Source organism: Rattus rattus, chromosome 11, assembly GCF_011064425.1.
Source record: "Rattus rattus isolate New Zealand chromosome 11, Rrattus_CSIRO_v1, whole genome shotgun sequence".
NCBI lineage: Eukaryota > Metazoa > Chordata > Mammalia > Rodentia > Muridae > Rattus > Rattus rattus.
In genome coordinates, this window is record NC_046164.1 from 1,777,380 (window position 1) to 1,849,468 (window position 72,089).

Here is a 72,089-nt window from a genome sequence, read left to right on the forward strand (position 1 = left end):
CCTAAAGAATAACCTGGAATTTTTATTGTAACTTTAGTACAGAGTTGATAATACACCTTGATGTCACTTAAAGCTCAAGATTAATATCCTGCTTTGTCTCTGTAGGTCTTGTGGTATCCTTGACCTGACCTATTCACTCAGTTCTATCTCCCACTCTTCTTCAAGACTCCCCAAGGTCTGCATGGTGTTTGTCTGTGGGTCTCTATATCTGTTTGCATTAGCTGGTGGATGAAGCCTCTTAGATGACAGGTATGCTGGTCCTCTGTCTCCAAGTACAGCAGAGTATCATTTATGATGTCATGGGTTTGCATTCTCACAAGGGCTGTGTCTCAAATTGAGGCAGTCTTTGGTTGGTTGCTCCCTCAGTCTCTGCTCCATCTTTATCCCTGCATATTTTGTAGTCAGAATGAATTTTAGGTTGAAGGTTTTGTTGGTGGTTTGATGTCCCCCTCTTTTCACTTGAAGTCTTGTCTAGCAAAAAGAGGTGACCACTTCTGAAATTCTGTAACAGTAAATAATAAAAATAGTAAAAAGTGACCACGCACCCTGCCATGATACATTCTGCTATGCTCTGTCCCTGGTGAGCTCTCCGCCTCCGTGGCTAGCCCCATGTTGGTCCCAGCTACTCTCTGATCCCAGCAGCAGTCACCTCTTGCGATTTCCTGCTGTAAACTCTGGTCACAATCCCAGCATCTGCCCCCTGTAGTTATAATTATAATTCCCAGTATCCCATTAAAATCAAAACTCTAGAGAGATAATTTGTGAATCAGATTTATGTCAGTAAATTCTCACCCCACGAAATGTCCACACAATAACTCTGAACCAATTGATATTGATATAAACTCCCACCTAGATAGGACAAATTGTCCTGTAAAAATCCATCCTTTAATAAATATTTATAGCTACCTGTGTCCCTTAAAGTCCATATAGATCTGGGTCCTCCTTCTCTGCCTCCATCTTGGTTCTTCTCCTTTTTCCTCCTCTCTCCTCTCTAAAACTCTGGGCCTGCCTTACTTTTTCACTGCCCACTCACAGCCCTTGTCTTATCTTGCGTCTGCCCTTACCTTCATATAGACATCAATCCACAAGATTCTATCATATACCAATCAGAATTACTAAGATCAAATCTCAAGTGACAGCACATGCTGAAGACAGTGAAAAGCAAGGGGAGTACTCTTACTTTGCTGGTAGGAGTGCTAATTTGTACAGCCACTTAGGAAATCAATTCAGTGGTTTCTCAGTAAATTGGGAAGAGTTTTACTTCAGGACCCATCTATATCACTCCTGTACATATAAACAAAATTAACCCAGCAACACTTAATTAACTATATTCTTAGTAGCTTTATTCATAGATAAATAGATAAAGAAAATGTGGTACATCTAAACAATGAAATACTATTTGCCAATTAAAAACAAATACATCATGAAATTTGTAGGCAATTTTCCCAATTTTTGGGGAATATTAAGTGAGGTCACCCAGACCCAGAAAGACAAATATGGTATGTACTCACTTAGAAGCAGACATTAGCCATGCAGTATAGGAAAACCTTGCTACAATCTATAGACCCAAAGAAACTAGGTAAGAAGGAGGGGGAAATATGAATCTTAGTCAAAAGGGAAAACAAAATAGCCATTGGAGATGGATGGAGAGAGGAAACTGAGTGGGAAAGGGGGTGAAGAGGGGAAGAGGGTGATCAGGTATGAGGGTATAGGGATGCATGGGGGTAGAGGTCTGGGAGTGAGAATAGAAATCCAGGAAAGACATCTCTCAAAGTAGTTGGAAACCTGGGATGGGCAGGCTCCAGGAAGTCTATGTGGGTACTCTTAGCTAAAAAAAACATATTCTTAAAACCAACAAGAACTAGAAACAATATTGAAGAACAATGAAGACCGGCCAGCCATTAGAACAAATGGTCTTCCCCAGAGTCACTGAAAGTCTTCTAGTAATGCATCATTCACCTGTGAGTTAAAAAGGGGGTATGTTTACATTACTGACACAGTTCAACCAAAGGATACCTAGAGAATGATACACAAAATATCAGCATTTCATCTGTTAGCACCCCAAGTATTGTCATCTTCTTGGGTATTTGGGAATGTACAGATAGTCATAAGTGGGAGCATGGTGTTCTTGGAATATAAAATCATTGAACAAGAAGTCAAATAGAGAACGTGGCAGAAGTGAATTTTGTTAGTCAGTGGTTCTCCATTTTGGTGGTAAACATTCACCTACTGTCCTAATATATGAGTTATCTTAGTGTTTTACAGAATACTTTGTGGGACTTCAGCTCAATTTGTAACCTCCATCCTGGTTAGAAGGAGCCAGTGTAGTTGGGTTCACTTGTATCTTTCATATACAGAAATTCTCTGTGTACACTCACAAACCAGCACTTTGGTGGCCAAGTATTAGTTACCTCAACTATGTTGTTCTAAATAAAAGGTTTATTAAGATAAGAGATTTAAGTAGACAATCTCTACTAAATGACCTGAATAATCATCTTCTTATGTTTGTGACACATTTCTGTGTTAGTTTACATCCGGTACTCATGTCCTGTGAGGTTTTTTCTGTTAGGTCTGTTTTGATATGAAGTTAGAATAACCTTGGCTTCGCTCATGCTGCTGAGTCACAGTGACATTTCTCAGTCACACTCTGAGAAAGGAAATCAATTAATGCTTGATAAAATGGTAATAATTAACCATAAATTCTATGTCAAATAAGGTGAGACCTGGGAATGATTAATTAATAATAGTCAATACATGCAGATTTCAAGCATTAAAGCAGCTGTCTTTCCTTCATTGCCATTGGCAACAAGAAGCCAAAGTTCAATTATGCTTAATTCCATCTGTTTGCTATTAAAAGCACAAAACCACTGCACTGTATTAATAAGCACATTTTTACCTCTATCCATAAAGTTCTTCAATCATTTGGTTTACAAACAAAACCTGACCAGGTAGATCAATTCTCGATTTTGTGAGGAACCACCATTTTGATTTCCAGAGTGGGTGTACTCCCACCAGCAATAGAAGAATGTTCCCCCTTATTGTACATCCTTGCCTGCATGAGCTGTCACTTTTTATTTATTTTGGCCATTTTGACAAATTTAACATGGAATATCAAAATAGTTTTGATGTACATTTCCCAGATGACTAAGGATGTTGAAACTTTCAGTATTTCTCAGCCATGTGAATTTCCTCTATTGAGGATTCTCTAGTTACATCTGTGACCCAGTTCTTAATTGAGTTATTTTGGGTTTAGAATACCTAGTTTCTTCAGTTCTTTATATATTTTGGATATTAGTGTTCTATCAAATGTGGAGTAAGCAAAGATCTTTTCTCCTTTTGCAGGTTGCCGCTTTGTCCAAATGGCAGTGTCCTTTGCCTTAAAGAAACTTTTCAGTTTCACTAAGTCCCATTTACTTTTTATTTATTCTATTTTTTATTCTGGAGATTGTAATATAATTACAACATTACTTCCTTTCCTTTCCTCTCTCCAAACTCTTTCATATAAACACCCCACTGTCCTTCCTCCCAGTTCCCCTCACGTAGTCCCTCACCCTTTTCCCCTTCCCTTTCTCCTCTGGCAGTGTGGGTACACCCTGGGTATGTCCCATCTTTTCACATTAAGGAAATTGTTGATCTTAGTAGCTGCACTATCACTGTTCTGTTCAGAAAGTTGACTCCTGTGCCAAAGACTTCAAGGTTGTTCTTCAATGTCTCTCCTGTCACGTTCAGTGTGTCTGCTTTTATGTTGAAATTTTTGGTCCACTTGGCCTTGAGTTTTGTGCAGTGTGATAAATATGGATCTATTTACATTTTCTACATACAGACATCCAGTTTGGCTAGCATTATTTGTTAATGATAGTGTCCTTTTTTCAGTGTGTATTTCTGGTATCTTCATCAAAAATCAGGTGTCCATCTTCAGTAGACTTGGTAGTTGTGGCTACCCATGGAAGTTCCAGGTATATTTATATTTATATTTATATTTATATTTATATTTATATTTATATTTATATTTATATTTATATTTATATTTATATTTCTGGGGAATTGGAGCTAACACTTAGGGAAAAGGGTAGTGTAGGAGTCTGAAGGGTTTCACAGGAGGGAGGATATCTGACTGTTCAACTGGGATCTGCTTATTTAGTCTGATTAGAATGAGGGAAGACAGTGATGAGAAGTCACTGCAGAAGGTCTGATATATCTGGGGGTGAGAAAAGGGGATTGGATCTGGAGGAACAAAAGGAAAAGTGAAGATCTATAGGCAGCCTACCTGCTCCTCTCCCAGGAATGGACCTTAGGTTAGCAGTGGGTAACTGCTGGAGTTGGGGGCCATGACAAAGTAAGGGTAGGGAAGGGAGATTAAGACAGTTCTATGGGATCCACAGGAATGTGGGAAGAGCTGGGGGAGAGGAAAGAAGGCTACCACAGGTGTTCTGTTGCAGAGCTAGAGATTGAGAAATTAGATTTATATTTGAGGAGGGAGCAGTGAAGATCTTCATTTGTCTTACCTATTCTTCTAGCAGGTTTAGCTGTAGTATTCCTAGTGAATACTTGCTGGTGTTGAAGGCTGAGATAATGGGATGAGCTGAGGGAAGGCAGTTTGGAGGTGAAGAAAGTTATAATACAGTGAAAATGGGATCAGAAATAAAAGGGAAACTGCTTTAGGTATTCTCCTAGAGAGCTGAGATATGGGTGTTGGGGACTGAAGGAACAGCAAGAGACATGATTGTCTATATGCAGTGTACCTGTCTCTGGAGTTATCTATAACATACGCACTTAACTTAGAAGTTAAATACTAAAGAATGATGCTGTATGACTATTATCTGTGTAATCCAAAATTGATACCTTACTTGGATACTGGGCTTGAAAATGATTTTGTGCCTTCCGGTTTCCACCTGTGCCTGGAGCTGGCCAGGTCACACAGCTCTCTGTACCCAGATCCCGCTGGGAGAAAGCCAGTCTCCAGGAGTGCTGACACATAGGCTTACGAGAGGGTCAAGCCACTGTCAGAGAAAACAAGACCAGCAAATACCAGAGATAACCAGATAGCAAGAGGCAAGCACAGATCCTAACCAACACAAACCAAGACTACATGGCATCATCAGAGCCCAGTTTCCCCACAAAAGCAAATACTGGCTATCCAAACACACCAGAAAAGCAAGGTTTGGATGTAAAATCACATCTCATGATGATGATAGAGGACTTTAAGTAGGACATAAATAACTCCCTTAAATAAATACAGGACAATACAGGTAAACAAGTAGAAGCCCTTAAAGAAGAAACACAAAAATTCCTTAAAGAATTACAGGAAAACAACCAAACAGGTGAAGGAATTGAACAAAACCAACCAGGATCTAAAAATGGAAATAAAAACAATAAAGAAATCACAATGGGAGACAACCATGGAGATAGAAAAACCTAGGGAAGAGATCAAGAGGTATAAACGCAAGTATCACCAACAGAATACAACAGATTAGAAGAGAGAAATTCAGGAGCAGAAGATTCCATAGAATACATGAAACAATCTTCAAAGATAGCATTAAATGCAAAAAGCTCCTAACCCAAAACATCCAGGAAATCCAGGACACAATGAAAAAATCAAACCTAAGGATAATAGGTATAGAAGAGAGGGAAGATTCTCAACTTAAAGGTCCAGTAAATATCTTCAACAAAATTATGGAAAAACACTTACCTAACCTAAAGAAAGAAATGCTCATAAACATACAAGAAGCCTACAAAACTCCAAATAGATTTGACCAGAAAAGAAATTCCTCCTGTCACATAATAGTCAAAACACCAAATGCACAAAACAAAGAAAGAACATTAAAAGCAGTAAGGGAAAAAGGTCAAGTAAAATATAAAGGCAGACCTATCAGAATTACACTAGACTTCTCAACAGAGACTATGAGAGCCAAAAGATCCTGGACAGATGGCATATAGACCCTAAAGAACACAAATGCCATCCCTGGCTACTATATCCAGAAAAACTCTCTATTAACATAGATGAAGAAACCAAGATACTCCATAACAAAACCAAATTTATACAATATCTTTCTACAAATCCAGCCCTACGAAGGATAATAGATGGAAAACTCCAACACAGGGAGGGAAACTACACCCTAGAAAAAGCAAGAAATTAATCTTCTTGCAACAAACCCAAAAGACAAGCGCCACACAAACATAATTCCACCTCTAACAACAAAAATAATAGAAACCAACAATCACTATTCCTTAATATCTATTAACATCAGTGGGCTCAATTCCCCCAATAAAATGACATAGACTGACAGACTGGATATGTAAGGAGGACCCAGCATTTTGCTGCATACAGGAAACATACAAAAATATTCATAGAAGGAGATACAGATGGAGCGACTGAAGGAATGGGCCATTCAGAAAATGCCCTACCTGGGGATCCAGGCCATATATTCGTTTAATTGTAAAGAATTTCCTTTTCTAATAATACTAATCATACTCTGAATTCATGCTGAAAATGTTCTTGCTATTTTTTGCCAGGTTTAAAGATTAATAATTTATAATGTCTATAAGTTAAATAAAAATTCTAAGAATAATTCACTATTTTAGAGAACAAATTACATAGTTTCAAAAATAGTACACACTAATCAAAGAGCTTACAGAATAAGTAACTATCATCAAGATCTAGCATTTAAAAGTGAGGCTACTAGTAATGACAGGAAATGAGGAGAAGCCTGGTCAATAAATGAGGCAAGTATTAATCATTAGCCATTTGTTTATCTTCTTTCCAATAAAGTATGACTATAAAACTGTTTCCTAAATGCTAGTCTTGGGGATTTATTAGCCACTTTTCTGGGTCACTCACTATTACATTTCTCTCAATATTTCAGTATTTATCACTATATCACCTCTCTTATCATTCCTACATATATTTCACAGACTGAATTTCTAGAGAATTTAAATATACTCTAATCTGACATTCAACAGTTCTTTGGAAGTTTGAGAATGAGAAACCACATATAAAAGGGAACAATACTTACCTACACAACTGGAGCCCCCCAGAATGGCATTCATTGTAAAACTCTAGAGAATAACTGATGAAATATAAGTAGCAATTACTAAGTGCATAAATTGAGCACTTGATATTGAAATTTTAGAAATAAAATTAAATGTTATTGCATTTTGACAGCCTTCAGAGAAATGAATTCTACCATTTGGAATTTCGTTGTCCTTCACATCCATTATGATAAGAGACATTTATTTTAAAGTTTAGCTGTTTTGATTTGCATTTCTCTGATCACTAAGGACTTTGAACATTTCTTTAAGTACTTCTCAGCTATTCAAGATTCCTCTGTTGTGAATTGTCTGTTGAGTTCCATACCCCATTTTTGGATTGAGTTGTTTGATTTTTTTGGTGGTCAGCTTCTTGAGTTCCTTATATATTTGGATATTAGCCCTCTATCAGATGTGGGGTTAGTAAGATTTTTTTCCCAGTTTGCCAATTTTTCCTATTGACCCTATCCTTTGCCTTACAGAAACTTTCCAGTTTCATGAGGTCTCATTTATCAATTCTTGATCTTAGAACATGAGTCGTTGTAGTTCTGTTTAGGAAATTTTCCCCTGTCTCTTATCTTAGGCACAATGTGTCTGGTTTCAGGTTTAGGTCCTTCATCAATGTGGACTTGAGTTTTGTGCAAGGTGATAAATATGAATCTATTTTCATTTTTCTACAGAGTGCCAGTTATGCCAGACCATTTATTGAAGATGCTTTTTTTCATTGTATAGTTTTGCCTTCTTTGTCGAAAATCAAGAATCTGTAACTGTGTGATTCTATTTCTGGGTCTTCAATCCTATTTCATTGATCATCGTGTCTGTCTCTGTACCAATACAGTTTTTATCACTATTGATCTGTAGTACAGCTTGAGGTCAGGGAAGGTGATTCCCCCAGCGGTTCTGTTATTGTTAAGAATTGTTTGCACTATTCTGGGTTTTTTTTCCAGATGAATTTAAGAATTGCTTTTTCCATGTCTTTGAACAATTGTGTTGGTATTTTGATGGACATTGTTTTGAAGCTGTAGATTGTCTTTGGTAGAATGGTTAATTCTGCCAATTCATGAGCATGGGAGATATCTCTATTTTCTGAGATCTTCTTCAGTTTCTTTCTTCAGAGACTTGAAGTTATTGTCATACAGATCTTTCACTTGTCTAGTTAGAGTTGCCCCAAGATATTTTATATTATTTGTGACTATTGTGAAGGGTGTTGTTTCCCTAATTTCTTTCTCAGCCTTTTTACCATTTGTATTAGGGAAGGCTACTGATTTATTTGAGTTAATTTTATATCCAGCCACTTTGATGAAGTTGTTTTTCAGCTGCAGAAGTTCTCTGGTAGAAATTTTGTGGTCATTTATATATACTACCATGTCATCTGCAGCAAAGAGTGATACCTTTACTTCTTCATTTAAGTTTAGCTGTAATTCACAATTTTGTGTAATAACCCAAGATATTACACTCTAATTTTTGTTTAATCATTTGATTCATTTACATTTGAGATGATATCCCCCTTCCCAGTTACCCACAACATCTAATCCCCTTCTGAACCTCCAAACATGGGCCATGAGACACCACTATCCAAACCATAACACGAATATATTAGTAACAACAATACAAAAGTTACAAATCCAGGGGCTATTATTTAATATACTGACTGGATTGGGGCCAACTTGACACAAGCTAGAGTCACCAGAAAGGAAGGATCATCAGTTGAGAAAATGCCTCCATAAGTACCAACCATAAGGCATTTTATCAATTAGTAATGAATGAGGGAGGACCCAAACCATTGTTGGTGCTGCCATCCTTGGGCTGGTGGTCCTGAGTTCTACAAGAAGGCAGGCCAAGTAAGCCAGGGAAGCAGCATTCCTCCATGACCTCTGCATTAGCTCCTGCCTTCAGATTTCTTCTGTTTGAGTTACTGTCCTGAATTCCTTTGGTGATAAAAAGCAATAACCTGTATAAACCTTTTCCTCCCAATTTGTTTTTTGGTTATGGTGTTTTGTTGCAGCAATAGAAACCTAAGATATTTTTAAAAGATAATGTTTTTGCATAGTTTTAATGATAAATTGTGTTTATCATAAGTTTTTTGGGTACCAATGTTGACAAATATTAGTTCTCTATTATTTTTTCCAAGCTTGTCCATCAACATTGCCACATACTTGCTTGTGTTTGGAAATTGTGATATTAACTTGAGCTGTATGTATCATGGCCAACATTGGACATCTTTAACCTTTCCCCCTGGATAACTCAAGCCCTACACCCATGACATAAAAATTTCTACTGTCCATGTTGTCTTTAGGGATTAACTGATTGCAGCCTATAGTTTAACTAGTTGGTTCCTCTAGCTCTTCTCTAAATCCTGTGTTCAAAAGCTGTCTGTAATGAAGTGAAGAGGGTTAATTATTTTTATTCTCTATTTATTCTCATTTTTGTTATTTTTCAGAATTATAAATCTATCTTTTCTCCTTAACTTTATAATGCCTATTTCCCTTCAGCTATTTCAGATAAAGATACATGAATATTGGCTTGCTATCCACAAACAATATCTCATAAAGCCCTTTTATAAAGCAGTCTTCTGGGTCAAGTTTGCCATGTGCCACAAGCCAAGACACCTACAGCTATTTGTCAATGAGTTTACTTTCAGTTAATACCATTGTCTATGTGTGATTGAATATTGCTTGCCTCTAAGGAAACCATTATTTTGCTTGCTATAAATGACATTTATTTATCAGGACATTGTTGACAACAGGGAAGAAAAAGGTAAAACCCTTTCATATGTAGCGGTGTGATAGAGGTGTGTGAAACGGTCTTCCATATTCCTACCTGACCTTTGAGGTTGGAGGTGAGGTGGAGTGGAATCAATAACACAGACTCTTGGAGCAGGTGAGAAACGCGGCAGCAACTTCATCTGAACACTGAAGCAAGCTCTTTTAATACCTTCATCCTGCACTCTATTGGTCCCAAGAAAGTATTGCTTCTAAACAGCAGTTCTCAACTGGATGACATTGTCTGTGCCAGCAATTCTTGGTCTGTCAGGCAGTCTTCAATTGGATGATCCTCCTGCAGGAGAAGCCTTTTCAGCTGTGTAGCCCCCCAGCATTTACATAGAGATGGTCACCACCATCCCTCCTATACTCAGCAATTTTCAAATGTATAAGAGATTTTAATTATTATAATCTTTAGGTAAATAAATACTTTGGTCTTACTCCTTACGTTAAACAAAAAGTTTATATGTCTAACCAATATCCACCCATCACATTCCCTATCGCAATCTGTGGTAGCCACAATCATCCTCAGTTTATTTGACTTGTTTAGATTTCACGTATGAGTGAGATTAGGAGGTACTGGTGTCTCTGTTTATTTCATTTGCAAAATGTCCTACATGATCATCTATGTTGCCACCAATGACAGAATTGCTCTCTTTCTTGAAACTGAATATAACTATATCGTGTGTGTGTCTGTGTGTTTGTGTCTGTGTGATTGCATGTGCATGTATATGTGTGAATCTTTTTTGTTACCTATTCAACTTTTGATTGATTTTGGAATCACCAGAATTATAAATTTATGAATTCAGAGTAATTATGACTTCAGTGATGAAAGAGGTATAGATATCTCTTGAATTAGCCATTTTGTTTCCTTTTTATAATGTAATTTATTATTATAAAGTGTTATATTATTATTATTATTATTATTATTATTAAACTTTTTTATAGTCCAGTCATTATTTCTCTTCTATAGGTCCTCATCCCATTCCTCCTACATTCCTCCTCTCTAAGAGTATTTCCCTATCACCCCAACCCCACCCAACCAGACCTCCCCACTCTCTGGAGGAGGAAGGCGACCCTGTAGGAAAATCAGCTCAACTTACCTGGATCCATGAGATCTCTCAGACCCTGAGCCACCAAACAGGAAGCATATACCAGCTGATATGAGGCCCCCAACACATATACATCTCATTTCTTTTTAAAAGTGTATGATTGCAGACTGGTACAACCATTCTGGAAATCAGTCTGGAGGTTCCTCAGAAAATTGGACATTAAACTGCCTGAGGATCCAGCTATACCTCTCTTGGGCATATACCCAAAAGATGCCCCAACATATAAAAAAGACACGTGCTCCACTATGTTCATAGCAGCCTTATTTATAATAGCCAGAAGCTGGAAAGAACCCAGATGCCCTTCAACAGAGGAATGGACACAGAAAATGTGATACATCTACACAATGGAATATTACTCAGCTATCAAAAACAATGACTTTGTGAAATTTGTAGGCAAATGTTGGAACTGGAAAATATCATCCTGAGTGAGCTAACCCAATCACAGAAAGACATACATGGTATGCACTCATTGATAAGTGGCTATTAGCCCAAATGCCTGAATTACCCTAGATGCCTAGAACAAATGAAACTCAAGACGGATGATCAAAATGTGAAGGCTTCACCCTTCTTTAAAAAGGGGAACAAGAATACCCTTGGCAGGAAGAGAGAGGCAAAGATTAAAACAGAGACTGAAGGAACACCCATTCAGAGCCTGCCCCACATGTGGCCCATATATATACAGCCACCCAATTAGACAAGATGGATGAAGCAAAGAAGTGCAGAAGTGTAGATCGCTCCTGAGAAACACAGCCAGAATACAGCAAATACAGAGGCGAATGTCAGCAGCAAACCACTGAACTGAGAATAGGACCCCCGTTGAAGGAATCAGAGAAAGAACTGAAGAGCTTGAAGGGCCTGAGACCCCATATGTACAACAATGCCAAGCAACCAGAGCTTCCAGGACTAAGCCACTACCTAAAAGACTATACATGGACTGACCCCTGGACTCTGACCTCATAGGTAGCAATGAATATCCTAGTAAGAGCACCAGTGGAAGGGGGGAAGCCCTGGGTCCTGCTAAGACTGAACCCCAGTGAACTAGACTGTTGGGGGAGGGCGGCAATGGGGGAGGGTGGGGAGGGAACACCCCATAAGGAAGGGGAGGGGAAGGGGATGTTTGCCCGAAACCGGAAAGGGAATAACACTCAAATGTATATAAGAAATATTCAAGTTAATAAAAAATTTTTAAAAAAAGTGTATGTACATAATTTCTTAGATATAAACTGGATTCACATGATTTCACCACTCTCCCCTTTCAAACCCTTTGATGCCACCATTCTCTTGCAAATTCATGGCATTCTTTTCTCTAATTATGATTGTTACCCATATGAATAAATTCATGTTGCATGCACAAATATGCACACATTTTCAGATCTGATCTCTTAATGTTAGATAACCAATTAGGAGGTCCCCCTTAGCAGAAGATTGAATCTCCCTCAAGAGAATATTTTCAAGAGGAAAGTTCTTTTTAGTAACTTGTTTTTAAATCTCGGAACTCAGAAAAGTTTGGAAAATAAACCACAGAAAACAAATTAAGCAAGAACATTTCTATGCTTAAAAAGAGATATTTCAGCTAGTTAAATGGTATAATCATGTAGTTATCAGATTATATCCCCATTGTATAAAAGATAATAAATTATTGACAATAAAATTAGACATGAAGCTTTGATAATAAGCCCAAAAGAAGAAATATACAGTGATTATTTTTGTTAAACTGATTATACTTATATGTGGTGCATCCTTACACCATCAAGAAGAAAAATAACAGGAATAAAGTAATAAAATAAAAATTCAATGCATTATTATTATTTAATTGCATTGATGGATCTGTAGAAACCTCATGGGTAGTATGACTGAATTTGATTGGTCAACTTTTAAGTTTGACACAGTTATTCGGTTCCATTTTCATGGGTTACACTGACCTCTTGTGGACAATTTATGCTAATATCTAGTTCCAGAATGTTAGACCAACTTGAATCCCCAGCAATGATCAATGTGGCTCAGGAAAACCAGAGAGGACACACAGGTCTCTGCACTCAAATTCCGTAGGGGGGAGAGAGCTGAATCCATAGAAGTGTGGACACTCCTGAGAACTCAGAGGAGACTACTCTCTGCCCACATTCCCAACCCAAGAGGAAATTGCCTAGTGCCATCCTGGGCACAGGGACCTAGAATCAGTCAGGGGCAAGACCTTTCTGGATTTTGCCTGCACCAACAGTTCAAAGCCAGTTGCCAGGAGTGCCTACACACCTGAGAGCAGAGGTGAGACCAACTTTTCTGCTCCAAGTGACCTGCCTGGTGGACTCAGGTCACAAAAAGGCAGAAGTCCTCAGGGAAGGGCACTTTTGGTTTCTGGCTGTGCCCGGTACTGATCTGAACTGATCGAACCAAACCCCTGCAATCAAATCCCATGAGATAGAGAGAGTTGAGTACCCAAAAATTCAGAAAATCCTGAGATGGCAGTATAGTCCACCACTTCTGCCCACCATTCCCACATCTCTGGCCCAAGAGGAAACTACATAGTGCCTCTGGATACAGGATTATAGGAGCAGTCAGAAGCAGGAACCTTCTGGGTCTGTCCTGCACCCAGAATTGAACTGAACCAGTCACATAGCTCTCTGTACCCAAATCCCATGGGGTGGAAAGCTGAACCCTCAGAAGCGCGGACATGCCTGAGAACTCAGAGGAGACTACTCTCTGCCCACATACCAGACCCAAGAGGAAACTACCTAGTGCCATCCATGCCCCCTGGGCAAAGGGATCTAGGATCAGTCAGGGGCAGGACCTTTCCAGGTCCTGCCTGCACCAGGAGCTGAAAGTCAGTTGTTGCCAGGAATGAATACACATTTAAGAGCAGAGCTCCCTGTTCCCAGATGAAAGAAAACAGGTCTGCAGGAGTGCTGACACATGGGCCTATAGGTGGGTCAAGCCACTGTCAGAGACAGAAAAACAAGCTAACACCAGACATAACTTGATGGCAAGAGGCAAGCATAAGAACATAAGAAAAGAAACCAAAACTACTTGGCATCATCAGAATCCAGACCTCCCACCAAAGCAAATACAGGATATCCAAACACACCAGAAAAGCAAGATTTAGATATAAAACATCATTTATGATGATTATGATGATGATGGAGGAGGACATTAAGAAGGACATAAATAACTCCCTTAAAGAAATACAGGACAGGGAGGGACAACTAAACCTTCAAAGGGCAGACACGCATGGGAAGCCAGAAGAGACTACACTCTGCCCACATTTCTGAATCTAGAGGAAAAGGCCTAGCACTATCTGGGAACCCTGTGTACAGAGACCTGAGAAAAGGTGGGGCAGGCCCGGCTGGTTGCTGCCACCACGGAGATCTAAAACGCAACACCTGAGGAGTGACTTTAGGCCTTGGACCAGAGGTAAGACCAACTTTTCTGCTCCAAGTGACCTGCCTGGTGGACTCAGGACACATGCCCACAGGAACAGCTGAAGACCAGTAGACAGGAAAGACTACATGCCTGAAAGCAGAATACTCTGGTCCCATAACTGGAAGAAAGAAAACAGGAAAACATGTCTACAGCACTCCTGAAACACAGGCCAATAGGACGGTCTAACCACTGTCAGAAATAGCAGAACAAGGTAACACCAGAGACAACTTGATGGCAAGAGGCAAGCACAAGAACCCAAGTAAGAGAAAGCAAGACTACATGGCATCATCGGAGCCCAATTCTCCCACCAAAGCAAACACTGAGTATCCAAACCCACCAGAAGAGCAAGATCTAGATTTTAAATCACATTTGATCATGATGATGGAGGACTTCAAGGAAGACATAAAGAACAACCTTAGAGAAACGTAGGAAAATATAAATAAACAAGTGGAAGCCTATAGAGAGGAATCACAAAAATCCCTGAAAGAATTACAGGAAAACACAATCAAACAGGTGAAGGAATTAAAAATGAAAATAGAAGCAATAAAGAAAGCACAAAGGGAGACAACCCTGGATATAGAAAACCAAAGGAAGAAACAAGGAGCCTTAAATTGAGCACCACCAACAGAATACAAGAGATAGAAAAGAGAATCTCAGGAGCAGAAAATTCCATAGAAATTATCAAAAGAACTGTTAAAGATAATATAAAACGGAAAAGGCTACTGGCCCAAAACATACAGGAAGTCCAGGACACAAGGAGAAGATCAAATCTAAGCATAAAGAGAGTGAAGACTCCCAGGTCAAAGGACCAGTAAATATATTCAACAAAATCAAAGAAAAACTTCCCTAACCTAAAGAAAGAGATGCCCATAAATATACAAGAAGCCTACAGAACTCAAAATAGATTGGACCAGAAAAGAAACTCCTTACGTCACATAATAGTCAAAACACCAAATGCACACACACACACAAAAAGAAAGAAAGAAAGAAAGAAAGAAAGAAAGAAAGAAAGAAAGAAAGAAAGAAAGAAAGGAAGGAAGGAAGGAAGGAAGGAAGGAAGGAAGGAAGGAAGGAAGGAAGGAAGGAAAGAAGGAAGAGTATTAAAAGCAGTAAGGGGGAAAAGTCAAGTAAAATATAAAGGAAGACATATGAGAATTCCACCAGACTTCTCACCAGAGACTATGAAAGACAGAAGATCCTGGACAGATGTCATACAGACCCTAAGAGGACACAAATGCCAGCCCAGGTTACTGAATCCAGCAAAATGCTCAATTAACATAGATGGAGAAACCAAGATATTCCATGACAAAACCAAGTTTACACAATATCTTTCTACAAACCCAGCCCTACAAATGAAAATAAATGGTAAAGCACAACACAAGGAGGAAAGCTACACCATAGAAAAAGCAAGAAACGAATCATCTTCCAACAAAACAAAGAGAAGAAAAGCACACAAACAAAATCTCACTTCCAAATACGAATAAAAGAGGAAGCAAGAATCACTATTCCCTAATATCTCTCAACATCAATGGACTCAACTCCCCAATAAAAAGACATAGATTAACAAACTGGATAGGCAATGGGGACTGTGGATTCTGCTGCCTACAGGAAACACAACTCAGAGAAAAAGACAGACACTACCTCAGAGTGAAAGGCTGGAAAACAACTTTCCAAGCAAATATCTGAAGAAGCCAGCTGGAGTAGTCATTCTAATATCAAATAAAATCAATTATCAACTAAAAGTCATCAAAAAAGATAAAGATCAAAAACTTCTGTGACAGCAGATGCTGGCGAGGATGTGGAGAAAGGGGAACACTCCTCCATTGTTGTTGAGATTTCAGACTGGTATAACCACTCTGGAAATCAGTCTGGAGGTTCCTCAGAAAATTGGACATTACACTACCTAAGGACCCAGCTACACCTCTCTTGTGCATATACCCAAAAGATGCTCCAAAATATAACAATTACACATGCTCCTCTATGTTCACAGCAGCCTTATTCATAATAGACAGAAGCTGGAAAGAACCCAGTTGCCCTTCAATAGAGGAATGGATACAGAAAATGTGGTACATCTACACAATGGAATATTACTCAGCTATCAAAAACAATGACTTTATGAAATTCATAGGCAAATGGATGGATCTGGAAAATATCATCCTGAGTGAGGTAACCCAATCACAAAAGAACATACATGGTATGCACTCATTGATAAGTGGATTTTAGCCCAAATGCTCGAATTACCCTAGATGCACAGAACACGTGAAACTCAAGAAGGAGGACCAAAATGTGAATGCTTCACTCCTTCTTTAAAAGGGGAACAAGAATACCCTTGGCAGGGAATAGAGATGCAAAGATTAAAACAGAGACTGAAGGACACCCATTCAGAGCCTGCCCCACATGTGGCCCATGCACATACAGCCATCCAATTAGACAAGATGGATGAAGCAAAGAAGTGCAGGCCGACAGGAGCCGGATGTAGATCTCTCCCGACAGACACAGCCAGAATACAGCAAATACAGAGGCGAATGCCAGCAGCAAACCACTGAATTGAGAATAGGACCCCCGTTGAAGGAATCAGAGAAAGAACTGGAAGAGCTTGAAGGGTCTTGAGACCCCATATGTACAACAATGCCAAGCAACCAGAGCTTCCAGGGACTAAGCCACTACCTAAAGACTATACATGGACTGACCCTGGACTCTGACTTCATAGGTAGCATTGAATATCCTAGTAAGATCACCAGTGTAAGGAGAACCCCTGGGTCCTGCTAAGACTGAACCCCCAGTGAATGTGATTGTTGGGGGGAGGGCAGCAATGGGGGGAGGATGGGGAGGGAACACCCATAACAAAGGGGAGGAGGAGGGGTTAGGGAGATGTTGGCCTGTAAACTGGGAAAAGGAATAACACTCGAAATGTAAATAAGGAATACTCAAGTTAATAAAAAAAAAAAGTAAATGCTGGTAACAATGTGGAAAATGTGGAAAAGAAAACCCTTATACATCATTCGTGGAATTGTAGATTAGTACAATAGAAATTTGTCTGGAGATTTCTTAAACAATAAAGAAATAAAAACTATCATTAAATACACCTCTACTATTCCGGGTCCTACACCCAAAGAATATTATGTCCTACCACAGACATATTCATTGCTGCTCTGCTCACAATGGACAACAAATGCAACTGGACTAGCTGTTCTTCCATAGAAGAAGGAATATATGATATATACATATACCAAACAATTTCATTCCACTGTAATGAAAAATGAAATGTGCAGGAAATGGATGAACTAGAAAACATTACTAAGCTAACCCAGGCTCAAAGACAAACACCTCACATGCTCCCCCATATGGAGAGCATATCTTCAAATATTTAGATTTAGATTTAACTTAGAGTTTCTGTAGAGACTGGCAAACTAAAATAGAGCTGTGACACAGTCCTGAAGTGAGGTAGGGATCATGGAACATAGGAAACATGAAAAGAGAGAGAGAGAAGAGAAGCGCTACAGTCATGGCTATAAAAGTAGAGTAGAGACTGAGAAGAGAAAGGGTAGGGAGAGACAGTCAAATGAAATTAAATATATGTGAAGAAAGGACATTGAAACTTACTACTGTACAAACGACTTGTAAAGTATCAAAATGGAAGTACCCTGCCTGAATAAGTACACATAAGCGGTTCTTAGAAACCATGTGATTCATGGTGCCCTTGTTTATATGCTATGATGTTACCAGAAGACCACCCCCACTGACTGATAGTCTCATGAGGTTAGAGCTTGCCACACACCAGAATCAAGAGCCTCTGTATACAAAATATTGTAAAATAAGAAAAATAAACACGAAATACAGAATTATTGGCTTAAATTCCTGTGTAAGTGATGTACATTTTTATCATCAAAGTTTTCAAAAACACGATTACTTACTGACACCTAATTAATATCTATTGATTATGTGGATTTATATTTTTATATAGCTATATGCAATGCATACCAGACATAAGAACTTTCAGAGTACACTGTTTTTGAAACTGCTCTAAAAATGCTACACACACTATACATAATCTCTAAATGCAAAGTCCCTCCCTCTGGATTGGTAGATAACACTTATAAAACCTTTAGAACCTTGAGGGCATAGAAGTTCTGTTTGATCAACTACCTTCCACACCATCAGATGTTGCCCATGAATTGTGGACTGTGAGGTGTAAGAGTTACATATTAACTTCTTGCTTGGTTGTCACATACCAGCATGAGTTCATAGGGACAGCCAATGTAAAAGAAGCCTTTAGATTGCACAAAGCTACCTACACAACTTACTTGGGTTCTTCCACTGATGCCAGGGACGTCTTAATTTAACTCAGAAAACTGTAAAAGTGCTGATGTGGACATGGAATTCGGCCATCAAATCTCTATCAACATATCATGAATGAGCTTGTACTGAGAACATGAGGTGAATTCAGTTTTTTTACTGATCCCTGCAAACCAGATTCCTTTATATTTGGGATTTTCTCCACAAACTTGATGAAACAGGAGTTTGAAAATCATGTTGCAAAGTGGGTCAGTCGGTAAATATATGAGTAATAAAAGTATTGAGTTGGGAAATTTTATTCACAGATCCCAATAAACTTTGCAGACAATTTAAGTATTCTGAGCAGCGTTGCAGACATTCATGATCAATCTATAAGATGATTGCTTTGATGTTATTCATGAAGAGGCCACTTGTCAGTGTGGTGAACTGAGGATGGGTTTCTTCTTTTTTTTTTTATTATTAACTTGAGTATTTCTTATACACATTTCGAGTGTTATTCCCTTTCCCGGTTGCTGGGCAAACCTCCCCCTTCTTTATGGGTGTTCCCCTCCCCATCCTCCCCCCTTGCCGCCCTCCCCCCAACAATCTAGTTCACTGGGGGTTCAGTCTTAGCAGGACCCAGGGCTTCCCCTTCCACTGGTGCTCTTACTAGGATATCCATTGCTACCTATGAGGTCAGAGTCCAGGGTCAGTCCATGTATAGTCTTTAGATAGTGGCTTAGTCCCTGGAAGCTCTGGTTGCTTGGCATTGTTGTACATATGGGGTCTCGAGCCCCTTCAAGCTCTTCCAGTTCTTTCTCTGATTCCTTCAACGGGGGTCCTATTCTCAATTCAGTGGTTTGCTGCTGGCATATGCCTCTGTGTTTGCTGTATTCTGTCTGTGTCTCTCGGGAGAGATCTACATCCGGCTCCTGTCGGCCTGCACTTCTTTGCTTCATCCATCTTGTCTAATTGGATGGCTGTATATGCATGGGCCACATGTGGGGCAGGCTCTGAATGGGTGTCCCTTCAGTCTCTGTTTTAATCTTTGCCTCTCTCTTCCCTGCCAAGGGTATTCTTGTTCCCCTTTTAAAGAAGGAGTGAAGCATTCACATTTTGATCATCCGTCTTGAGTTTCATTTTTTCTAGGCATCTAGGGTAATTCAAGCATTTGGGCTAATAGCCACTTATCAATGAGTGCATACCATGTGTGTTTTTCTGTGATTGGTTACCTCACTCAGGATGATATTTTCCAGTTCACCATTTGCCTATGAATTTCATAAAGTCATTGTTTTTGATAGCTGAGTAGTATTCCATTGTGTAGATGTACCACATTTTCTGTATCCATTCCTCTGTTGAAGGGCATCTGGGTTCTTTCCAGCTTCTGGCTATTATAAATAAGGCTGCGATGAACATAGTGGAGCACGTGTCTTTTTTATATGTTGGGGCATCTTTTGGGTGTATGCCCAAGAGAGGTATAGCTGGATCCTCAGGCAGTTCAGTGGAGGACAGGTTTCTTAAAATACCTTTTCTTTTACTCTTTGACTTCCTTCCTGGCTATACAGCGGAAAAGCACAAATGACATTTCCTTCCCCTTCCTATGTTCCCTTGTTTGCTCAGAACTAAAAGGGTAAATTATATCCAAAAAGAGGATAAAAATACTATTCATGTGCTTTGGCTTTGGCTTTTATATCCCATCGTTTCCTGAGAAGAGAGAGAAATAATTGTTGCGTGATATTCTATCATCTTCATGTTTTTCTTTCTTTAAAGGTAAACCTGTATATTTTTTAACCAAAATATTGGATTTGGGTAAACCAATTGGAGAATCAATTATGAGATTGTGTCTCCTGACATCAAAAGATGTACTAACAAAAGTTGGTCACCAATGTGACCACGTAAACCTGAGCTGTACAGGGACAACAATAGATGTACCAAAGTGGGCAGAGAAAAACCATAACAGGTCAACCTGATACAGTGAACTTCCACGAACTAAGGAATGAAGACAGTGGAAGAGATAGTCTTCCCTAGAATACAATTAACATTATATGGACTTAAGTATTTATTTTATGGGTGTGTGTGTGTGTGTGTGTGTGTGTGTGAATGATAGAAATATCATGAACATAAATAACATTTATAGTCAACATAGAGATAAAACATGATACTGTTTTGTTTAGATTTGCTTAATTGCAAAAATATGATTAAATCCAGTTATGCCTATTTTCCTGAAAATTGTGAGCCATCATTTTCTAAGGCTGAAAGCACCATTGTGTATATAAACTACATTGTCTTTGTTCTCTGTGCTGAAACCTAGATTCCACAACTTAGCTACTGTGCATAAGGTTGAACCATATGTGCATATATCTCTGTGATGTGCACCTTGGAATCTTAGCAGTTCCGGCTCAGAAGTGATATAGCTGGGTGTAATGGTATTTTTAAATGTTACTTGATAACTCTATTAGTTACTAATGTGACCCAGCCAGCTCCCCACCAACACAAATAATAGAGTCCTGTGAATTTATTAAAATCAGCTTTGGCACAATTACTAATTTATTTTTCTATATGCTAGATTGTTAATCTCCAGCTATGGTCCCCAAGTACTTGCTTGAGTCTTCCCTGGGTTATTTCTGCTGCATCAGACTGTATTCAGAGGGCATTTCACTCAGCCAAGTGGTCCCAATCAATCATGTCTAATGGAGATCTGTTCTCTCCATTTTCTTCCTTCTTCTCCATCCTTCTTTCTCCTTCTTCCTCCTCCTCTTTTTCTCTTTATGGTCCTTACCTGTGACCCTCAGCGTGTGAAGCCCTGCCTACCTCTATTCTCCCAGTAATTGGTTATAGCCACATTTATTTAACCAATAGATTTAAATTGGAGTACAATGATTATACAATAAAGGCTGGTGTGCTTGAGAATCTGCTCATGGGGGCAACCACAACTTGCAGGACAGGTTGTAAACAGTTTAATACATAGCAGCACCAGACCAATCCCTAACAGTTGGGTCATATGTAATCTAATTTTAGCTCTGTTATATCACAGGCATTAATGACTCTTGGGAAAAGAAGAATTAGCTTCTCCCAGAAATGAGTCTCTTTATTCACTGGTCAACACTGAAACCATGTACACACGAACAACAAAAACATGACTATATTCTGAGAGTAGTCTGTTCATTTTATTTGCCCCTTCACTGAGTGGTTGTGCCATATTTTCAGTATTCAATTTGGGATATTGTTCCTGTATTTTGTGTAGTATTCCTCTATCAGAAATATAGGGATGGACTCAGGTCTTTCATCCTCTAGGCTGTGTTTTCCTTTAATTTTTTTTGTAACTTACACATATAAATGTTTTTCTGGCACCATTTATTGCATAGCTCTCTTTCCTCCAATGAATGATTTTTGCACTTTTTTTCAAAACTAATGGTGGTAGTAGCTGTACATGGTCAATCATGTCTCTACTCCCTGTCCCATTGAACTACAGCTCCCTTTTGTGCCAGTATTATATTGTTTCTGCTAATATGAATGTGCAGTGTAGTTTCAAACTGTACATGGTGATACTTTCTGCATTATTCTTTTTGATCAGGATTATATTGACTATTTGGAATCTTTTGTTCTTCCATTTGAATTTTATGATATTTTCTATTCTGGGAAAGGTATCATTTTCATGTTGATGAGAATTGCCCTGAATCTGTAGGGTAGTTTTGTTAGCAGAATGATCTTTACAATATTAACTGTCATGAAAATGGAGGACCTTTCCATTTTATACTGACCCCTTCATTTTTTTCCCCTTCGGTGTTTGAAAATTGCCACTGTAGACACCTTTCCCCTTATCCTTTTGCTGTAAACATATAAATATTCCTAAGTTATACTTTGCTGATGGTGATAGTGTTTTGTTTTAATGCTGTCTTGAAAAGAATTTTTCCTAATTTCTAAGAGTATCCATTATTAACATAAAGAACCCACCTGATTTTTGCATTTTGTGTGTGGTAGGCGTAGGTCTAGTCATATGTGTACTAGTTCATTATGTGTGTCTAGTGCACATGTGTGTGGTTGTGCGGAGGTCTGAGATTGGGCCTGGGAGTCTTCTTCAATCACTTTCCATGTCTTTTCCTATGGCAGAATCTCTCATTTGATCCCAGAACTCAACAACATGGACTAGTCTACCTAGCTGATTTGTAGTGTGTTCCCTGTATCCACTTCTGAACAATGAAACAAACCAGGACTACCACATATGCCTGAGTTAACTCTGGTTCTCAAGCTTAAGTCAAGGTGCCAGAGAGAGAGAGAGAGAGAGAGAGAGAGAGAGAGAGAGAGAGAGAGAGAGAGAAAGAGACAGAGACAGAGACAGAGACAGAGACACAGAGAGACAGACAGACAGACTCTGGGTCCATCTCAAACATTTGAAACCCCAAAACCACACCCCCAGTGACAAGCTTTCTCCAACAAGACCACAGCTACCTAATAGTGCCATTCCTTGGTGACGAAGCATTCAAATGAATGAGCCTATGGGGTCCTTTCCTATTGTAATCACCAGACCATGGCTACCGTACGTCATCAGCATCTTCACAACACATACCAATCACAGAAAAGCACAACCTAGCACAATGCATACATCAAAAAGTCCAAAAATTCTGCCCCGGTAGATACATCTAAATAAGTTCCTATACCTAAAATTCATAGAATATCATGAGCTGGATCAGCAGGTTTGTGAGAGTCAGAATAAGAGGAAGCAGACTCCTCATATCACTGGCATATCTAATCCAGACACAAAGTAATAACCATAAACATATTAATGTAGTCAAAGGGAGGAAACTTTGGTTGTACCCAAGCAGTTCTATGAAAGAACAAACATTTCTACTTTGTCTACCCTTCTTTTCCCTACTTTCCCTCTACTTAGAGACTAGTGAGGAAAAGAGCATTACATGTTGTATGTCTGTGTGTGTGTGTGTGTGTGTGTGTGTGTGTGTGTGTGTGTGTTTCAACACCATACTTATAAAAGGAAGTTCTTTACAAACCAGGACCTGAGTATCTGTTTCACTTACATTCACCACAACAGTCACACAAACTGGTCATCCTAGAATAACCTTTGATTTTATTTGTATTTTTCACACTTTGAGATACAATTACATAAGATGATTCTTTTATGAACTCATGAGAACTAATGTCTAATATCTACTACAATCAGAAAAGGCAGTTTCAAAAACCAATGACAATAACAACAACAACAAAAACCAACAACAACAACAACAACAAAACAAACTAAAAATCAAAACTGGTGACTCCAATCAGGTGTGAAATGCTGAGTCAAGGAATTTATTGGGTTGTTTACAAAAGCATGGGGGAAGAGTTACTTTCAAAAGCACTGAAGACTCAGGCAACTACATCTCTAGATGTCCAATGCCATCATGGAGAAATCCAAGCAAAGGTAAATCACTGGAGTCTCCTGGGTTATTGCATGTTGTGAATTTTATACTTAAATCAACACAAGTTAATGTCATCTGAAAGGATGGAACATTAGCACATAAAATACTTCAAACAGATTATGGATCGTTTTCTTGTTTGACAAATGATGTGGAAAGTTCCATCTCACTGTGGAGCATGCCTAGGAAAGTGATCCTGGCTGAAAGAGAGAGAACTGAGAGAACCATCAGCATAACCCAGTATTGTTTCTCCATGGCCTCTATTTCAGGTCCTACCTTGAGGTTCCTGCTTTGAATTCCTGCCTTAATTTTACTTCATTATGGACTACAACTTTGACCTGAAAGAACCCCCATGCTCCCCAAGTTCCTTCTAATGATGATGTATCTCATGGTAAAAGAAACCTAAAAATGACACACTTGAGGACATGTCCACCAAAGAATATCCAGGATGCACATAATCATGTGTTCTGTAGTAGAAGAGAAGTATTGTAAGATGTCTTTGTTTTTTTTGTTTGTTTGTTTGTTTGTTTGTTTGTTTTTGTTTTTTCTGCTCCTGTTTCCTCAAGTTGCTCCTGGGTTCTGCTTTCAGAGAACGCAACAGTGGAACTGAATGGAAGATATTCCTTCTGAGGAAGCCAACCGAGAAGCTTTTGCCACTTATTCACATACCAGACATGAAAGTCTTTCCTTTAAAAAGGAAAACAAATAACAACTATTGAGGTAAAATAAATATCTATGTTTTTGTAGATGTAAAAAAATTACAGTAACAAAGTGAGCTTCGATTCACAAGCATTGTTAATATAACTAAATATAAAGAATAGATTTGGAACATTTTTCTTCACTTTTAGCATCATCACTCTTACTAATAAAATCAAATCATATAAATATTTCCAAACCCCTCTCTTTGTATCAAGACTCCTTTTTCCTTTTTTTATTTTGTTTTTATTGGATATTTTTTTTTATTAACTTGAGTATTTCTTATGTACATTTCGAGTGTTATTCCTTTCCGGTTTCCGCAAACATCCCTCCCTCCCCCTTCCTTATGGGTGTTCCCCTCCCCACCCTCCCCCATTGCCACCCTCCCCCCCGACAGTCTAGTTCACTGGGGGTTCAGTCTAGCAGGACCCAGGGCTTCCCCTTCCACTGGTGCTCTTACTAGGATATTCATTGCTACCCTATGAGGTCAGAGTCCAGGGTCAGTCCATGTATAGTCTTTAGGTAGTGGCTTAGTCCCTGGAAGCTCTGGTTGCTTGGCATTGTTGTACATATGGGGGTCTCAAGCCCTTCAAGCTCTTCCAGTTCTTTCTCTGATTCCTTCAACGGGGGTCCTGCTCTCAGTTCAGTGGTTTGCTGCTGGCATTCGCCTCTGTATTTGCTGTATTCTGGCTGTGGTAAGATGTCTTTGTTTCTGGAACATTATAGGATCACCACCTTTTTCCAAGAGGAAATGTGGCAACTTGATGGACCTAGCAACATAACAATGAATTATGAACATCAAAATTTTTAAAACACACCAAGGTCTAAAACAGTTGATTCACACATATGCTTGTTTGATCTTTACTGTTGGGTAAGAACATTTAAGAAATAAGAGCTTTTATCTGTGATTTTTACATGACACTAACACATTATAATCAACAGATGATGTTTGCACATGAGCAGTGATTCAATTTTGGCTGAATAGAATCAGGGACAAAAAAGACAAATAAACTCTGTTAAACTTGAGCTCATGTTCCATGCTTGTATTTACACATGGCGTAACATCATTGCACTCATCTAATCGGTGATGGTTTAAAAGTTATATATTAATTTCATGGCTGACTGAACTTTCATAAAAACATGAATATCTACAAAGAATGACAGATATCAAAAGCATTCCATTTCTGCAAGATGTCTATGAAACAGACTTCAGTGTTTCTCTTGATACAGCTCATATGCTACTTTAGACCTGGAGCCTGTGGAAAAGTGCTAGTGTGGCCCACAGAATACAGCCACTGGATTAATATAAAGATAATTCTGAATGAACTTGCCCAGAGAGGTCATGAAGTCACGGTTCTTGTATCTTCAGCTTCCATTCTCATTGAGCCTACCAAGGAATCTTCTATTAATTTTGAGATTTACTCTGTACCTTTGAGTAAAACTGATCTTGAATATAGTTTTGCAAAATGGATAGATGAATGGACACGTGATTTTGAAACACTCTCGATTTGGACATATTATTCAAAACTGCAAGAAATCTTCAATGAATATTCTGATGTCGTTGAAAATTTATGCAAAGCACTCGTTTGGAACAAGAGTCTTATGAAAAAACTCCAAGGATCTCAGTTTGATGTCATTCTCGCAGATGCTGTGGGTCCCTGTGGTGAGCTGCTAGCAGAACTGCTTAAGACACCTTTAGTTTACAGTCTCCGCTTCTGTCCTGGATACAGATGTGAAAAGTTCAGTGGGGGACTTCCACTGCCTCCTTCCTATGTGCCTGTGGTTCTTTCAGAATTAAGTGACCGCATGACATTTGTGGAAAGGGTGAAGAATATGTTGCAGGTGCTGTATTTTGACTTTTGGTTTCAACCATTTAAAGAGAAGTCCTGGAGTCAGTTTTACAGTGATGCTCTAGGTAAACTGTGCCTTTCTTTGTTACTGTGAAATCCTGACTTGATGTTTCCTTGAATGAAAAAGTGTAGAGGTGAATATAAAGGCAAAGAATGAGATTCTTAATTGTGAGTTGATAAAGTAAAAATAGAAAACAATAAGATATCCTCAAAACAAGTCAAAATACTATAGAGTACCTAAGCAGAACACTCCAAAAATTACTAACCATGTAAACTGAGACAAAGATTTCTCTTAGTAATCATTTGATCTACTCTAAGTTTGTCTTAGTAAAAGAAACTCCAAGTTTCTCAAATGCTTTAATGACTGTAGATGAGAACACTAAAGAGTGATTATTTACTACCACAACTATCTGTGTAGCACTGAAGGAAACATGTTCCCTTATACAAGTTACTCACTTGCAAATGATGAAAAAACTCAAAGGAGCTAAGTTTAATGTTGTTCACCTAGAATATCATGACAGGTTTTCTCACAATTAAATCATATCACTAGAACCAGAAACAGTCAAGGCAATTTAGTTTTCTTAGAGTTTCAGATGTCTCAGATCCATAAAACTTAAATCTTAAAGCCTTAAATCTTGTAGCAAACTGCATAGTTTTATTTTTTAGAATGTCTTTCCATTAAATAAAATATTACCTAAATTAATAGGGGAAAGAATTTAAGGTTAACTATTTGTGGAAATATCCAGCTGTAACTTTGACATATACAACTAAGTTAGTATTACTTGTCTCTTCTAATAGGCACAGCACAGTAGTGAGAAAAAGAAACTTAGTCATAAACTGCAGATTATTACAGTGCATTTCAAGAATCAGAAATTAAAAGAATAGCTACTAAAATGTATAAAGTAGATGAAATATTCTACAAAAGTTGATTTTCTAAGCATTTTCAAGCTTTTTTGCAAGGAACAAAATGTTCCAAATTCATTGGTGTAACTTTGGAAAACAATGTAATTGACAAACAATTAGTATTTATGTTAATACATTTATATCATAAATCAAAATTGGAACATTTTCATCTGCTTGCTACATGATCTCATCCATTTCCAGACATCACACACTACATTCCAGAAAAACTATTTTCACCATTGAGTATTTTTATCTGTTTTGGATGCAGGCAGACCCACAACATTAACTGAGATGATGGGGAAGGCAGACATATGGCTCATTCGAACCTTCTGGGACTTGGAATTTCCACACCCATTCTTACCTAATTTTGACTTTGTTGGAGGACTGCATTGCAAACCAGCCAAACCACTGCCTAAGGTAACACTGGATTGTTTTCCTTGATAAACTGTTTTTTCTTTATCATTCTTTATTTGTTTTTACAAAGAGGATAGTTTATTTTAATTATTAATATTTATCTTAAATCTTTTTTTACAGTCCAGTAATTATCCCCCTTCTGGACCACCCTCGTTCCATCCTCCTCCTCCCTTTCTCCAAGAGCATGTATGCCAGGAGCCTCCTGGCATGGAGAGGATAGTTTCAGGGGTGCAGGAGAGAACAAAGTAGGACTCTGGTGTGGCTTTAAAGCCTGATGGTCTCCTGACATTCTAACTCTCTACCTGTTCAGAAATACTTATAATAACTTCTAGAAAATCATACAAACTTTCTTGCTCTTTCTCATGATAAAAGGCTGCTGGCTTGGGAATCAGTACCTGTAACTTAATAACAGAGGATTGAGCAATGTGGCCTTGGTTCTATATCCGTAGGAACTGTGTGGCTCTAACTTTCAGCCTGCTAGTCAGAAGTTGCAGAAAGAAAAGGGGACACTTTGAAAAGTGATTATAGCATTTATTACTAAGTTGTAAAAGGTTTCCTATGAAAACTATCTAAGAAGATAAGTAGAAAGATCCTAATGAGGGAAAGGAAAAAAATTTCTTCTTCTCCTTCTCATCATTTTGTCCTCAGTACTTACACATCTTTTCAGAATACATGACCACAAGTTAAAAAGTCCATCACAAAAAATTAAATAATAAATTGAAGTCTAAGTTTACAAGAAAAAATGCTTATATGCATATCCATTAGGAGTAATTTTCTGGCTAAACACCAATCACGTGGCTCCACAGGTTCATAGAAGGGTGAAAACCATAACTAAAATTATTAGTGAAGATTTGTATAGATGAACCCAGTAGATATTTTATCTTCTGTCTTAGCAACTATAATAAATTTTAGTTCCCTTTTTACGACCTTTAGTTAAGCGTTTTACAACCTCTTGGATTGTGCTCTGAGAAGGAGAAAGTCTGGTTGCTATCTAAGAACAATTAACTGGTGACATATAGGAGAGTGACACAGTTCTCATTGCACTTTTCACTGAAAGAAAAGGAACTAAAAGAAGTCCCACTATAAAAGAGCTTAATAATCACTGATATAACTTTAGGAATTCTTATAGGATCATCATTAAGACTTAAGATGTCATCTATTTGTCTATATAGCATCACTACAAGATAATACATAGTTGTAGATCTGAAGATAAATTCTCAAAAAGGGTGGGCTATTGCCTAATGATTATTATATATGTGTAATAATAACGAGAAGAGCATATTAATAGCAGGAATCTTTCCAAAATAAATTCTCTTGGGCCTTGCATATAAGATGAAATCTGCAGCAGATTATATTATAATTCAAAGCAGAACATCTCTGGAAGATCATCTGCTAGTTTTTCAGTTGTCCTATTAGGGCCTGTGACAGATATCTTCACACACCACAACCTCGTGCCACCCTGTCAGACCTCCCCACTCCTCAGGGCCTCCCTGGCAACTTCATCCCACTTGATGCCCTGTCTTTCTACAGGAAGAGAACTCAAGAAGTTCCCTCTCCCCAGAGTTGGGCATTTTATCTAAGGACCCTCCTTTTGAGTGTCAAAATTACCAGAAATCTAGTATAGTCTAGAAAGAAGGTCCCCCTCCCACTCCCTCTGAGGCTGCGAATTTCCATGCATTCTCATGACCCTCGGGGCTTCTCTACTGCCCCTCCTCCCAATACTTGATCATTTTCCCCTTTCCCTTCCTTCTCCCCACTCCCATCCAAGTCCCTCCTTCCTCCTGCCTCTTGTGATTGCTTTCTTCTCCTTCCCAGATAAGATTGAAGTATACTCAGTCGGGCTCTTCAGTTTGTTAACCTTCTTGAGTTCTGTGGATTGGTTGTATCCTAGAGATTCTGAATCTTTGCTAATATCTACTTATTAGTGAGCACATGTCATGAATGTCCTTTTGGGTCTGAGTTAGATCACTCAAGATGATATTCAAGTTCTATTCATTTGCCAGCAAAACTCATGATGTCTTGTCTTACTAGCTAAATAGTATTCCATTCTACAAATGAACCACATTTTCTGTATTCATGATTCCCTTGTGAGACTTTGGGGTTGTTTCCAGATTCTGGCTATCATATTTAAGGCCTCTATGAACATAGTAGAGCATGACTCTATGGCATGGTGGAGCATCTTTTGGGTATATGCCCAAGAGTAGTATATCTGGGTCTTCAAGGAGATCCATTTCCAATTTTCTGAGGAATGTAAAGATTGTTTTCCAGAGCGGTTGTACCAGTTAGCAATCTGACCAGCAATGGATGAGTGTTTGTCTTTCTCTACATCCTCCCCAGCTTGTGCTGTCACTTGAGTTTTAGATCTTAGCCACCCTGACTGGTACAAGGTGGAATCTCAGGGTCATTTTGATTAGCACTTCCATGATTCTTCACCACTAATTCCAGATATTTGGTTTCATGAGAGATATAAAAAGTGGATTAGAACTCTCTGACAATTGACATATACATTACATATAGTAATGAGACATCTCTGTGTCTCATTACTGTTAAGCAAAGTGTCAAATCACTTTACAATGTGGTCAGTGATTTAAGGGTGTTTATGTAACTCATATAAAGGATTCAGTTTATCCTCACAAACACATAGTAAAAGCCAGAGTCATGCTGAACAGCTAAAGAAACAAAGAATCAATATTTGCACTAAAAAGAAGTCATTTTCCACTTGAAAATATTATAGTGATAAAGAACTGTTGTAGCCAGTGTAATAAATATTATGAATTTTATTATTAGAGATTAATATGTTTGAAAAATATCCAACAGTGATCACAGGTAATATCCTAGAATTCTTATGTAGTTTCAATTACCTGGTCAATGTACAGGATGAGATTAATGAATGAAAAGAAAAGAGAGAAAAATAGACAATTGAAATCACCATCGCCAAGAACTCCAGACTTAGCTAAGCAGGACGATGACATGGCATGCAGGGTGTGTTAGACAATTTCATGTCTAAGTGTTACACCTCCACTCCCTTTTAACCTTACCACTTCCTTGTTTTTCACTTTCTACATTTAAGTTTTGCTGGTATTTTGTTTTTCTCTTTGTACTTTCCACCTATAAAAAAAAACAACACTTAATCTTTCTGTGTTTGTCTTGTTGTTCAACATCATGTCCTCTAAACAATAGCTGTTTCCCTAAGATTACATACTAAATATTTTTAATATATGGATAAAATACAATTATGCATATTTACCAAACATTTCTTACATATTTATCATGTGAAGAATATCTAAGCTAATTCTATATTATGGGCATTGTGAGTAGTGACGTAATAAACACAATTCTGTGGATTTTTCCCTTGCAACACTCTTCCTCAGATATCACCAAAGAGTGATATACCTGAATTGTTAATATCACATTAAAGTTATATATATAAAGAACCTTATTTATATTTTTCATATTGGTAATGTTTTACATTCTCAACTATAATAAATGCATAAATGTTCAATTTCCATAATTTCTGTGATAACATTTTAATTTTATTACATTCATAATGACTGAATTATGATGGAATTTTTAAATATTTTGCATTTGATTTTTCTGACAGCTAAAATTATTCAAAGATTTTCATATGATTATATGAAACAAAGGTCTGTATCCAAAGGAAGGACTTCTTTGGATCATTTACCAAAGTTTATGAAACTATTTTTTCTTTTGATGTCAGAGAGTTTTTTTTTTCTTTTTTTTTTTTTTTTTTCTTTTTTTTCGGAGCTGGGGCCCGAACCCAGGGCCTTGCCTTTGCTAGGCAAGCGCTCTACCACTGAGCTAAATCCCCAACCCCCGTTTTTTTCTTTTCTTATTGGATATCTTATGTATTTACATATCAAATGTTATCCCCTTTCCCAGTCCCCGCCCCTACTTCTTTGAGGATGTTTTCCCTTCCACCCGATCCCTCCCACCTCACAGCTCTGGCATTCACCTACACTGGGGAATCAAGAGCCTTAGGGATTTTTTTTAATTCATATATACTCTGAACTATTTTCAAATTATTCAACCACTCTTCAGAGGGTGTTTTCATTTTGAGGATTTTTTTCTTTGTTCTTCATAAGATTTTACTATAAAGTACTCCCATTTGTCACTTCCTATTTATATCCTGGGTTATTGGCTTTATACAATATATTCCTGTTTTTTTTTTTTTATTTCATAGATCTTTCTTTTCTTGTGGTTGATGATAATGATTTTCTTAATTGACAGTAGAAACAAATTTGTTATTATTCAAAATGTACTGGATTGCATTTTTTCAATATGAGAATACAAAACTAAATATGAGAAAAGATAAATGTATTTATTTATTTACATCCCAAATGCTGCCTCCCACTGGAACCCTTCCTTAGAGCTCCTCTTTGTCTCCGTCTCCCTCTCTTCCTTACTGCTTTCCACTCGCTCCTTCACTGTTCCTCCCTCTCCCCTCTCTCGAGCAAATCACAAACATTAAAAATCAAAGAAATGGACTTAAAAACAATAAGACCAAAGAGGTTGAAGAAAAAGAAAAGAAAAGAAAAAGCACGCAAAAGGGAAAAAGCATGGCATTTTAGGTTGGCCAACGATTCCTGGGCTTGGGGCCTGCTCTGGGGTATGATTGATTTAACCAGTGAACCTTTATTAGTGAGGGAAAAGTTCCCCTTTGTTATCAGATATCAATTGCAAATAGCTTCTTAGTAAAAAGTGGAAGTCCATGACCATTTTCGACCCTCCGTGCTGGCTTGAACCTGTGAAGGTTTTAGACATGTTCCTAGAGTCTCTGTGAATTTACATTAGCATCAGTATTTTTGAACCTGAAAGGCATTGGGGTGTCATCCATTCCTGCTAGCTCTTATAATCTTTCTCCCTCTTCCTCTTGTTTTGAAAAATTCTCTTAAGGACCCTCTAAATTTCAATGACCTCTCTACAAGCAATATCTTTTCCTCTAATTTTCTCATTATGGTCAATTGTACTATAGTACAAATGCACACTTAAGGAGCACTGGGTACCGAGGCAATGGATACACTGGTCTCCCTAAAATAATTCCAGTAATTACATAATTTCCTCTGGTAAGGTTTGTCTCAGTCCTTGAGACAATGCTGCCCATGCAACCATTCATTTCTGATGTCATCACCATCTTCATAGGAAATGGAAGAATTTGTTCAGAGCTCTGGAGAACATGGTGTGGTGGTGTTTTCTCTGGGATCAATGGTTAAAAACCTGACTGAAGAAAAAGCCAATGTAGTTGCTTCTGCTCTTGCCCAAATTCCACAGAAGGTAAGATAAAATGTCCATGAGATAGGCAAATGTATTATAAGTCTACTGAACCCTGAAAGGATTAGGGTAAACAGTAATAAGCTCTTGTCTATGCATTTCAAACACCATTTTAAAAGGAAAGTTATGAACTGCAGAGGATAAAATATTAACCTGGTTCTGATTTACATTATGATATGAAAAATCAAACTTAAGTCTAGCATGGTTGTGCATACCTTTCCTGCTGGTACTTAAAGTAGGTCTATTTCTTCATATTTACAATGAGTTCACACTTCATGTTGATTTACAAGCTTTTCTAAGCTATTCACTGTGTCGATGTCTCGACAGAAGTGAAAGGAAAAGAGAAGTAAAAGGAAGAAAGGATGGAAGGAGGACAAACAGAGAAGGAGGAAATAAAATAATGAGGGACTATTATGCTGGAGCCAGAAAGATGCCTTGTTGATGCATTAAGAGCACAGGCTGCTCTCTAGAGGAACTAGACTTGATTGCTAGGATTCACATAGAAGCTCACAAGTATCCCCATCTCAATTGCCAGGAATTCTAATGTGCTCTTCAGGCCCCCAGACGAAACACTCACAGTGCATAGAATTACATGCAGGCAAAACACCCAAATATATAAAGTGAAACAAAAATTCTGTAAAGAAAGAGGATAATATCTTCTCCCCAATGATTGATGTAGAAAATATATAAGAGAAAAGATGAAAAAAGGTCATGACCCTGAAGTGAGAACAGGATTATAAAATTAGTAGCTCATCAGCAGGAATTCCGCTTCTAGCACATTGAATGAACATGTTTTTCTGGATGGAGAAATAGACTGTAATTTTAAAATTTCATGTATTTGAAATTTGTCACTAATTATCAGACATATAGAATTAGTATGACTATATATCAACGTCAGGTTATTATAAAGCCACATAATAAAAATATATTACTATTTCAGTATTTTAATATCTCATATTATTTTACAATTTCCCTCTCTTAAAGTTTTCATAATCTGGGTAATGTTCAACTGTGTAACCTCAATTCTCCAAAAACAAATTTTACCAAAGCCTTGGGATTTCTGTAATTAAATAAGGCATTGTCTGTTTATAACAGGTTGTATGGAGATTTGATGGTAAGAAACCAGATACCTTAGGATCTAACACTCGGCTGTACAAGTGGATCCCCCAGAATGACCTTCTTGGTAAGGCAAAGTTTCACTACAAGTTGGTGGCTATAGTAACACACTTTCTTGAGAACAGCACACTTCTGAGTCTTCATATTTTCCCTCTCTTAAATATTATGATCAATAATTATGTCGAACTTCTTCTCATTGCAGGTCATCCAAAAACCAAAGCTTTTGTAGCTCATGGTGGAACAAATGGCATCTATGAGGCAATCTACCATGGCATTCCTATTGTTGGTATTCCCTTGTTTGCAGATCAACCGGATAACATTAATCACATGGTAGCCAAAGGAGCTGCTGTTAGAGTGGACTTCAACACACTGTCAACTACAGGCCTTCTCACTGCCTTGAAGACTGTCATGAATGACCCTTTGTGAGTCTGTTTGTTTGTTTGCTTGTTTGTTTGAAGTTTTTTTCCCAGGGAAGGCTTATTCTTTTTCTTTTTTGAAACATAATTTTACTATATAACTACAAGAGTTGCCGTGAATTCATAGAAATCTGCTTGCTTCAGCTTCGTGAGTACTGGGATTAAAAATATCTACATTCATGTTTGGTGTGAATAACTATTATTTTAAAAATATTGATAGATTCACATGATCATCAGATTGATTTTTATCCTATTTTAAGGAGGGAGGATAATTTTGAAAAATTATGTTTTTGCATATCTGAAATATGTGCTTTTTTAACAATAAAGTTATTCTGAATTAATAATTGAATCAATTAGACATGATTATTCTGAAACTATTCTATATACAGAAATAATATTACAAATATTCATCTTTTATAAAAAGGACACCATTTCTAATTATTATAGAATGTACATAGTAATCATGACCCTTAATATTAATGAGTGTTTAAACATTTACCCATAGTTGCTAAAGATATAAAATTTTTGGTAAATTGTATTTATCTCTATAATGATATATGATAATGAAGAGAAATACTCAAGAATAAGAGACAGTATTAAATTCATACAAATACCTGGAGAACACTATTGTAATTTCAAGGTTTGCTAGAAGACAAATGTACCTAATGAGAAGGTCCTGAGTCAAAAATAACTGGAGAAAGTGCTGTTGGTTCCTACATACACAGTCTTCTAGTTCAGGAACAGAATTAAATTGTTTTCATTGTGGTGAAAATTCTTGTGGAACTGTTATACAAAGAAGAGTCATAAATAACAAAGTATTTTCAGAAGAAGAACCTAGTTATAAACAGATACATAGGAGAGAAAAAATGAAACTAGAGAGGAGATATCGAACATGACATATGACCTGAAAAAAGGTCTATGGCTACTTCCCTTCTTGGGAAGTATGAGTTACATGAGTTACATGTTACATAAAAACACACACACAAACATACAAACACACACACAAGTTTTGTGTGTCCTTACTAAGTTTCTCTTAACAATTAATATAGCTCAACTGCAAAATTCAAGTGAAAAATAAATTTCGATGAGGAATAAAGCAAAATCAAGACCATGTGTAACTGAGGTGTTGGTGTTCACTGTTAAATTCATTACTTGGAAGTGGATGCAGGAGTTCACTAAGACCATCAAGACCAGTGTCAGCTACATACCAAGTTCATAATTACCCCGTGCTAAACAAGACTGTTTCACTGTCTTTCCTGTCACTCAACTCTCCTCTACTACCACCTGAAACAAAACACTTGAGTGGGAAGTATACATGATTTATTTTGAGTTGCTTGTGAGACTTTCCCCTAAAACAACAAATGTTGTTAAGTCATCAAATTGCCTCCTCTTTAATCTTAGTTGTATACATTGTCCCTTCAGCTATAAGAAGAATGCCATGAGATTATCCAGAATCCACCATGATCAGCCAGTGAAGCCCCTGGACCGAGCCGTCTTCTGGATCGAGTTTGTCATGCGTCACAAAGGAGCCAAGCACCTCCGCTCAACTCTGCATGACCTTAGCTGGTTCCAGTACCACTCTCTGGATGTCATTGGGTTCCTATTGCTCTGTGTGGTAGCTGTGGTATTCATCATCACAAAATGCTGCCTCTTTTGTTGCCATAAGACTGCTAACATGGGAAAGAAGAAGAAAGAGTAGCATCATAAAGGCTGAAGCAGAGCCCTGAGAGATGCGCCTCTGCCAGCTGCTTCCAGCAGGAACCTGTTGTCATGCCAGTGCCTTCCCTCTAAAAGAAGAGAGCGTTGGGACCTCATTGAACATGGCTCCAATGAATTCCCTATGTTCTGAAGACATGCAAGATTTCATGCCAAATATATATTCAGTGCTAAAAAAACAAAATCCTGTGTTCAGTTTAGAATGTTTGATGTAGCTGAAAAGCTATACCCAACAACAATTACTGAAGCTACTGTGGTTCATAAAGTTCACATGGCTTTATAGCCTTTGCAAAACATATCTATATATCAATAACCTTTTAAAAATGGTCAGCCTGCTTTGTCTTCATTTAGTAGACTATTTTTCTTTCCTTTTTTTCCTTTTCTTTCTTTTTTTAGCTACTCACAAATAGTAGTGCTCAGGTGACACACATTTGAAATAGCATCACTTTTCAATCAGCATAAGGAAAGCCATTATCTCTGTTTATTTTGGGGGATGCCAACTTGCTATCGTTTATTTTCTAAAAGCCCTATGATGGATGCTACCCTCCTTTAATCAGGAGCAATTTCAAACAAGAATATCCAAACAATTATTCTTACTGCGCCTGAAATAAATTCTAGTACTTGGGAGTTCTATGACTTGGCAAGGTTATAACTTACTTTCCATCTTGTCTTAGTCACAACTGACCAAAACACTGTAATTCACACTATGCCTTTGGAGTAAACTTAAGCTGCCAAATGTTCCATATTCTCTCACATCGAAAGTACAAATCAAAGAGATGATCATATTTTTAAGTGACATCACCAAGCTCATAGTCTATTTCAAATATGAAACATCACCCAAGACTCACAATCTGCTTTGGTGATTTAGTTTGATTATTCATACATAATTTCTTACCTTGGTTCAGTAAAATATTAAAATATTTCCTTATGTTCAACCTACTGCTACGCACTTGCCTCTCGCAATATGTCCCAATGCCAACTTCCCGTTCCATTATACTATTTTTAATTAACCAGTAAGTTCAATTAGTGCTGTGTCTATACATGCATTTGATAATGAGCAGATATCACTGAAACATGAGCAATGTACCAGTGGCCACCTCTCTCCATAAAAATAATTCATCCTCTTCTAGAATCTATGATTGCCACTAGGTCTGTACTTATGTGTGGAGTGTTTAGCACTCCTCCTCATTCATTCTGGAATTTTGGCTACTTTATCTTATACAAGTCATGTGCAGGTCACAGAGCCTTTGAGTTTATGAATGCGATAACCATGGCATATTCAGGAGAAAGGGTTTCTTTGCACACCTCCTCCTCATCAGATTCTTATATTCTTTTCCCATACTTTTGCAGTATCCTCTGAATCTTTGTTTAGAGCCTTATCATCCTCAGCCTTTGACAAATTATAAGTCTCTCAATTGATTGGTGCTCACTACAATAAAGGACTTCCTGACAGTGGCTGAAAATGATGCCAATTGATGAGTATTAAAAAATATTCTGAAGGTAAATTGCCAATGTGACAACTTAGCAAAATAGCAGTAGTAGGTACCAAGCTGTATTTTTTTCTTGACTTTTTACCACGTTTACAGTATTGGTTATTTTTTTAGCAGAGCTTGTCCCAAGTCCAGTTGGAAAATATATGCTATCCATCTGAGTTAGCTTCAGTTCCCAACTTGAAAAAGCTTAGAGTCATCTCAGAGGAAAGTTTACTGGGATGATTTAAATGATGTGGGGTGCAGGGTTTAGTCTGCTGTGGACAGGAATATCCCTAGGAAAGGGGTCCTGGATTAAACGAGATACCTAAATAAGGATTTAGCTCAGAGTCATCTGACAAAAAATTAGCTATTGCCAGGAACAATCACTGAGCTTAACTGTGGTTCACAACATTTGCATGGGCAGAAAGGCTTTGCAAAACTCCTCTAAATATCAATTATGTTTTCAAATGCCAGGTCTGCTCTGACAACACTTGGTGAATAGTGTTTCTTCCTTTTTTTTTACTGCTCATAAATAATAATGTTCATGTGCCACATTTTTTAAATAAACTGTCTTTCCCATCAATATAAGGAAAGTCCTTCTTTCTACTTATTTTATAGAACTATACCTCATCCAAATCCAAATTTATATGCTAGTTATATCAATTACTGTTTTTATATACCCAGCATATTTCACTTCTGTTGAGGTTCGTAAAAATCCTGGTTTACTCTACATCAGAAATAAAATACCAAATGCCATTGTGAAAGGTTAGAACACTTCTTCATTGCTCCTTCATTGACAACTCACACCCCACTATATTATGATTTTCCTGGAGAGATACCATACCTTAGTCTTCTTTTTGTTCTCACTCCATAAAACAATGCAATACATAGGGCATGGTGTTTGAATGAATCCACAAATATAGTTCTATAATCCTGGTGTAAATTCTGAGTTGCTCATAAGTAGGATATGATTCCAAATATAAAATCAGATCTGTACTAATCTGATATCATATCTAATTCAGATATAACTTGATAGTGATAGTGATATTCTAGAATTGGAAAGAATGACTCTAGGCACAGTGTGATTTCTATATTCTGATGATGTGCTTTCAATTAAAAGAAAAGTATTCTACCTCATGGGCCTGAGTTGGCAGGATCACAAGATGTAGATAACCTTTATGACAACAAAATAAAAAAGAGAATTGAAACTGGCCAAAGGTTCTATAGATTTAGAAACAGATTATGGCAGAGCACCAGGTACAGGACCTAGCTTTAAAGGCAACACTGGCAAGAAAAACCTTTGTGAAGCAGGGTCAACAGAGTATATTATTTCAAAGGGAGTAACTTAAATTACAACAGAAGCAGGCTCTGGCTTCTGCCAATATTTGTATCCAAAACAATCCTGAGCTGAAACCAAAGTTCACCTCAGATGAAATCAAATGGGTTCCTGCTGATGAACCCATTTCAAGGTTCACTTTCAACACACACTTTCTGCCTTAATTAGAGCTTTATTCCAGGTTCTGCTCCTCTAGAATTTAAAGGCATATTCCTACATTAATTTCCATACCGTGGTTTTTATTGTAAAGAAATGTCTTCATAATATATTCTAGCCCCTCTCCAAGCCTACTTGCTAAGAATTACATTTTAAGTCCCTATTTTTAAATCTTATATATGTTCTCACAACATATATGTGTGTCCATACTACATGCATGCTTGGTACATAGAATATGGCACAGGATACCCTGGAACCAGAGTTGCAGTTGTCTACGAATCCTACAACTCTAATTGGGTTCTCTGGAAAGGTAGACAGTGCTCTTGACTTTTGACAGTTGAGTCAACACTGCAGCCTCAGGGTTTGAAATGAAACTTGTTTATCTCCTTATTTTTCTTCTTTTATACATCTTTTTTTGTTTACTCCTGTACTTGAAACAGAATCTCACTAGGACTCTGGCTGTCCTCAAACTCTCTATATAGGCCAGATTAGCCATGAACTCATAGAGATCTACTTGTATCTACCTGCTGAGTACCTGGCTAACATAAACTTCCTTTCTAAATTATTTTAGCTAACAAAAAGCAATAAAATAAATAGACTTTTTAAAAGTAGGTAGGCATGGTGGTACAGACCCTTAATACCAGCACTCCAGGGGCAAGGATCACTGAACTCCAGGCCACTGTGGCCTAGAGAGCAAGTTCCAGAACATACAGGACTATACAGAGAATCCATGTCTGAAAAATAATAAAATAAATATAAAAGTAAAATAAATAACTTTTTTATGTATGGATACATATGATATAGATTAGATATATAGATATAGACGTATATATACATATACATATACATCATATACATTTACTTATAGATTAGAGATATAGATATAGAGATAGAGATAGATAGAGATACAGATACAGATACAGATAGAGATACAAATAGAGATACAGATAGAGATACAGATACAGATACAGATACAGATACAGATACAGATACAGATACAGATACAGATACAGATACAGATACAGATACGGGTACAGATACGGATACGGACACAGATGAAGATACAGATAGAGATACAGATACAGATACGGGTACAGATACGGATACGGGTACAGATACGGATACGGACACAGATGAAGATATAGATATAGATATAGATATAGATATAGATATAGATATAGATATAGATATAGATATAGATATAGATATAGATATAGATGATATAGATATGGATATGAATATAGATATAGATGTATATATAAATATAGATGATACATATATAGATAGATATAGATATAAATATAGATATGGATATGAATATGAATATAGATATAGATTTAGATGTAGATGTAGATATAGATATAGATGATATAGATATGGATATGGATATAGATAAAGATATAGATGATATAGATATCGATATAGATATAGATATCGATATAGATATAGATATAGATGTAGATATATATAGATATAGATATAGATATAGATATAGATATAGATATAGATATAGATATAGATATAGATATAGATATAGATATAGATACAGATATATCCACCACTCTCTTAGCTCCTAGTCTCCAGGAGCTAGTCTTATGCTCTGAGTCATCTCCTCAGCACTGAGTTGAGAATTTCAGGTAATGCATTTTAATTCCAGATATATCCCTGTTCCCTAGTGACCCAACAATGTATGCTTTTTCACATTAAGCATGCTCAATGTATACTGCCCATATATCTTGAATATGTAGCCTGGCATTAGACTATGATAGAGTTAAGACAGGTAATATTCTTTTCTTTTTTTAATATCTAAGACATAGGTGGAAACTAAACTTGCTAGTTATTATTCTACCTTTCAACATTTTTTTGCATCTTCATTAACTTGAGAATTTTTTATTTACATTTCGATTGTTATTCCCCTTCCCGGTTTCCCAGCCAACATCCCCCTAACCCCTCCACCTCCCTTCTCTAGGGGTGTTCCCCATCATCCCCCCATTAATGCCCTCCCCCCAACAATCATGTTCACTGGGGATTCAGTCTTGGCAGGGCCAAGGGCTTCCGCTTCCACTGGTGCCCCTACTAGGCTATTCATTTCTACCTATGCAGTTGGAGTCCAGGGTCAGTCCATGTACAGTCTTTGGGTAGTGGCTTAGTCCCTGGAAGCTCTGGTTGATTGGCATTGTTGTTCATATAAGATCTCAAGGCCCTTCAAGCTCTTTCAGTAGTTTCTAAGATTCCTTCAACAGAGGTCAGGTTCTCACTTCAGTGGTTTAATGATGGCATTCGCCTATGTATTTCCCGTATTCTGGCTGTGTCTCTCAGGAGAGATCTACATCCGGTCCCTGTTGGCCTGCACTTCTTTGCTTCATCCATCTTATCTAGTTTACTGGCTGTATATGTATGGAACACATAAGGGGCAGGCTCTGAATGGGTGTTCCTTCTGCCTCTGTTCTAAACTTTGCCTCCCGATTCCCTCCCAAGGGTATTCTTGTTCACCTTTTAAAGAAGGAGTAAAGCTTGCCCATTTTGGTCATCCTTCTTGAGTTTCATGTGTTCTGTGCATCTAGAGTAATTCAAGAATTTGGACTAATATCCAATTATCAATGAGTGCATACCATGTGTGTTTTTCTGTGATTGGGTTACCTAACTCAGGATGACATTTTCCAGTTCTATCCATTTGCCTATGAATTTCATAAAGTCATTCTTTTTGATAGCTGAGTAATATTCCATTGTGTAGATATACCACATTTTCTGTATCCATTCCTCTGTTGAAGGGCATCTGGGTTCTTCTCAGCTTCTGGCTATTATAAATAAGGCTTCTATGAACATAGTGGAGCATATGTCTTTTTTATAAGTTGGGGAATCTTTTGGGTATATGCCCAAGAGAGGTATAGCTGGGTCCTTAGGTAGTTCAATGTCCAATTTCTTGAGGAACCTTCAGACTGATTTTAAGAATGGTTGTACCAGTCTGCCATCCCACTAACAATGGAGGAGTGTTCCTCTTTCTCCACATCCTCGCCAGCATTTGTTTTCATTTGCATTTCCCTTATGACTAAAGATGTTGAACATTTCTTTAGATGTTTCTAAGCCATTCAAGTTCATTATTTTTTAAACATATATATATATGTTTATATATAATATATATGTTTATATATATATAATATATATGTATATTCTGAGTCCTGGTTTTAGCATTTGCCCTCCAGTGGCTGTAACTATCCCACATCTGTTTGCTTTGGTACATACAAGTCATACTTTAACTGACTGATTACTACTCTTTCTATATCTGTAAGAGGTAAGCAGTCACCCTTTGGAAGGCAGATCTGAAGTTAACTAAAGTGTCTGTGAAAATGACAGCGGCCCTGCTCCTGATAGAGCTGAGCATCTTCTTTGGATATGGGACTCTGGAGAAGGTGCTGGTGTGGCCATTAGAGTTCAGCCATTGGCTCAACTTAAGGATAATCTAGATGAACATCTTAAGAAGGGACATAAAGTGATGGTTCTGAGATCTTCAGACTTTTCCTTATGAGGTGGACAATACATCTGCTATTAAAATTGAGACATTCTCTACATCATACTCTTTATCTGAGGTAAAGGATTATGTCTATAATCCACTCAGGAAATATATTTGCGTGCTGCCAAAGCAGTTGTTTTGGAAATATTTTTAATGTTGTAAGAAATATTTTGGGTAGATTCAGATTATTTTGAGTGTAAATATGTAAAGCTGAAGTTTTTAACAAGGAGCTCATGACAAAGCAGAAGAAATATAGCTTTGATGTCATTGTAGCAGATGCCTTCATACCCTTTGTTGACCTGCTAGCCAAGATTCTCAAGATACCCTTAGTGTACAGTCTCTGCTTCTTTCCTGGCTCCATATGAACAGGACAGTGGAGGACTCCCATTGCCTCCTTCCGATGTGCCTGCCCATTGCTATGTCAGAATTGAGCAATAGAATGACATTCGTTGAGAGGGTGACAAATATGATCTGTGTGCTTTGTTTTGACTTTTTTTTCCAAACATTTAGTGAGAAGTGGTGTCAGCTTTACATTGGAGTATTAGGTAAGTGCTCTGGACTTCAGTTGGGATTGTTGCATTCTCCATTTGCTGTCATTGAAGGTGAATTTCTACGAACAGGATTGACAGAGGAATGATTGGTCTCTCCTAAGTAAAATGGTGGAAAAACTGTGGAATTGTCTGCCAAATTCAAACCTCTATAGAGAAGTTTGTGTACCAATGTCAGTTGCAAAGCCCTGTCTATGACTTGTGTGCATACTTCCAGAATGCACACACCCACAAGACCAATCATATTATTTCCTTTATAGTAATTATTATCATAATTGTCATGGGAGGGGAACTTGTACTCTGTGTTGCATATTTGAAGGCCAGATAAAACTTTAAAGAGTTTTATTTCCATTTCTCCGTGGAGTCTCAAAATCAATCCAGGCGTTTAAGCTTGTATAGGGATTGAACTTAAGTACGTAGCTTGAGTAGTAAATACCTTTACATCTAATTCTTTACATGAGTCCCTAAACAAGTAGCTTTAAACAAACATGTGTCTATGCATGTATCTACAAACCAAAGAAGACTTGTATATAAATAAATTTTCACAGGCAAAAAAGTAGAAACCCTTAAAGAAGAAACAAACAGCTCCCTTAAAGAGAACCTAGAAAATACTATCAAACAGGTAAAGGAATTGAACAAAAGAGAACAAGTCTAAAAATAAAAACATAAATAATAAAGAAAACACATAGGGAGGCAACCCAGGAGATAGACAACTTAGGAATAACTCAGTGTCTACAGATGCAAGCATCACCAACAGAATAAGAAAGATAGAAGAGAGAATCTCAGGCATAGAAGAGACCAGAGAAGATATTGACTCATCAGTCAAAGAAAATACAAAGCTCCTAAGCCAAAATATACAGGAAACTCAGGAAAAAATGAAAAGACCAAATATAAGAATAATAGGAATATTTTGGTTGTGAGCCTAGCCTTTAACGGGTGAGCCATCACATGAAACTCAAGAAGGATAACCAAAATGCGAATGCTTCACTCCTTCTTCAAAAGGGGAACAAGAATACCCTTGGGAAGGAATAGGGAGGCAAAGTTTAGAAAAGAGGCAGAAAGAACAACCATTCAGATCCCGCCCCACATATGACCCATACATATACAGTCACCAAACTAGATAAGATGGATGAAGCAAAGAAATGCAGGCTGACAGGAACCAGATGTAGATCTCTCCTGAGAGACAGAGCCAGAATACAGCAAATACATAGGCGAATGCCAGCAGCAAACCACTGAACTGAGAAGGGTACCCCCATTGTAGGATTCAGAGAAAGGACTGAAAGAGCTGAAGGGGCTTGAGACCCCATATGAACAACAATGCCAACCAACCAGAGCTTCCAGGGACTAAGTCACTACCCAAAGACTATACATGGACTGACCCTGAACTCCAACTGCATAGGTAACAATGAAATAGCCTAGGAAGAGCACCAGTGGAAGGGGAAGCCCTTGGTCCTGCTAAGACTGAACCCCCAGTGAACGTGATTGTTAGAGGGAGGGCGGTAATGGGAGGAGGATGGGGTGGATCACCCATATAGAAGGGGAGGGGGGGCTTGGGGATGTTGGCCTGTAAACCTGGAAAGGGAATAACAATCGAAATGTGAACCAGAAATACCCAAGTTAATAAAAATAAAAAAAAAGAATAATAGGAATAGAAAAGGGTGAAGAATATAAGATCAAAGGCTCAGAAAACATCTTCGACAAAACCATATAACAAAGCACCTTCCCTAACCTAAAGAAAGAGATGGCAATCAATGGACAAGAAACCTACCAAAGACCAAATAAGTTGGACCAGAAAAGAAATTCCTCACATCACATAATAATCAAAATACTAAATGCACAGAACAAACAAAGAATATTAAAAGCAGTAAGGGAAAAAAACCAAGTAAAATATGAAGGTAGACTTATCAGAATTACACCACACTTCTCAACAGAGACTCTAAAAGCCAGAAGATCCTGAGCAAACGTCATTCAGACCTTAAGAGATGCCAGCACAGGATAATATATCCAGCAACACTCTCAATCACCATTGATGGCAAAACCAAGATATTCCATGACAAAAAAAAAGCATAAAAAATATCTTTCTGCTAATCTAGCCCTACAAAGGATACTGGAAGGAAATCTTCAATGCAAGGAGGGTAACTACCTCCAAGAAAACATAAGATATTAAACATTTCACAACCCAAAAAAGAGAATCATACACACATATTACAACCTCCAACGTTAAAACTAATAAAACCAACAATTATCTGTATTTAAATATCTTTCAACATCAATGGACTCAATTTCCCAATGAAAAGACATGGGCTAACAGCCTGAATACATAAATAGGATCCAGCATATTGGTGAATATAAGAAACACAACTTACTGACAAAGGCAGACACTAAATATCTATGCCCCAAAGGCAGGGTCACCTACATTCACAAAACAAACATTACTAAAGCTCAAATACACATTAAATCTCACACAATAATAGTGGGAGACTTCGACAACCCACCCTCACCAATGGACTTGTTATTGAAATCAAAACTAAACAAAGACACGGCAAAATTAACAGAAGTTATGAACCAACTAAATTTAACAGATATCTACAGAACATTTCACCCCAAAACAAGAGAATAAATCTTCTTCTCAGGAAGCCTCTCCAAAACCCACCATATAATCTAACATAAAACAAGCCTCAACAGACACAGAAATATTAGTATAATCTCATGCATTCTATTAGATAACCACAGACTAAGGCTAGACATCAATAAAAACAAGAGAAAGCCCATATACTCAGGATAACTAAACAACATTTTGCTCGATGATAACTTGGATAGAAAAAAATTAAGAAATCAAAAACTTTATAAAATTCAATGAAAATGAAGGCACACCAAACCTAAACTCATAGGACATGGTGAAAACAGTGTTAAGAGGAAAATCCATAAGGGAGAGCTAAACCTTCAGAGGGGCAGACATGCCTGGGAAGCCAGAAGAGCTACACTCTGCCCACATTTCTGACTCCAGAAGAAAACCCTAATGCCATCTGGGACCCTGGTGCAAGGGGCCCCGGGAAAAGGCAGCACAGGCCCCCTGTTTGCCGCCCTCATAGACAACTCAACAGCAGCCCCCCACGAGCAACTTGGGACACGGGACCACAGGTAAGACCAACTTTTCTGCTCCAAGCAACCTGCCTGGTGTACTCAGGACACAGGCTCACAGGAACAGCTGAAGACCAGTAGACAGGAAAGACTACACGCCGAAAAGCAGAACACTCTGTTCCCAGAACTGGCTTAAAGAAAACAGGAAAACAGGTTTAAAGCATTCCTGACACACAGGCTGATAGGACAGTCTAGCCACTGTCAGAAATAGCAGAACAAAGTAACACCGGAGACAATCTGATGGCGAGAGGCAAGCGCAGGAACCCAAGCAACAGAAACCAAGACTACATGGCATCATTGGAGCCCAAATCTCCCACCAAAGCAAACAATGAATATCCAAACACACCAGAAAAGCAAGATCTAGATTTAAAATCATATTTGATCATGATGCTGGAGGACTTCAAGAAAGACATGAAGAACTCCCTTAGAGAAACAGAAGAAAACATAAATAAACAAGTAGACGCCTATAGAGAGGAATCACAAAAATCCCTGAAAGAATTCCAGGAAAACATAATCAAACAGGTGAAGGAATTAAAAATGGAAATGGGAGCAATAAAGAAAGCAGAAAGGGAGATAACGCTGGACATAGCCAAAGGAAGAGGCAAGGAGCCACAGAAACAAGCATCACAAACAGAATACAAGAGATGGAAGAGAGAATCTCAGGAGCAGAAGATTCCATAGAAATCATCGACACATCGGTCAAAGATAATGTAGAATGGAAAAAACTACTGGTTCAAAACATACAGGAAATCCAGGACTCCATTAGAAGATCAAACCTAAGGATAATAGGTATAGAAGAGAGTGAAGACTCCCAGCTCAAAGGACCAGTAAATATCTTCAACAAAATCATTAGAAGAAAACTTCCCTAACCTAAAGAGAGAGATGCCCATAAACATACAAGAAGCCTACAGAACTCCAAATAGGTTGAACCAGAAAAGAAACTCCTCCCATCACGTAATAGTCAAAACACCAAATGCACAAAACAAAGAAAGAATATTAAAAGCAGTAAGGGAAAAAGGTCAAGTAACATATAAAGGCAGACCTATCAGAATCACACCAGGCTTCTCACGAGAGACTATGAAAGCCAGAAGATCCTGGACAGATGTCATACAGACCCAAAGAAGACACAAATGCCAGCCTAGGTTAGTGTAGCCTGCAAAACTCTCAATTAACATAGATGGAGAAAACAAGATATTCCATGACAAAACCAAATTTACACAATGTCTTTCTACAAATCCAGCACTACAAAGGATAATAAATGGTAAACCCAACATAAGGAGGGAGCTATACCCTAGAAAAAGCAAGAAACTAATCATCTTGGCAACAAAACAAAGAGAAGAAAAGCACACAAACATAAGCTCACATACAAATATGAATATAACGGGAAGCAACAATCACTATTCCTTAATATCTCTCAACATCAATGGACTCAATTCACCAATAAAAAGACATAGATTAACAAACTGGATAAGGAATGAGGACCCTGAATTCTACTGCCTACATGAAACACACCTCAGAGACAAAGACAGACACTAATTACCTCAGAGTGAAAGGCTGGAATCAACTTTCCAAGCAAATGGTCTGAAGAAGCAAGCTGGAGTAGCCATTCTATCGAATAAAATCGATTTTCAACTAAAAGTCATCAAAAAAGATAAGGAAGAACAGTTCATAGTCATCAAAGGAAAAATCCACCTAGATGAACTCTCAATCCTAAATATCTATGCTCCAAATACAAGGGCACCTACATACATAAAAGAAACCTTACTAAAGCTAAAAATACACATTGCATCTCACACAATCATAGTAGGAGATTTCATCACCCCACTCTCATCAATGGACAGGTCATGGAAACAGAATTTAAACAGAGACGTACAGAGACTAAGAGAAGTCATGAACCAAATGGACATAACAGATATTTATAGAACATTCTATCCTAAAGCAAAAGGATATACATTCTTCTCACCACCTCATGGTACTTTCTCCAAAATTGACCATATAATTGGTCATAAAACAGGCCTCAACAGATACAGAAAGATAGAAATAATCCCATGCGTCCTATCAGACCACCACCCTAAAGCTGGTCTTCAATAACAATAAGGGAAGAATGCCCACATATACATGGAAGTTGAACAGTGCTCTACTCAATGATAACCTGGTCAAGGAAGAGATAAAGAAAGAAATTAAAGATTTCTTAGAATTTAATGAAAATGAAGGTACAACCTACCCAAACTTATGAGACACAATGAAAGCTGTGCTAAGAGGAAAACTCATAGCTCTGAGTCCCTACAGAAAGAAACAGGAAAGAGCATATGTCAGCAGCTTGACAGCACACCTAAAAGCTCTAGAACAAAAAGAAGCAACTACACCCAGGAGGAGTAGAAGGCAGGAAATAATCAACCTCAGGGCTGAAATCAACCAAGTAGAAACAAAGAGGACCATAAAAAAGAATCAACAGAACCAAAAGTTGGTTCTTTGAGAAAATTAACAAGATATATAAACCAGATAAAGCCAGACTAACGAGAGGACACAGAGAGTGTGTACAAATTAACAAAATCAGAAATGAAAAGGGAGACATAACTACAGATTCAGAGGAAATTCAAAAAATCATCAGATCTTACTAGAAAAGCCTATATTCAACAAAACTTGAAAATCTGCAGGAAATGGACAATTTCCTAGACAGATACCAGGTACCGATGTTAAATCAGGAACAGATAAACCAGTTAAACAAACCCCATAACTCCAAAGGAAATAGAAGCAGTCATTAAAGGTCTCCCAACCAAAAAGAGGCCAGGTCCAGACGGGTTTAGTGCAGAATTCTATCAGACCTTCATAGAAGACCTCATACCAATATTATCCAAACTATTCCACAAAATTGAAACAGATGGAGCACTACCGAACTCCTTCTATGAAGCCACAATGACCCTTATACCTAAACGACACAAAGACCCAACAAAGAAAGAGAACTTCAGACCAATTCCCCTTATGAATAATGATACAAAAGTATTCAATAAAATTCTGGCAAACCGAATCCAAGAGCACATCAAAACAATCATCCTCCATGATCAAGTAGGCTTCACCCGAGGCATGCAGGGATTGTTTAATATACGGAAAACCATCAAAGTAATCCAATATAAACAAACTGAAAGATAAAACTACATGATCATTTCATTAGATGCTGAGAAAGCATTTGACAAAATTCAACACCGCTTCATGATAAAAGTACTGGAAAGAATAGGAATTCAAGGCCCATACCTAAACATAGTAAAAGCCATATACAGCAAACCAGTCGCTAACAGTAAACTAAATGGAGAGAAACTTGAAACAATCCCACTAAAATCAGGGACTAGACAAGGCTGCCCACTCTCTCCCTACTTATTCAATATAGTTCTTGAAGTTCTAGCCAGAGCAATCAGACAACAAGAGGAGATCAAGGGGATACAGATTGGAAAAGAAGAAGTCAAAATATCACTATTTGCAGATGATATGATACTATATTTAAGTGATCCCAAAAGTTCCACCAGAGAAATACTACACCTGATAAATACCTTCAGCAAAGTGGCTGAGTATAAAATTAACTCAAATAAATCAGTAGCCTTCCTCTACACAAAAGAGAAACAAGCCAAGAAAGAAATTAGGGAAAGGACACCCTTCATAATAATCCCAAATAATATAAAATACCTCGGTGTGACTTTAACCAAGCAAATAAAAGATCTCTGTGATAAGAACTTCAAGCCTCTGAAGAAAGAAATTGAAGAAGACCTCAGAAGATAGAAAGATCTCCCACGCTCAAGGATTGGCAGGATTAATATAATTAAAAAGGCCATTTTACCGAAAGCGATCTACAGATTCAATGCAATCCCCATCAAGATACCAATCCAATTCTTCAGAGAGTTAGACAGAAAAATTTGTAAATTCATCTGGAATAACAAAAAACCCAAGATAGCTAAAACTATCCTCAACAATGAAAGGACTTCTGGGGGAATCACCATTCCTGAACTCAAGCAGTATTTCAGAGCAATAGTCATAAAAACTGCATGGTATTGGTACAGAGACAGACAGATAGACCAGTGGGATACAATTGAAGACCCAGAAACAAACCCACATACCTATGGTAACTTGATTTTTGACAAAGGAGCCAAATCCATCCAATGGAAAAAAGATAGCATTTTCAGCAAATGGTGCTGGTTCAACTGGAGGTCAGCTTGTAGAAGAATGCAGATTGATCCATGCTTATCACCCTGCACAAAGCTTAACTCCAAGTGGTTCAAAGACCTCCACATCAAACCAGATACACTCAAGCTAATAGAAGAAAAAGTGGGGAAGCATCTCAAACACATGGGCACTGGAGAAAATTTCCTGAACAAAACACCAATGGCTTATGCTCTAAGATCAAGAATCCACAAATGGGATCTCATAAAACTGCAAAGCTTCTGTAAGGCAAAGGACACTGTGGTTAGGATGAAACGGCAACCAACAGATTGGGAAAAGATCTTTACCAATCCTACAACAGATAGAGGGCTTATATCCAAAATATAAAAAGAACCCAAGAAGTTAGACCACAGGGAGATGAATAACCCTATTAAAAAATGGGGTTCAGAGCTAAACAAAGAATTCACAGCTGAGGAATGCCAAATGGCTGAGAAACACATCAAGAAATGTTCAACATCTTTAGTCATAAGGGAAATGCAAATCGAAACAACCCTCAGATTTCACCTCATGCCTGTGAGAATGTCTAAGATCAAAAACTCAGGTAACAGCAAATGCTGGCGAGGATGTGCAGAAAGAGGAACACTCCTCTATTGTTGCTGGGATTGTAGACTGGTACGACCATTCTAGAAATCAGTCTGGAGGTTCCTCAGAAAATTGAACATTGAACTACCTGAGGACCCAGCTATACCTCTCTTGGGCATATACCCAAAAGATGCCCCAACATATAAAAAAGACACGTGCTCCACTATGTTTATAGCAGCCTTATTTATAATAGCCAGAAGCTGGGAAGAACCCAGATGCCCTTCAACAGAGGAATGGATACAGAAAATGTGGTACATCTACACAATGGAATATTACTCAGCTATCAAAAACAATGACTTTATGAAATTCATAGGCAAATGGAGGGAACTGGAAAATATCATCCTGAGTGAGGTAACCCAATCACAGAAAAACACGCATGGTATGCATTCATTGATAGTTGGCTATTAGCCCAAATGCTTGAATTGCCCTAGATGCACAGAACATGTGAAACTCAAGATGGATGATCAAAATGCGAATGCTTCACTCCTTCTTTAAAAGGGGAACAAGAATACCCTTGGCAGGGAATAGGGAGGCAAAGATTAAAACAGAGGCAGAAGAAACACCCATTCAGAGTCTGCCCCCCATGTGGCCTATACATATACAGCCACCCAATTAGATAAGATGGATGAAGCAAAGAAATTCAGGCCAACAGGAACTGGATGTAGATCTCTCCTGAGAGACACAGCCAGAATATAGCAAATACATAGGTGAATGCCAGCAGCAAACCACTGAACTGAGAAAGGGACCCCCATTGAAGGAATCTTAGAAAGGACTGAAAGAGCTTGAAGGGGCTTGAGACCCTATATGAACAACAATGCCAACCAACCAGAGCTTCCAGGGACTAAGCCATTACGCAAAGACTATACATGGACTGAACCTGGGCTCCAACCTCATAGGTAGCAATGAATAGCTAGTAAGAGCACCAGTGGAAGGGGAAGCCCTTGGTCCTGCCAAGACTGGACCACCAGTGAACGTGATTGTTGGGGGAGGATGTGGTAATGGGGGGAGTATAGGGAGGGGAACACCCATATAGAAGTGGAAGCAGAAGTGTTAGGGGGATGTTGGCCCTGAAACCTGGAAGGGGAATAACAGTAGAAATTAAATAAGAAATACTCAAGTTAATAAAGATGGTACAAAAGAAAAAAGAGGTAAATCCATAGCACTAAGTGCTTTCAAATAGAAATTGGATAGTTCCTATACAAGCAACTGAACAGCCCACCTGGAAGCTGTAGAACACAAAGAAGCAAATACACCAAAAAGGAGTAGACCACAGATAATGGTAAAACTCAGGGCAGAAATCAAACAGTAAGAAACAAAGAATGATACAAAGAATCAACAAAACCACGAGTTGGTTCTTTGACAAAATCAACAAGGTAGACAACCCCTTGGCCAAATTAACTAAAAGGGAAAAATACATTATCCAAATTAACAAAATCAGAAATGAAAAGGGAGCCATAACAGAAACTGAAGAAAATCAAAAAATCATCAGATCCTACTACAAAAGCCTAGACTCCACAAATCTGGAAAATCTAGGTAAAATGGATGACTTTCTAGACATATACTATGTACCAAAATTAAATCAAGATTAAGTAAACTATTTAAACAGTTCTACAAACCCGAAGGAAAACCAACCAACCAAAATTAATCCAGGGCCAGGTGGTTTTAAGGCAGAATTCTACTAGCTCTTCAACAAAGAGCTAATACCAATATTCCTCAAACAATTCCAGAAAATGGAAACAGAAGGAACACTACCCAATACATTTTATGAAGCCACAGCTACTCTGACATCTAAACTACACAAATACCTAGCAAAGAGAACTCCACAACAAACTCACAGGGATGCAGGAATGGTACAATACACAAAAATGTAATATACTATATCAACAAACTAAAGGAATAAAACCAAATGACCATCTCATTAGATGCCAATCCAAAATACCACACTCCTTCATGTTAAAAGTCCTGCAAAGATCAGGAATTCATGGCAAATATCTATATAAAATAAAAGCAATATATAGTAAACAAACAGCCAACATCAAGTTAAGTGGAGACAAACTTGAAGCAATCCCACTAAAATCCTGGACAAGAAAAGGTTGCCTACTCTCTCCCTATCTATTCAATATACTACTCAGATTTCTAGCTAAAGCAATAAGACAAGAAAAAAGGAGATTAAGGGAATACAAAGGAAAGGAAGGAGGCAAAGAATCACTATTTGCAGGTGATATGATAATATATATAAGCATCCAAAAATTAACCCAGAGAACAACTACAGATGATAAACAACTTCAGCAAAGTGGCAGGATATAAAACTAACACAAACAAAGCAGTAACATTTCTGTATACTGGTGAGAAAGGCTGAGAAAGAAATTAAAGAAACAATACCCTTCACCATAGCCACAAATAGTATAAAATACTTGGTGTAACTCTTACCACACAAGTGATTGATCTGTACAACAAGAAATTTAAATCCCTGAAAAAAGAAGACCTCAGAAGATGGAAAGACCTCTCATCCATTCTCATGGATTGGTAGGATTAACAGTGAAAATGGCCATCTTACAATAAGCAATCTACAAGTTCAATGCAATTCCCATCAAAAATACAACACAGTTTTTCATATACGTGGAAAAAGCAATGTTCAACTTCATGTGGAAAAACAACAAAACCCAAGATAACCAAACCAATACTCAGAAATAAAGGAACTTCCAGAGGAATCACTATCCCTGACCTCAAGTTGTACTACAGAACAATTATAATAAAACCACATGGTATTGATACAGAGACAGACAGGTCAATCACTAGAAATGAATCAAAGACTCAGAAGTAAACCTACACACCTATGGACACTTGGTCTTTGACAAAGAAACCAAAAAAAAAAAAGCAGAAAAAAGTCATCTTCAATAAATGGTCTAACTGGTTGTCTATCTGTAGAAGAATGCAAAGAGATCCATATTTACCACCTTTCATTTTTCACCTTATCACAAGTCCAAGTGGATCCACTGAATCTGATAGAAGAGAAGCTTAGAATGGGTCTTGAACTCATTGCCACGGTTTGAAATTTCCTAAAAAAGAAAAAAAAAAACAATAACAGCTCAGGCTGTAAAATCAACAATTGATAATGGGGCCTTATGAAACTAAAAGTTTCTATACAGCAAAAATAACACCTTCATCAGAAATAAATCAGCAAACTAGATTGGGGAAAAATCTTCACTAAACCTACATCCAGCAGAGGTCTAATATCCAAAATATATGAAGAACTCAACAAGATAACCTCCAACTAACCCAATAACCTAATTAAAAATGCGGTGCACAGCAAAATAGAAAATTCACAAGAGAAGAATCTCATGTGGCTGAGAAGATACGTTCTAAGTTCTCAGTCATCAGAGAAATGCAAATCAAAATTACCCTAAGATTCCACCTTATACCAATTAAAATAGAGAAGATCAAAAACTCATGTGAGGGCTGGAGAGATGGCTCAGCAGTTAAGAGCACTGACTGCTCTTCCAGAGGTCCTAAGTTCAAATACCAGCAACCACATGGTGGCTCACAACCATCTGTAATGAGATCTGATGCCCTCTTCTGGTGTGTCTGAAGACAGCTACAGCATACTCATCATACATATAAAAATAAATATTTAAAAAAAAAACTCATATGAGAGCACATGTTGGCAAGAATGTGGAGAAAGAGGAACACTCCTCCACTGCTGGCAGGAAGGCAAACTGGTACAACCACTCTGGAAATCAATCTGAGAATTCCTCATAAAATTGGAAATGGTGCTACCTGAAGACCCATCTATACCACTCTTGGAAATACACTCAAAAGACGCCCCATCATACCACAAAGCAAGTGTTCTACATAGTTCATAGCAGCCTTATTTGTAATAGAAAATAAAAACAAACTAAATGTCCCTCAACTGAAGAATGGATATAGAAAACATGATTTATTTACACAATGGAATACTATTCAGATGTTTAAAAACATGAAAATTATGACTGTTTCAGGCAAATGGATGGATCTAAAAAACTTCATCCTGAATGAGGTAACTCACACCCACTCCAAAAAGACATGGATGAACTGCAGGAACAAACATGGAGAAAAGATTGAAGAAAAGGCAGTCCAATAACCGTATTTCTCATCATGGAGCACCAAGGATGAAATGTTCTATAGGTATCTGTTAAATCCATTTGAAGTTATTCACTGACCCTTTAAATTGGGAGTCTGTGCTCTCTTCTATACCTATTATCCTTAGGTTTGATCTTCTCATTGTGTCCTGGATTTCCTGGACGTTTTGGGTTAGGAGATTTTGCATTTTATATTATCTTTGAAGGTTGTGTTGATGTTTTCTATGGTATCTTCTGCCCCTGAGATTCTCTCTTCTATCTTATGTATTCTGTTGGTGATGCTTGCATCCTTGACTCTGAATCTCTTTCCTAGGTATTCTATCTCCAGGGTTTTCTCCCTTTGTGATTTCTTTATTGTTTCTATTTAGATTTTTAGATCCTTGATGATTTTGTTCAATTTCTTCACCAGTTTGGTTGTGTTTTCCTTTAATTCTTTAAGGGATTTTTGTGTTTCCTCTCTAAGGGTTTCTACCTGTTTACCTGTGTTCTCTTGTACATCTTTAAGAAAGTTGTTTATGTCTTTCTTAAAGTCCTTTATCCTCACCATAGAAATGATTTTAAATCCCAATCTTTCTTTTCCAGTGTGTTGGCATATCCGGGGCTTGCTGTGGTGGGAGACATGGGTTCTGATGATGCCAAGTAGTCTTGGTTTCTATTGCTTATGTTTTTGCACTTCCCTCTTGCAATCTGGTCTTCTCTACTGATAGTTGGTCTTGCTGTCTCTGACTGTCTTTTCCCTCTTGTTAGCTTGAGTGTCAGCACTCCTGGGAGACCAGTTCTTTCCCGGTGGAAATTGGGTATGGAGAGCTGTGGCACAGGGTCAGCTCCAGGCACAGATAGAAACCTGAAGGGACCTGTCTCAGGTTGCTCTTTGGTTCCTGTGCCCTGTGCACTCCTGGTGAGTCCCTATGTGGCCAGTTATTGGAGAAAAAGTGGTGGTCTCACCTGTGAGCTTAGAAGTGACAGCCCTCCTAGGGGACCAGCTCTCTCTGGGCAGGATTTGGGTACTCAGGGCTGTGGGACAGCCTTAACTCCAGGACACAGATGGATAAGGGAAAAATCCTTTCCTGTCTGGACTTTCTAGCCATAACCATTTTCGATGCACTGTCACATGCCACAATTATTTTGTTATACAAACATAAAAACATTTTTCACAAGATAAAGCTTGGTTTGACCAAATAAAATGAAATTTTACAAGTCTATTGATTTATACTCAACTGCAACTTTTGAATTCATGAATTGAATGCTATATATATTTTATATTATCAGAAATTTTAACTCTGTTTTAACCTGAAAGATGAATTTTGATTTGGCTCCATTGTTTCATCTTTATATTTCTTTTTTTTTTCACTTTTATATTTCTAGGAGAAGGAAAGTGTAAGCAAAGTGGTTATGAATTTAAAGTAGAAAGGAGATAGGAAGTCAACCTTGATGATCTCCATATCATCAGAGTTCTATGGCATACGGGAATGCATTTGATCAAAAGCCAAGACTATTGATTCACAAGAGAACATAAAGGTTAGACTTTAACTTCTTGATTGCTTTGTCCTTAAGTGAACCATAGAGGAACAGCAAAATTTGGTAGAACAATTTATGTTGCAACAATATACCTATGCCGTGGATTTCAAGTCTGCTGACGCATACCACAGCATGAGTACAAAGGTCATGGGGCAACTCAGGGGAAATGGTTCTCTCCTTCCGCCACATGTTTATGTAGGATTACATTCAGGTCATGTGGTTGGTGGCAAACACCTTTACAAGCAGGGCCATCTTACTGATCTTTGTCAATGTGTTTCAATTGCATATTTTCATTAATTGAAAGTGAGGGGCTCAGAAAGATGTCTTAGCAGTCAAAAGCTTGGACTGTTCTTCCAGGACCCAGGTTTTCCCATGCAGGGGCACACACTCTTCTCTTGCCGCCATCCCAGGGCCTCCATTGACATCTACTGGCCTCCCCAGGAACCAGAAACATAAGTGGTGCACAAACATTCGTGTAGGCCAAACACTCACACATGTAAAATAAACTAAAATTTAAAAGTGTGTGAATATATCGCAAGTTTCTACATTTAATATTGCTTATGTTTCCAAAACCCACCAGCACCATTTCTACATCTGCAGTTCTAGAAGTTACCAAAACACTCCTGCACAGACTTTCCTAGACGAAAGGACGCCTGACCCTCTCGACACTGCTAGGCCTAGCTCCTAATATGCAACAAATGCTTTGGTTGGGGAACCACAAAAGGACCTTATGCTTTGACACCGTTCCCAAACTCCAAAGATGTAGCACCTGCAGGAGCCCAGCGTGAAGCAAACTAGACTATGACATCGAACAGAAAACAGAAAAGTCAACATAGTGTCTTCAATCCCTATCAGCATAGTCCTATGGAAATGTTCTTCAGTGAAAACCACTGAGATGAACCACAGGACACTGACACACACCGCTAAGGAACACTGCTTCCTTACTTCCCCTCTTGGCAGGTCTCTTAATCTCTTCTGGAACCATAAAAATCAGACTGCAGGAAGGGATTACTGGTGGTCACATCCAAGTAGAATCCTCTGATTTCTATGTCACTTTCTGAAAACACGCCAGTGTTTGGAAGAGCATTGTTGTCAATTTTTAATATTTTGTAGAGGTCTAAAATAGCAAAAGCCTGTGCTAAGCCACTCAAATTCAGTAATAATAAAAATTTTAATTTCTTATTAATGACTACAAGTTTAAAAAGGTAATCCAATTTTTACTTTAATAAACAGATCTTTTAGCATTTTATTATCTGCAGCAGAAGGCAGAATATGATGCCTGTAATGCATATAAAGACAAGAGGGACGGAGGCACCAATGGAAGGAGAAGCCCTTGGTCCTGCCAAGGTTGGACACCCAGTTATAGGGGAATGTTAGGGGTGGAGGGAAGCTGGGTGGAGGGGGAGGGGAACACCCTTATAGAAGAAGGAGAGGGGGATGGGATAGGGGACTTATGTCCAGGAAACCTTGAAAGGGAATAACATTTGAAATGTAAATAAAAAATATCCAATAAAAGAAAAAAAACAAGAGGAATAGGAGGGGAATAATGCCTGGACTGTAAAAAAAAAAGGTTAAAGGATAATAATAATAATAATAATAATAATAATAATAATAATAATAATAAAAACAAGAGAAAACTATTCACTTCAGTTCTTAAAGCAGTAGCAACAAACTTCTGACATAAACTTGGGCTATTGATCGCAGTTTATTTCTTTTTTCCTTATTGAATGGCTGCCCTTGAAGGGCCAGAGTCCGAGTTAATCCTTGAGTATATGAAGACCCAATATCAGCAAAGAGATTGTTGCAATTAAAATGTCTATTTTCTTTCAAAACAGATGAATGGTAGTATGTCATTCTGCATTAGGATTGTCATATACCACTTGCTTAGCAACCGGCAAGTCTCCCTGTCAACTATCAGGTGACTGACTGACTGCAAAAGACAGGAAACAAAATCTTGATAAAACTCAACAGGCCCTCTCTAATTTTATAATGTTTCTCTTTTCCCACAGAATCTAATAACTTATTGGTTTGTCCATAAGACTCAAGAGAATGTGGAATCTATTGTTAAACACCACTATGTATATGTTCGCCTACTAACATTTTAAAAGTTTTGGACACATTATTTTGTTAATAGCTTGGTGCTGAAATCTTTCTGAATATTCAGTCAGTAAATAGTCACCTTAACTTTTGCTAAGATCCTCCAATCAGGGAAGAAAAGCTACCCCAGAAATAGAATCAAGGAGAGAGGTGGAAAAGGAACAGTTGCTCCATATTTAGCTCAAACTTGCTTAAGTTCCTTAAGAGTCTTAAATGGGTATGGTTTCTAACTCTTTGCCCCAGGTTATTAGGATCAGGTGTGCTCACTCACTAGGGAAAAAGAAAACCCTCTCCTGTCTTCTCTCATCTCCTGAGCATGATGCAGAGCCTCTTGCATTGGGAATATGTACCCTGATTTAAAAGAAGTTAATTCTCTGATATGGGATGAGAAACCTCCTTAATATTCTCAGTGAGAGAAGGAACAGAGCTGTAAAAAAATTAGTCTCCATGCTATCAGGAAATGCACTTGATAGATAGGATTTAGGAGCCAGGGTAATTGGATCTGGAGATATGGGAACAAAATCGGTAAAAGGGGGAGAAGAAAGCTCAGCCTCATCACAAACATTAAATAATATATCTTCAGTTTCTAAATTTCCTTTTATTCCTGTTGTTATGATTTTTTCCTGATCACTTTCATTTTTTTTAACTGCCATTTTACCTGTTTCTGTATTTTTTTCCAATCTGAAAAGAATCATTAAGAGAGTTGTTCTGGTCCCCTTGCATCTAATTCTTCCTGAATTGTTCTTCCTAATGGGAACCAAGTTCTGGAATCCAGAGGTCCCTCTTCAGGGAAAGAAGCCTGAAACTCAGTAATAAACTCCGGGAACTTCGTCAACTAATGGTATTCCACTTTAACTTCTACCTCCTGCAACAAAGTTCCTAGAATTTCTGCAAACAAATGTCTCTCCTTTGACCTTGCCTGTCCCATCTTTGTATTTCCAATGAATGTTCTGTCTTTTTATATCTATGATTGTATATCTATGATTCCTAGTAGTTCCTTGAATTTAAACCATTTTATGCTTTTCCATTTTTCTACTTTAAATCACCATATTTCAGGCCCCTGTTTCTGGTAGCACCAGTAAGCACCCACACTTATGGTACAAGTCATGGTTACCCAATATAGCTGTAAGGAACAAAACCAGGTCCATGGGAAGGTCCACAGAAAAACTCAAGCTATATCAATTTTATTGAGAGCGATGATGCTGTTTAAACCTTTATCATAAACAGAATATAATGACAATTGCTTGGATCACTACAGTTGCAGTTGCCAGGATACAATAACATTTGAAAGCTTCTCAGCATTAACAAGATCAATGTCTAAGACCAATTAAATTATCTTGTAAAGATGTCATGCTTCTTTCACTATAGAGGAAACAAAGAGACGCAAAGCTGCCTGAATGCTTCCCTGTCTGAGGAAGGGCATCAATCTTTCAGAAAATGGAAGGCACAGTACCCCAAAAGACATGGATGCTAGCCTGAAAAAAGCCTCATACATGACTCTCAAGTCAGCCAGGCCAGGTCAACTCCATGGTTCCCTGACATTTTCAGAATAGGGTCTCACTCTGAACACTTTACTGGCAACAAAGGGCTGCATCTTTAGCCCTTGGGAAAGTTGAAGAGTCACTTGAACTACCTGGCCAACCACTTGAAAGGAGGTTGTCTTAGTTAGAGTTTCTATTGCTATGATTAAACATGACAAAAGGCAAGTAGGGAAAACATAGTTTATGTGGCTTACATGTCTGTATCACTGCTCATGATGGAAGGAAGTCAGGACAGGAATTCAAATAAGATAGGAACCTGGCGACAGGAGTTGATGAAGAGGCCTCTGATCTGACGGCTGCTGCTTACTGGCTTGCTCAAACTGGTTTCTTAGAAAACCCAGAACCAACAGCCCAAAACTGGCACCACTCAAAACAGGCTGGACCCTCTGCCAATTACTCACTAAATAAGAAAATGTCATAGAATTGGATCTTATCTAGGCATGTTTTCAATTAAAGCTCTCCCCTTTCAGATAGCTGGTTTGTATGTCAGGTAGACATAAGACAGCCAGAACAGAGTTATACTCTGCTGGAGGGAAAGCATGAATGTAACTAGCCAGCCTACTGAGGCTAGTGACATCATTATCTCAGGAAAAGATCTACTATTTCAATTTTGGTAGAGCAGCACACTTCTTTACTACATTCTAAATTGTATCCTCATATCCATAGGTGTGTGTCTTAGTCAATGTTATATTGCTGTAAAGTGGCACTGTGACCATGAAAATTCTTATAAAGGAAAGCATTCGACTGGGACTTGGTTATAGTTCACAAGTTTAATCCAATGTCATCACAGTGGGAAGCATGATGGCTTGCAGGCAGACATGGTGCTGGAGAGTATTGAGAGTTCTACATCTGGTTCCACAGGTATCAGGAAGAGAGAGAGAGATTCTGGGCCTGCCTTGAGCACTTGAAACCTCAAAGCCACCCCAAGTAACACACTACCTCCAAGAAGACCACAGTTACTCCAAAAGGGCATACACACACCTAACAGTGCCATTCCTTGGTGACCAAGCATTTAAATACATGAGCTTATGGGCCCTTTCTGATTGAAATTACCACAGCATGGCTACCATACTCTATCACCATCTTCACAACAGATACCCATCACAGAAAAGCACAGTCTGGCACAATGCATATATCAAAGGGTCAGAATATCCTGCCCCAGTAGATACATCTACATCACAGTTCTTGGACCTACAATTCATGGAATATGATGAAAGAGGGATCACTATGATCCTAAGAGTCAGGATTCTAAGAAGTGAAATTCCACGCTGAAACAGGCTCTCCTAGTATTGCTGACATATGCAAGCCTGAACCAGTAGCAGTAGCTATTGACAAATTAATGAAGGGAGAAAATTTTGCTTGTTCCACATCATCACTATGAAACAACAAACATAGTTTCTACCCGGTCTTCTCTTTTTTCTTCTTTTCAACCCAAATTAGAGCCTAGTGAGGAAAAAAATCATATGTCCTGTGTGTGTGTGTATGTGTGTGTGTGTGTATATGTGTGTGTGCATGTGCATGTGTGTGTGTGTTTGTGCGTGTGTGTGTGTGTTTGTGCGTGTGTATGTGTGTGTGTATGTGTGTGTGTGTGTGTTGTAACACCATCCTTATAAATGGAAGTTCTCACTAGAGATTAGCCATATATATATATATATATATATATATATATATATACAGTCACCAAAACTAGACAATATTGATAAAGCCAAGAAGTGCATGCTGACAAGAGCCCGATATAGCCGTCTCCAGAGAAGCTCTGCCAGAGTATGACAAATACAGAGATGAATGCTAGCAGCCAACCATTGAACTGAGAAGGGAGTCCCCATTGGAGGAATTGAAGGAGCTAAAGGGGCTGGCAACCCCATAAGAACAACAATACCAACCAACCAGAGCTCCTAGGGACTAAACCACCACCCAAAGAATACACATAGACAGACCCATGGCTCCAGCTGTATATGTAGCAGAGGTTGGCCTCATTGAGCACCAATGGGAGGAGAAGCCCTTGGTCCTGCCAAGGCTAGATGCCCCAGTGTAGGGGAATGTCAGGACAGGGATGTGGAAAGTGGAGTGGTTGGGGAGGGGGACCAACCTTATAGAATGTGGAGTGGGATGGAATAGGGGGCTCATGGACAGGAAACCAGGAAAGGGAATAACATTTGAAATATAAATAAAAAATATCCAATAAAATAATAATAAATAAAAAAATAATAAAATAAATGGAAGTTCTTTTACAAGCCAGCAGCTGAGTCTCCATTGGATTTAAATAATCTGCAACAGTCACACAAACTGCCCATCCTGGAATAACCTTTAATTTTTCTGTATCTGTCTGTCTTTGGGATATGATTACATAAGATGATTTTTCCTGGAAATATAAGAACTAATGTCTATTAGGATCACAAACGGCATTGACAAAAGAAAGAAAGAAAAAAAGAAAGAAAGAAAGGAAGAAAGGAAGAAAGGAAGGAAGGAAGGAAGGAAGAGAAAAGAAGAAAGCAACAGCTAAAAATCCAAACTAGTGACTCCACTGAGGTGTGAATTGCTGAGCCAAGAAACTTAGAGTTGTGCGCAAGAGCATGGGGGAGGAGGTACTTACAAGACTGTGGACACATTACAAGCAGTGACATCTCCCAAAGATTCCATCAGGGTGAAATCCTAGGAGAGGTACTTCACTGGAGTCCTTTGTAATTTCGTGTTGGTGAGTTCTTAGTTAACTCAATACTAGTGCTTTCTGATGGGAGGAAACCTTAGCACATAAAATTCTTCAAATAGATTCTGGATTGTTTGACGAATGATGTGGGAAAGCCCATCTCACTGTGACTGTTGGCATCCCTAGGAAGGTGATCCTGGATGAAAGAGAAACCTGAGAGAGCCATCAGGATAAACCAGAATTATTCCTCTATGGCCTCGACTTCAGTTCCTACCTCCAGGTTCCGACTTTGAATTCCTGCCTAACTTCCCCTCATTATGGACTACAACTTTGACCTGAAAGAACCCCCATGCTCCCCAAGTTCCTTCTAGTGATGATGATGTTTCTCATGATGAAAGGAACCTGAAAAGGACACACTTGAAGACATGTCCACCAAAGACTATCCAGGATGCAAGTAATTGTGTGTTATATAGGAGAAGAGAAGTAAGATTTCTTTGTTTCCTGAACATTATACGATCACCTCCTCCTTTCAGTAGGAAATGTGGCAATTTGATGGGCCTAGCAACATAACATAATGATATATATATAGATATATATATCAAAATCTTTAAGACACCAAGGTCTAAGAAATACTGATTCAACCATCTTTGCTGTTACATAAGAATGCTTATATAGGAGCTTTTTATCTGTGATACTTTACATGACTCTAATATGTTATATTGAAGAAATGATCAATACTTGCTCTTCAGAAGTAAATCAATTTTAGCTCAGTATCAGGGACAAAAAGATAAATGAACTTTGTTAACCCTGAGTTCACATTCCATGTGCATATTTACACAGGACATTACATCATGAGGTTCATCTATTCAGTGATATGTTTTGAAGTTATATGTTAACTTCTTGATTGACTGAACTTTTCATAAAAGCAGGAAAGTATGCAAAGAATGACAGATATCAAAAACATTCCATTTCTGCAAGATGTCTATGAAACAGACTTCAGTGTTTCTGTTGATACAGCTCATATGCTACTTTAGACCTAGAGCCTGTAGAAAAGTGCTAGTGTGGCCCACAGAATACAGCCACTGGATGAATATAAAGATAATTCTGAATGAACTTGTCCAGAGAGGTCACGAAGTCACCGTTCTTGTATCTTCTGCTTCCATTTTCATTGAGCCTACCAAGGAATCTTCTATTAATTTTGAGACTTACTCTGTACCTATGAGTAAAGACGATCTCGAATATGCTTTTGGAAAATGGATAACTGAATGGACACATGATCTTCAAAAACATCCATTTTGGACATTTTATCTAAAACTGCAGAAAATCTTCAATGAATATTCTGATGTCGTTGAAAATTTATGCAAAGCACTCGTTTGGAACGAGAGTCTTATGAAAAAACTTCAAGAAGTTGAGTTTGATGTCATTCTCGCAGATGCTTTTGGTCCCTGCGGTGAGCTGCTAGCAGAACTGCTTAAGACACCTTTAGTGTACAGTCTCCGCTACTGTCCTGGATACAGATGTGAAAAGTTCAGTGGGGGAATTCCACTGTCTCCTTCCTATGTGCCTGTGGTTCTTTCAGAATTAAGTGACCGCATGACATTTGTGGAAAGGGTGAAGAATATGTTGCAGGTGCTGTATTTTGACTTTTGGTTTCAACCATTTAAAGAGAAGTCCTGGAGTCAGTTTTACAGTGATGTTCTAGGTAAACTGTGCCTTTCTTTGTTACTGTGAAATCCGGATTTGATGTTTCTATGAATGCGAGTGTGCATTGGTGAATATAAAGTCACGGAGCAAGATTCTTAATTGTGAGTTGATAAAGCAAAAAATTGAAAACAATCAGATACCCTCAAAACAAGGAAAGATACTGTAGAGTAACTATTCAGAACACTCCAGAAATTACTAACCATGCAAAGTGAGACAAAAAAGATGTCTCTTAGTAATCACTTGATCTACTCTAAGTTTGTCTTAGTAAAAGAAACTCCAAGTTTCTGGAATGCTATAATGACTGTAGATGAGAACACTACAGAGTCATTATTTACTACCACAACTATCTGTGTAGCACTGAAGAAAACATGTTCCCTTATAAAAGTTATTCACTTACAAATTAAAACATTCATCTAGAAGATCATGGCAGGTTTTTCATGATTAAATAGCATCACTAAAACCAGAAACAGTCAAGGCAACTTAGTTTTCTTTAGAGTTTGAGATGTCTCAAATCCATAAAACTTATGCCTTAATGCTTTAAATTTTGAAGCAAAATGCACAAATTTGTATTTATTTTTAAAATATCTTACCACTAAATAAAATATTACCTAAATTAATTGTAGAAATTTTAAATGTTAACTATTTGTGGAAATATCCAGCTGCAACTTTGACATATACAACTAAGTTAGTATAACTAGTCTTTTATAATAGGCACAGCAGTAATAAAGAAACTTAGTCATACCTTACAGATTATCACAGTGCATTTGAAGAACCAGAAATCAAGAGAATAGCTACTAAAATGTATAAAATAGACTAAATATTCTACAAAGCTGTTTTTCTAAGCATTTTCAAAGGTTCTTTGCAAGAGTCAAAATGTTCCAAACTTTTTGGTGTAACTTTGGAAAACAATGTAATTTTAGCACAATTAATATTTATGTTAATACAGTTATATCATAAATCATAATTGGAACATTTTAAATTGCTTGTCTCCATGATCTCAACTCATTTCCAGAAAGCACGTGTTATATTCCAGACAAACTCCTTTCACCATTGTGTATTGTTACCTGTTTTGGATGCCGGCAGACCCACAACATTAACTGAGATGATGGGGAAGGCAGACATATGGCTCATTCGAACCTTCTGGAACTTGGAATTTCCACGCCCACTGTTACCTAATTTTGACTTTTTTGGAGGACTCCATTGCAAACCAGCCAAACCATTGCCTAAGGTAACACTGGATTGTTTTCCTTGATAATCTATTTTTCCTTTTTCATGCAAACAGTTCTTCACTAGTCCTTCCATGTTTGGTTTCATGAGAGATATAAAATGTGGATTAGATCTCTCTGAAAATTGACATATACATTATTTCCTTACATCTCTGTGAATCCTTACTATTAAATGAAGTGTCAGATCACTTTAGAATGTGGTGTGTGATTTAAGGGTATTTAGGTAACTCATAGAAAAGGATTTATATTCTCTTCAATGACATATGGTAAATGCCAGGGGCGTGTTGAACAGCTAAAAAATACAATAAATTAATTTCTTGACTAAAAAAATTATATTCTACTTGAGAATATTATAGTGATGAAAACCTTTGTACACAGTATAATAAATATGATTTGTGTTATTAGAGATAAACAGGTTGAAGAAATATCCATCAGAGATCAGGGTAATGTCCTAGAATCCTGATATAGTTTCAATTCCTGGCCAATGTACAGGGTTAGATTAATGAATGAAAAGAAAAGAGAGAAAAACAGACAATTGCAAGAATCATTGCCAAAAACTCCAGACTTAGCTTAGCAGGACTATGACATGGCTTGCTGGCAGTGTTACACAGCTTCAGATATGAGTGATCCACACACCACACCCTTTTAAACTTTCCACTTCCTTGTAGTCCTTCTACATTCACCTTTCACGGGTATTTTGTTTTTGTTTTTGTAGTTTCCACTTATAAAAGACAACATTTATATTTTTGTGTTTAGCTTATTGCTTAACATTATATCCTCTAAAAATATAGCTGTTTGCCTGAGATTATATACAAATAATATTTTTACTATCTGGGTAAAGCAGTATTATATATGGTTGTATATTTACCAACACCTTGTTACACATTTATCAACTGAATAATATCTAAGCAAATTCTATATAAGGGGCATTGTGAATAGTGATATAATAAACATTCTTATGTGGATTTTTGTCCCTTGCAACTATTACACTCAGATATCACCAAAGAGTGGCATGAGTTAACCATAAGTACCATATTAATGTTATATATAAAGAACCTTACTTATGTTTTTCATACTGGTATTGTACATTTCCAACTACAATAAATGCACAAATATTCAAATTACATGCCTGTAGGGTCATTTTTCTATAATTTAAATTTTTGTGACACTCATGACAACTGGATTATGATGGAATATTGACATATTTTGAATTTAATTCTTCTGATAGCTAAAATTATTGAAAGATTTTGAGATAATTGTAGACTACTTGCATCTGAGGGAACAACCACTTTGGATCATTTGTCTAAATTTATTGAATTTTTTTGACGTTAGGGAGCTTATTTTTTTCATTCACATACACTATGAACAATTTCTCCAGCTCATTAGGGGGTCTCTTCATTTTCATGATATTTTTCTTTGTTCGTTATAATGTTTTACTAAAAAGTGCTCCTATTTCTCAATTCCTAATTTATTTCCTCGGCTATTGGGGTTGGTTATTCAATACATTACTGAATTTTTGTTTGTTTGATTGTTTGATGTCATGGTGTTTTTCTTTTCTTTTTTTCTTTATTTGGTAGTAGAAATATTTTTATTTTTATTTAAAATGTACTACTGACAATTTTTTCAATATGAGAATACAATTTTTTAAATTAATTTATTTATACCCCAAATGCTGCCTACTTCCTTCTTTTTTTCTGCCACATCCTTACAGAGAATTTACTTTTATTGGACTCCACTCTCCTTAATCCTCATTTTTTTCTTTTCTTTTTTCTTAATTAGATATATTCTTTCTTTACGTTTCAAATATTATTCCCTTTCCCGGTTTCCCATCCATAAGTCCCCTATCCACTCCCCCTCCCACATAAAGGTTTCCCTCCCCAATAACCTCCCCTTACCTCACACCCCCCATATTCCCCTGCACTGGGGGTCCAACATTGGCAGGACCAAGGGCTTCCCCTTCCACTGGTGCCCCAACAAGGCTATTCTCTGCTACATATGCAGTTGGAGCCCTGGGTCAGTCCATGTATAGTCTTTCAGTACTGGTTTAGTCTTGGAAGCTCTGGTTGGATGGCATTGTTGTTCTTATGGGGATGCAAGCTCCTTCAGCTCTTTCAATCCTTCCTCTAATTCCCCCAAAGGGCGTCTCTTTATCAGGTCAGTGGTTTCCTGCTAGCATACACCTCTCTATTTGACATGATTTGGTTGTTTCTCATGGGAGAGATCTATATCCGGTCCCTTTCAGCATGCACTTTTTAGCTTCATCAACCTTAGCTAGTTTTGATGGCCGTATATATCTATGGGCCACAAGTGGGGCAGGCTCTGAATGGCCGCTCATTCAGTCTCAGCTCTAAACTTTGCCTCCATATCCCCTCCTATGGATATTTTTGTTCCCCCTTCATGTGGTGTGTGGATTGTATTTTGGGTAGTCTTAGCTTCAGAGCTAATAACCACTTATCAATGAGTGCATACCATGTGTGTTTTTCTGTGATTGGGTTACCTCTCTCAGGATGATATTTTCCAGTTCATTCCATTTGCCTATGAATTTCATGAAGTCATTGTTCTTAATTGCGGAGTAGTACTCCATTGTGTAGATGTACCACAATTTTTTAATCTATTCCTCTGTTGAAGGGCATCTGGGTTCATTCCCGCTTTTGGCTATTATAAATAAGGCTGCTATGAACATAGTGGAGCATGTGTCTTTGTTGTATGTTGGAGCATCTTTTGGGTATATACCCAGGAGAGGTATAGCTGGATTCTCAGATAGTGAAATGTCCAATTTTCTGAGGAACTCCAGACTGATTTTCAGAGTGGTTGCACCAGTTTGCAATCCCACCAACAATGGAGGGGTGTTCCTGTTTCACCAATCTTTGCCAGCATGTGTTGTCACTTGAGTTTTTGATCTTAGCCATTCTGACTGGTGTAAGGTGGAATCTCAGGGTTGTTTTGATTTGCATTTCCCTGATGACTAAGGATGTTGAACATTTCTTTAAGTGCTTTTTGGCCATTTGATATTCCTCTGCTGAGAATTTTTGTTTAGCTGTGTACTCCATTTTTAATATGGTTATTTGCCTTTCTGGAGTCTAACTTCTCGAGTTCTTTGTATATTTTGGATATTAGCCCTATATCAGATGTCGGATTGATAAAGATCTTCTCCCACTCTCTTGGTTACCATTTTGTCCTAATGACAGTGTTCTTTGCCTTAAAGAAGCTTTGCAGCTTTATGAGGTCCCATTTGTCAATTCTTGATCTTAGAGCATAAGCCTTTTGTGTTTTGTTCAGGAAATTTTCCCCAGTGTCCATGTGTTCAAGACTCTTCCCCATTTTTTTCTTTTTTTCCCCATATTTATTAAATTGGGAATTTCTTATTTATATTTCAAATGTTATTCCCTTTCCTGGTTTCTAGGCCAACATCCCCCTAACCCCCCCCTCCCCTTCTATATTAGTGTTCCCCTCCCCCATCTACTCCCCATTACCGCCCTCCCCACAACAATCTATTCACTGGGGGGTCCAGCCTTGGGAGGACCAAGGGCTTCCCCTTCCACTTGTGCCCCTACTAGGCTATTCATTACTACCTATGAATTTGGAGCCCAGGTTCAGTCCATGTATAGTCTTTGGGTAGTGGCTTAGTCCCTGGAAGCTCTGATTGGTTGGCATTGTTGTTCACATGGGGTCTCAAGCCCCTTCAAGTTCTTTCAGTCCTTTCTCTGATTCCTTCAATGGGGGTCCCGTTCTCAGTTCAGTGGTTTGCTGCTGGCATTTGCCTATGTATTTGCCATATTCTGGCTGTGTCTCTCAGGAGAGATCTACATCTGGATCCTGTCAGTCTGCACCTCTTTACTTCATCCATCTTATCTAGTTTGGTGGCTGTATTTGAATGGGCCACATGTGGGGCAGGCCCTGGATGGCCGCTCCTTCAATCTCTGTTCTAAACTTTGCTTTGCTATCCCCTCCCAAGGGTATTCTTACTCCCCTTATAAAGAAGGAGTGAAGCATTCGAACTTTGGTCATCCTTTTGAGTTTCATGTGATCTGTGCATTTTGGGTAATTCAAGCATTTGGGCTAATATCCACTTATCAGTGAGTGTATACCATGTATGTTTTGGTGTGATTTGGATTACCTCATTCAGGATGGTATTTTCTAGTTCCATTCTTTACCTATGTGCCCCCGCCAGCGGGGACCCAGTTATTTGTGGGGGTTGAGGGGGACCCATACCTGCAGGAGAAGGGGCGAGAAAGAGGAGCAAGACCAAGCAGTGTCCTTGTCAAGGTCTGTTTATTGAGAGGAATGTACAGCATTTAAAGCTCTGAAGCAGGAATTGAAGCTTAGGGCAGGGGAGTACTGGGAAGTGCCCAAGGACATAAGGTGAATCATTAAACTGCAACATATCCTCCTTAGACAAAGAGGCAACAGTCTTCTGGGGACATGTTCTTTCTTTGAAAAGGTCAAGCCCTTCTCAGGAATCTGCTCAGGGCAGGGTGCCTAGTCCGGCAGTCTGGTCCCAGTCCCCAACACCTATGAATTTCATGAAGTCATTGTTTTTGATATCTGGTAATATTCCATTGTGTAGATGTACCACATTTTCTGTATCTATTCCTCTGTTGAAGGGCATCTGGGTTCTTTCCAGCTTCTGGCTATTATAAATAAGACTGCTATGAACATAATGGAACATGTGTCTTTGTTGTAGGTTGGAGCATCTTTTGGGTATATGTCCAAGAGAAGTATAGCTGGGTCCTCAGGTAGTGCAATGTCCAATTTTCTGAGAAACCTCCAGGCTGATTTCCAGAATGGTCGTACCAGTCTGCAATCCTACCAACAATGGAGGAGTGTTCCTCTTTCTCCACATCCTCACCAGCATCTGCTGTCGCAGGAGATTTTCATCTTAGCCATTCTGACTGGTGTGAGGTGGAATTTCAGGGTTGTTTTGATTTGCATTTCCCTTATGACTAAAGATGTCAAACATTTCTTTAGGAGTTTCTCAGCCACTCAGCATTCCTCAGCTGTGAATTATTTATTTAGCTCTGAACCTCATTCTTTAATAGGGTTATTTGTCTCCCTGCAGTCTAACTTCGTGAGTTCTTTGTATATTTTGGATATAAGCCCTCTATCAGTTGTAAAATTGGTAAAGATCTTTTCCCAATCTGTTGGTTGCCATTTTGTCCTAACAACAGTGTCCTTTGCCTTACAGAAACTTTGCAGTTTTATGAGATTCCATTTGTCGATTCTTGATCTTAGAGCATAAGCCATTGGTATTTTGTTCAGGAAATTTTCTCCACTGCCCTTGTGTTCGATATTCTTCCCCACTTTTTCTTCTATTAGTTTGAGTATATCTAGTTTGACGTGAAGGTCCTTGATCCACTTGGACTTAAGCTTTGCACACGGTGATAAGAATGAATCGATTTGCATTCTTCTGCAGGCTGATCTCCAGTGGAACCAGCACCATTTGTTGAAAATGCTCTTTTTTCCATTGGATGGTTTTAGCTCCTTTGTCAAAGATCAAGTAACCATAAGTGTATGGGTTCATTTCTGGGTCTTCAATTCTATTCCACTGATCTATCTGCCATTCCCTATACCAATACCATATAGTTTTTATCACTACTGCTCTGTAAAGTTTGAGCTCAGGGATGGTGATTCCCCCAAAATTTCTTTTACTGTTAAGTATACTTTTTGCAATCCTGGGTTTTTTGTAATTTCAAATGAATTTGCAAATTGTTCTATCTCTAAAAAGAATTGAGTAGGAATTTGATAGGGATTGCATTGAATCTGTAGATTGCTACTGGCAAAATGACCATTTTTCCTATTTTGATCCTGCCAATCCATGAGCATGGGAGATCTTTCCATCTTCTGAGGTCTTCTTCAGTTTCTTTCTTCAGAGACTTGAAGTTC

At 38.0% G+C, this 72,089-nt stretch overlaps 1 protein-coding gene and 1 pseudogene across 1 annotated transcript; both read left to right on the plus strand.

Moving 5' to 3' along the window:
- Positions 1-25,836: 25,836 nt before the first annotated feature.
- Positions 25,837-36,725, plus strand: LOC116912752 (UDP-glucuronosyltransferase 2B1). Its single transcript, XM_032916898.1, has 6 exons — positions 25,837-26,611; positions 27,718-27,866; positions 33,024-33,155; positions 34,248-34,335; positions 34,471-34,690; positions 36,107-36,725. The coding sequence occupies exons 1-6, from the start codon at positions 25,888-25,890 to the stop codon at positions 36,381-36,383; spliced, it is 1,590 nt and encodes a 529-aa protein (XP_032772789.1). The 5' UTR covers positions 25,837-25,887; the 3' UTR covers positions 36,384-36,725.
- A 27,529-nt stretch (positions 36,726-64,254) lies between these two features.
- The window catches only part of LOC116912357, a 13,128-nt pseudogene continuing 5,293 nt past the window's right edge, over positions 64,255-72,089 (plus strand).

Bases quoted from the DNA above. Each gene is read 5' to 3' on its own strand.
- LOC116912752 (XM_032916898.1), top strand. From the start codon at position 25,888: ATGTCTATGAAACAGACTTCAGTGTTTCTCTTGATACAGCTCATATGC. The intron at 27,867-33,023 runs GTAACACTGGAT...CCATCTTCATAG, and splicing joins CAGCCAAACCACTGCCTAAG to GAAATGGAAGAATTTGTTCA. The intron at 34,336-34,470 runs GTAAGGCAAAGT...TTCTCATTGCAG, and splicing joins CCCCCAGAATGACCTTCTTG to GTCATCCAAAAACCAAAGCT.